Source organism: Juglans regia, chromosome 4, assembly GCF_001411555.2.
Source record: "Juglans regia cultivar Chandler chromosome 4, Walnut 2.0, whole genome shotgun sequence".
Lineage (NCBI taxonomy): Eukaryota > Viridiplantae > Streptophyta > Magnoliopsida > Fagales > Juglandaceae > Juglans > Juglans regia.
The window spans coordinates 30125489-30190117 of record NC_049904.1 but is presented as its reverse complement, the minus strand read 5'-3'; the positions used below and the strand labels follow the sequence as shown (position 1 = coordinate 30190117).

Sequence of the window (64629 nt, the reverse complement as noted above, 5' to 3'; positions counted from 1 at the left end):
ATATAATAGATGGAGGTTGGACGCTAGCTAGCTAGCAGCTCTGGACTGTTGCTTTTGGAAGTTTCAAATGGCGCCGGTCCTGTGGGACCTTGAGAATGTTGAGAGGACCGATTCCTGTTGTTATTTTAATTGCGTATGCCGTAAACAATTATAGTTTTTCTCGGAGATAGTCCAAATATTCTTGAAAGACTCAAAAGTCTATATATGAGTAATGAGAATATACATAGAAACTCATGATCAGAAATGGAGTTCTTTAATTTGAGGCTTTTCCACCTTATCGATAATCTAAAAAATTAAAAAAAATATATTTATGAAAAGTGATTATTAATTATATTCTGAGAATGAACGATTAGCAATATATATATATATATTCTGAGAATGAAGAGAAAAATAATATGAAAATGATATGGTGGTGGTAAGATGGGTCTCTCAAGCCGTCAACTTCATATCTACAAGCAAATATTATTAAGAGATCTTCTCTGAATTATATATAATACTTGCATAATTAAAATCTACTCAAATTATCCTTTAACCTTGTCCAATACTCATGTCCGCAGTCCTCAACCATCGAGATTTTTGGACCATAATATATATATATATATATATGGTTATCATAGTGGATTAATATTGTACTTAACTTATGCTAAAAATTATGAGCAAACAAGAGAAGCTTGCCTTGTCAAATTTGAATACTAACATTCAAAATGCATGGAAGAGAGCCTTAATTAGGGTTGGCAATGATAGCTTTGAAAGGGAGAAAATCACACAAGTCCGCGATAAATAGTACTTCATTGGATAACTACTCGTAGATGTTCGGTTAAATTATAGATATACAGAAAGTTCATTCATTCAACGTTCTTCGTCATTAATCAAAAGTACTCCTTTTTTTGTAGGAAACTTATATATATATATATATAGATCGGGAGACAAATGGTTATGCTTCAGCCTAGCTAGCTAATGAATTCATGAGGTCAGTACTGAAGCGTTCGATTTGACTGATCTTACATTAATTAGTACTTAAATATTGAAAATATTAGCGCTAATCAAGCAATTATGGGTTGCAACCGACTAGCCAAAAACAGAGACTTCGGTCGGTCCTACAAATTGTAGCCCAGGTCATGAGGCAAATAGTATTGGTAGCCATATACAAAGAGGCATGCACGTTTGAAAATGGTAGTCGGCAGAGTGAGAATATCTCACCAATTGATTTGAAGAATAATAATAATTTATGACAAAGTCGAATTAATTAGCGGAACGAGATCACTAGTACTACTGCATGGGATCAGAGATCAGATCCGACTTTATCAGAAATTATATCAATATTAAACAAATAATTAAGTTTATATTTCACATTTATTGATATAATAAAATTAAAATATAAGAAATTAATCTTATTTTTCATCACATCTCATATCTCAATTCAAATATTTCCTAAAAACCTATCCCATTTGATTTCGAAAGGAAAAATGTCATTTTATCTGTACGTACGTACGTACGTACGTGTGGCCCAGACTACCACGCACGCACTAATTATTAAGAGGGAGGAGTAGTACTGCTCCTAATTGGACATATATGGCTGCAGATTTCAAAGACCTGAAATAAAGGGAAAGGAATCGCTTCAAAACAACTTGACCCTGTACAGTAATTAATGGAAGGAACAGCAATTCGGGATCAGGATCAGAAACCGACATGGAAGGAGACAAAAGATCAATGTGAGGATTTAATATCATCATTAACATATGCTGGCTGCCTCATCAGTCATCGATCAATATTATAAGGTCACAAAAAATCATATATATATAAACTGCTTTGACAAAATATTACTACTAGCTAGTGTTTTATTTTACCGACACATTATCCTTTGTTTTTGCAGACACAACGTCCATGCACATGATGTCACACATAGAATTTGACATGTAATCTTTAAAATTTTAGACACTCGATCGGGGGGTCATCATGTCGTAGAGATAATTATATATATTTTTCACCTTAATCAATCTATTTCACACTTCACCTTCTAATAATATAAAATAAATGATATTTACAGTTATAAAGTGTACAAACATTATATATATATTTTAAATTATTTTCTTATTAATAAACTCTAATTTAAAAAAAAAAATACATAATAATTACACAAGTCATAATATAACTTCCCTACGCACAACCTAACAGGAAAATACATAATATTTTTTTCCCCCTGAAAATGATAGTAAGAGTGATGCTGGCCGCATCGATCCCACCATGGACGGACCTGAGTGGAACACGTTTTTTATTTTTAATATCTTGCATGTCCCCTTGATAGCTAGATATATATATATATATATATCCGTTTTGCAATTTGAGTGGCTATGATATTGTTGGGACTCGTACTAGAAAAATGCCAAAACCCGAAGGGCCTAGGCGCGCATCATCATGATGACCTGAATGCAGGATTGGGACCACCAATTGATAACTAAAGCCTTATTTTTATAATCATGGTTGATTAGGGGTCAAACTCAAATAATTTTGTTTTTAACTTGAATTATTATTATTTTTTAAATCTTCTTTGCCAAAAAGCCATTAATCAAGCTGCATTTAGTCCATGATGTGGTCCCTAAGCGTGCACCGTCTAGCAAACAATTTGGCCCTACTAAATTAACAGATTGATCTGGTAGAATGGCCCGTTACAATCTCTGGGCTATTGGGCTTGGATTATTCGATCGGAAAGCACACTGGCCCTCTCATGAAAGCCCAATATGGCTGCTGCAATCTAATGCTACTTTGGAAAGCTTTTTTTTTAAACAATGGAGGTCAGGCTCTGGCCTCCTTCATATTTATTCATCCCCATAAGGCCGAGGAAAAGCCGTGGGAAACAAATAAAGAACTATGACCCTCCCGAAAGACACCCATTGGTCAAAGTTAGCGGCACGCTAGCACGATTTATTTATTATTATTTATTATTTAATTTTTTTTGTTCGTTTTGCTCTTTAAATTTGAATTAAAAATCTCATAACATAATCTTCTTATATAATTTAGAAGAAAATAAATTCAATCAACCAACTAATCATGTAATTTAATCAAAAAAATTAATTTTATAAAAATTGACCCAAAAAGAAAAAAAATGTTAATTTTTATAAAATGAAATTTATTTTTAATTAAATTACATGATTATGTTGGTTAATTGAATTTATTTTCTTCTAAATTATGCAAGAAGATCATGTTCTAAAATTATTAGTTCAGATTCAAAGAGCAAAAGAAAAAAAAAAACTGGATAATAAAATAAGAGTAAAGAAAGTATAAGGATATCATTATCCAATACAACACTAGTGAAGGAGATGAAGGGGCAGTTAGATGCGGTTTGGATAGTGAGATGAAATGAAATAGTTTTAGATTAAAATTAAAAGTATAATAAAATATTGTTAAAATATTATTATTATTTTGAGATTTGAGAAAGTTGAATTGTTTAAAATATTTTGTGTGAAAATTTAGAAAAATTTTAATGATGTGATGAGATAAAATAGTTTCACTATCCAAACTGATTGTTTTATGAATGAATCATGTACGGATATTCCTTTTGAATGCGATTCTCACCCTTACCAAGAAAGGTTTTAATTCCGATCAGATTGTGGGACCTACTTGATTTTGTAAAGACAGAGGGATGAAGATTAGGGGTGGTAACCAACACAACACGAAATGGATTTTAATTCAGGGTACGTTTGGGTGTTGAAAAGTGTTGAGAAGTGTTGAGAATGTTTGTGAATAGTTATGAGTAGAGATTGGAGTGAGTTTGTGGGTCCCATTGAGAGTATTTTGAGTTGTTTGGATGTGTGAAGTATGTTGAGTTGTTGACTTTTGAGTAGGTAGTTGAAAAATGTGTGGGTCCCATAAATATTATAGTGATTTGATTTTTAATAATAAATATTATAATGATTTTATTATAGTGATTTTTTAATATTAATAAATATTGTAGTGATTTTATTTTACTTTTATATATAATAATGATAAATATTATAATGATTTTATTTTTAATTTATATATAATAATGATAAATATTATAATTATTTCATTTTTAATTTATATATAATAGTGATAAATATTATAATGATTTTATTTATATATATAATAGTGATAAATATTATAGTAATGTTATTTTTTATTTATATATTATAGTGATTTTATTTTTAATTTATATATAATAGTGATAAATATTTTTTATTTATATATTATAGTGATTTTATTTTTTATTTATATATTATAGTGATTTTATTTTTTATTTATATATTATTTTTATTTATTTATATATAATTTAAATATTTTTTTGTTTATATATTATAGTTATTTTTTTTATTTATATATTATAATGATTTTTTTATTTATATTTAATAGTGATAAATATTATAGTGATTTTATTTTTTATTTATATATTATAGTGATTTTATTTTTTATTTATATATTATAGTGATTTTAATTTTAATTTATATATTATAGTGATTTTATTTTTTATTTATATAATATAGTGATTTTATTTTTTATTTATATATAATAGTGATAAATATTTTTTATTTATATATTATAGTGATTTTATTTTTTATTTATATATTATAGTGATAAATATTTTTTATTTATATATTATAGTGATTTTATTTTTTATTTATATATTATAGCGATTTTATTTTTTATTTATATATAATAGTGATAAATATTTTTTATTTATATATTATAGTTATTTTATTTTTTATTTATATATTATAGTTATTTTATTTTTTATTTATATATTATAGTGATTTTATTTTTTATTTATATATTATAGTGATTTTATTTTTTATTTATATATTATAGTGATTTTATTTTTTTATTTATATATTATAGTGATTTTATTTTTTATTTATATATTATAATGATTTTATTTTTTATTTATATTTAATAGTGATAAATATTATAGTGATTTTATTTTTTATTTATATATTATAGTGATTTTATTTTTTATTTATATATTATAGTGATTTCATTTTTTATTTATATATTATAGTGATTTTATTTTTTATTCATATATTATAATGATTTTATTTTTTATTTATATTTAATAGTTATAAATATTGTAGTGATTTTATTTTTTATTTATATATTATAGTGATTTTATTTTTTATTTATATATTAAAGCGATTTTATTTTTTATTTATATATTTTAGTGATTTTATTTTTTATTTATATATAATAGTGATTTTATTTTTTATTTATATATTATAGTTATTTTATTATAGTGATTTTATTTTTTATTTATATATTATAGTGATTTTATTTTTTATTTATATATTATAATGATTTTATTTTTTATTTATATATTATAGTGATTTCATTTTTTATTTATATATTATAGCGATTTTATTTTTTATTTATATATTTTAGTGATTTTATTTTTTATTTATATATTATAGTTATTTTATTATAGTGATTTTATTTTTTATTTATATATTATAGTGATTTTATTTTTTATTTATATATTATAATGATTTCATTTTTTATTTATATATTATAGTGATTTCATTTTTTATTTATATATTATAGTGATTTTATTTTTTATTCATATATTATAATGATTTTATTTTTTATTTATATTTAATAGTTATAAATATTGTAGTGATTTTATTTTTTATTTATATATTATAGTGATTTTATTTTTTATTTATATATTATAGTGATTTTATTTTTTATTTATATATTATAGTGATTTTATTTTATTTATATTTAATAGTGATAAATATTATAGTAATTTTATTTTTTATTTATATGTAATAGTGATAAGTATTATAGAATGTTTGTGAATAGTTGTGAGTAGAGATTGAAGTGGGTTTGTGGGTCCCATTGAGAGTATTTTAAGTTGTTTGGCATGTGAAGTATTTTCAAAAGTACGAAAATACTTTGAAAGTGTTGAGGAATGTTTGGTATCCAAACATAGCCTTAATGTTAACGAGTTTGGATCAAAATGGGTGAACTGTAGGTTTGATGTTAATGGGCTTGTGTCAAAATGAATTGACACATTAAGACACTATTTATAAACACCAAACGGGTCAATAATAGGTCAACCCACGTAACCTAAAATCTATCCATTTTTACCCGGTTAGATTTTATTTCAAAATCAAAAGTTTATTATTATTGAGTTGTAATATTAGTATTTTTTAGTATATTCATATTTTTATTGTTGGAATTGTAACTCTATATCTATCCTCAAATTTGTTGTTTTAGGGTTTATAATATTGGTTTTGTTATATGTTAATAATTGAAAAATATTGATATTTTTTGTTGATAGATAGTATTTGTTTTTTAAATATTATGGCTACTAATAAACATAAATTTTAAATGTTATGTTAAATTATGTTAATCAGATCAAATGGTTTATGCGTGTTAGTTCAATTCATTTACATGATACGGGTTTAAATAGGTCGTGTTGTGTTGACTTATTTACAATTAATTATTAAACGGATAAAAAATAGTGACCCGATCCAACCCGTTATCTAAATGTGTTAGATTAGGATTTGAAAGTTTGACACATTTAACTTAATAGGTTGGATTTGGATGGACCCTTATAGTCGAATGTTGACCTATTTTTAATTAATTAGTAAACGGGTTAGAAGGGGTGACACGACATAACCCGCTATTTAAATGAGTCAGGTTAGGATTTGAAAGTTTGACACATTTAGCTTAATTAGAGGTGTAAATTTTAACCAAAAAACCAGACCGGACTGGTGGAATCAGTCCAATTTTGGATTGGTCCAGTCCGGAACCGATTTCTAAAATGCAAAAACTGGCTAGAACCGGTCCGATTCCGATTCTATGATTTTTAGGATCGGACCAGACTGGTTCACTATAATATATATTTAAATTATTTTTTTTAATATTATATATAATATTTTTTATATTATATAATATATAATAATATAAATTATGACTATATATTATAATTATATATAAGATATTATATAATTATCACTATGACCATATATTATTATATAGTATTAATATCACTATTAGTATAGTATATATTATTAGTAATAATTTAGTATCAATGTATTATTATATAATATATAATATATATTCCATAATGTATAACATATGGTATTATTATCACTATGTCATTATAATATATATATATATATATACACACACACACAATAGTAACACTATAATAGTATAATATATAGTATTAGTATATATTAATATATTATAAGAGTCATAGCATAATATGTGTATAATAGTATAGTTAACTTAATATGTTAGTATTAATATCACTATTAATATAGTATATAGTATTAGTAATAATTTAGTATCAATGTATTATTATATAATATATAATATATATTCCATAATGTATAATATATAGTATTAGTACATTGATATGCTCTAAATTAGTAATAAACTAGCAATTAACATCTTAAATAATTTTTTTATTGCAGATTTTTTGTATAACATTTTGTTTTATAGCAGAATTTTTTTTACATAGCAGATTTTTTTATAAAACAGATTTTTTATAATAAATTTTTTTTACATAGCAGAGTTTTTTTATAAAGTAGATTTTTGTAAATAGTAATAGATTTTTAATAAAACATATTTTTTTAAAGCAGTTTTTTTTTTTTTTTTAGAAATAGATTTTTTCTGACAAATTTGTAAATTATTTAAATTGGAAAACTGGACCAAAAATTGGTAAAATTGGAGGTACCTGTTTAGGAGGGTAAACGGTGCATAATCGGTTTTGAAAAATATAAAAACGGTGCATACCAGTCCGGTCCAATTTTGAACTACCAGTTCGGTCCTAAATTTTTTTAAAACTGGATCGGACCGGACCGGTTACACTCCTAAGCTTAATGGGTTGGGTTCGGATTGACCTATATAATCAAATGTTCATAACTTGACGCAATACGAATACGACCTATAAACACAAATTGTCAACCCTATTAGAGACGTCGATGCCTCACCTTTAATATCCATGATTCTATATGTTTATCTTCATTCAGTGAACCATCAATGAAAGAAAATCTGACATACTTACATATATATATATATATATATATATATATATAGACGTCAATTTTTCATTCGAGAAGTTTGGGATTTGAAGGCAAGAAATTGTTCATATGCTTCCCCTCCCCCTAAAAATTTTAAACTAATGAATTTGTAGGTAATCAAACCTGTTTTTGATGCACAGATAATATCTCAGCCCATCAGGTTAAGATATTTTACTAGTATGACCAATCTTCTAGTTGAAGCATGATTCCAGTACACTTGAAGAGATGGGACCAATAAATATGATAATATAAATATATATATATATATATATATATATATATATGTAGGCGTGGTCCAAAGCAGATGACGGAGATAAGCAGCTGGGGTACGATTTGAGAAGAGTGTTATGAATTAGCAACAAGAGTTCCCTTGAACAGAACTCAACAACAGGCCAAGATTTGATATTACAGCAAACGAAAAATAAACCAACAGGATTCAAGAATAACCAACTCAGAACAGAATCAAAAATAACAATTGAAATACAGAAAATATAAAGAACAATATTAGCAAGAAATAAGAGAGTAAAGAATCAACACAAGAGATTTACGTGATTCGACCCTAATGGTCTACGTCTACGGCAGGAATGGCCTCAGAGCTTTATTAATAATCAGTCCACCACAGAGAAGTCTCAGTAACCATACATATTCACACAACCTTCATCTCACCCCAAGAAATCGCACAGATTTCTTTCACCAGTGAAACCCTAAGACATGAAAAACAGTATAACCCTCTCTGCTCTCTCTCTCGAAGCCTCTCTCTGACTCAGAAGAAAATGACAACGCCCCCTTAGGGTTCCAGAAGGATAGCTATGAATATATAATACAAAACAGATGTCAACACGTGTCAAGATCTTGCGGCAAGTGAGTGAAACGGCTCTGGAGCATAAAGCAAGTCATGTGCAGACCACGTGAGACACCAGCTCAGAGTAATAAACCGAGAGGCTTTCAGACTTAGCCACTTGTCAACCATTCAGAGGCACAGAAAAGAGGATTAGAGAATAAACCGTCAGATAACAAATAAATGAATTGACATAGCATTTACAAAGAGGATATAGGATGTAATTGGCCACTTTGCTGCAAACCAGTTGGCAAGCTGCCTCTGAAATCTGTAATGTAAAAACAAAGAATAATATCAAAGACATCAAGACACAGTCGTACGAACGATGGAGACAGACGCTTTGAATCAGCATAGGCTGAGCCTGAGAGGTGCATGTTAAATCATTGTACTAAACAAATTAAAGAAGTTCGGTACCTTTCGCTACATAAATATACATACATACACAAATACATACATACAGGCATATGGTATTGTTAAAGCCATCCGACGTTCATCCGAGTTGAGATATTCTTTGTGGAAACTGGAAAGAGTGAAAGTTAAAAAGTATAGTAGCGCAGCCCTATAAAGTGAAACTATTCATGTTACTGTCCGGACGGCCTATTGGTAATGTGATCTTTAGAGCCAATTATTCGTGTTCACAAGGGGGAAAATGGAGCTTGTGGTCCTCTTATTAAATTCTTTTCCTTTTTCATCTTTCTATCAAAGGGTTGTAGTCTTCTTCCTCTTGACTGCTAGCTAGCTAGTTCCATCGATCCTTTCTTTTTCTCCTTGGTTGTCTTCCTTCGTTTTGCAAAAATGGCAACAAGCAGAGCTGAGGGAAAGAGGAGCTTCAAGTACAAGGCAGTGGAGGAAGAGGAAGAGGAGGAGGAGGATGTTGGTGATTTAGGATTTGGAGAGGACGAGAAGAAGAAGCAGAGAGAAATGATGACTTCCTCTAGCAAGAGAGCTTATGGCAGTGGAGGGTCAACGCCGGTCGTTGTTTGCCAGGTGGAGAATTGCAAAGCTGATTTCGCCGATGCCAAGCCGTACCACCGGCGTCACAAGGTCTGTGAACTTCATGCTAAGGCTCCGGCTGTCCATCTTCATGGTTTCCAGAAAAGGTTTTGCCAGCAATGTAGCAGGTTAGAAACCCTAGTTTTCCAATTATTTCCATCGTAGTTTTTTTCCTTATGCAGCTATGCTGGTCCTCAGATTTGTATGTTTTCTTCATTGAAGTGCACATGGGAATGAAAGAATATGTTCTGGGTTTTCTTAATTTCACTTGACTTACTGCCGTGAGATTAGAGGTATAAAAGAAATGATCATTGTGAAATGTTGCATCTATGGAAATTGAGAGAGAGAAAAAAAGGTAGTATTTATACTTTTGATCCTGAACAAAGTGTTTAGAGCTAACTGTTTAAGCCCTCATTCATACTTAGTGATGTATATGACTTTTGATTGTTTTAATAATATATGTTTAATATATTATATGCTATTAATGATGTGTTCCCTAACCTCAATATATACTTATAAGATGTCAGAAAAATAGTCAAATTACTTTCCGAGAGTGTTCCATGTTATATATGTTAATGTCACACACATGAAATTAAGAAATGAAATTAATATATTCAAATAGATAAATGAGGATAAAGTTATCATCTTTCAAAATTTGTATCCCAAAGTTTTGGGGGATTTGTGGCCCTCTCCTGCCCTTAAGTCCTCCACTGATTAGCTAGATTGGTTCTTAATAGAAACATCTCGAGGTAGAAGCTGCTTATGATTGAAGCGGCCATTTGTTTATAACTTCAGCTTAAGAGATATTTGCGACAGAACATATATAGCACATTGAACTCTTTAATGAGTTTTTGCATGCATGAGCCATGTTTTCAGGCAAAGCAAATTACATGTCAATTAGGCATTTGGGATGTGGACCATTGATCTTAAGGGGAATGCTATTTTCATATTTACAATGAAGAATAAATTTTCTCTTGACTTAATACTTTGATTGTTAATGCCGCGCGCATGGTCTGTAATGATGTCGTTTTAATAACATATGAGGGAATTAAGCACAAGTAGTATCAGTACTTCTCCTAGTCAATTACGCAGAAGTAGCTAAACTAAACCTGCTCTAAACAAAAGGTTTCCACGCACTGCCCATGAAATATTAGATTCATAGAATATTGTGAGCTGGAAGCATCAAATCGACAAAGTTGAGAACCCGGCCTTTAATTTCCATTAAGTCGTGTCATATCAACTAGTATTCTTATCCATCAAGTTGACAACTCAGAGCTAATTAAAACTTATTAGGTTTTTTTTTTTTTTTTTAACAATTTAGTCCTGATGTGAGGACATATTATTCACATTGTTGAATTGACAAAATTTAATTTATAAGATTTATGTTTTTATCAGTAGTCGTGTGAAAGGTGTATCTTTTATAAGTACTATCAAATCATGCCATAGGAAAAGTGTATGTTTTTCTAATCTTAAATACCCCAGTATTAATGACTATAGGTCCTTCTACGTACAGATCTGATATCTTTTCCTAAAACTTTAGGCTTTCTAATCGTACCACTTGAAGCAAGTTCACTGATCATATCCATTTTGGCCGCCATAATCATGAGGTTTAATAGATAGATGATGTCATGCAAACTAGGATTCTTTGAATCATCGTAATATTGATTGTCTCGAGTGTCTGAAAGTCCTATATATTATGGTCAGCTATTTATTCTTAAAAGTGATGCTAATTGGTATATTATAAATTTTAGTATCATTTTATTTTTAGAATTAAAAGTACCGTTTTTCAATTTTATTGTCATGTATGGTACTTTTATCTATATTAATTTGTCTATTTGACCTGTCTATATAGATCATTTACAGAGATAGAGTTGTGTATGTGATATATATGGTATAACAACACGAGTTTGGCTTACATCCTGTTAAAAATTTATTGGATACATTTTTCAAACATGATATATTCAATAAATTATCTTAAACAGGATGCAAGCCAAACTCTAACAAGACAATATGCAATGGTTTGTAACAAAAAGTTAAAAGGAATTATGAGTGTTGATATTCTTTTTTTTTTTTTCCTAGCTTATTTTAGGAAATTTTTTGCTTTTGAAAAAAAAAATTGATTTCCTAACCCTAAGAACTAATTTGAAATCTCTGTGAATGTGCTAGCTTCCGTATATATCTCATGATTTTTGAGGTCTTTAATTTAATCTATAGGGGATGGTTTGAAATCATGAAATGATCAGACATGATAGGCCGTCTAAGAGAAAATACGCTACATTGCCACATAATCCTTTTTTGGTTCAAGTAAAAAATTACCACAAACTATTTTGCTTGAGCCTAGCTAGCATCATATTTTTTTTTATATAAGTAATAAACTTTATTGATCAAATGCAACTAAGCAAAGTTCATGTACATAGGAAGTATACAAAAAAAAAAAAAAAAAAAACACCTAATTACACTAACAAGCTGAAAAAAAAAGTAAAAACTCGTGAACATTCCCTCCCTTTAATACAATAGCAGATTTCTCTCACTGTTTTCTCCTTATTGTTGAAGCATCTCTCATCTTTTTCCAACCAAACACACCACAATAAACACAAAGGGACCATCCTCCAATAGCTAGCACCATATTGACACCTGTCCGCCTACATATATATGTGCATTTTCAGTGCACCTCTCTTGCCACATCAAGGTCTCCCCAAATTCTTGACTGCTCGCCTATATCAGCAACGCTAGCAAACTTGTCAGTGTCTAGCTACCTTCTTTTTACATGCACGAAGGCTTGACCCATGATAGTCATGTCGTCTTATATACTTTTGCATGTTTGATTAATTTTATGAGTTACAATTTACCTTTCGTTTACATGACTTTATATTTCAAACCATTAAAATGGCGCATCACACCATCAAATTATCACAAATTGATAAGAAAAATGAATCATCTAAATGTAATTATTAAAATAATTAATAATAATAGATATAATGCATGTGACATAAGCTTGATCATTGAATCTTGACAGAAGTGTTACTTGACTGCATTGATAATTAAAAGGTGTAATATATTAATTAGTTTTGATCGCTTTTTGTGATCAGTACTAAAACTAATTAAGAATAAGTTTGATAATATATGATGTAAAATGTAAAATATCCGATAATCTCGAGATAAAAAGTGTATGTAACTGTAACATATTCAATTGATTAAGGGCTTCATGTCATATTGTAGATAAACCATTGTCCTAAAGATCATTTCTTCTATAGTTTCTCATGGAGCTTCCGACTTCTCTTCACCAACTTTACACAAATTAAGCCTCATAGTATATTGTTTTCCCTATTGTGATGGGGGGAAAAAATATTGTTTCCGTCATCAAAGTTATCTCTAAAGTTTGATGAAAAGTACATGATTTCTATAAATCCAAAACTTTCTTAGCCTAACTCCACATTGAATTAGCCATTGAATTCATCAAAATAATAATATAATATTATTTTTTTAATAAAAATATTTTTATTTTTTTTCATATTTTATAATTACACTAATCATATGTTGATTAATAATTTAATTTGATTCTTACATTATTATTACAACACGGTTAGAGATTAAACGTGAATAAAAAAGACATTTGGAGATTAAAAGTGAATAAAAAATAGATTTGATAAATGAATAGTAGACCTTCAAATTTGAAGAAACTTATAGATTTACTGTAGCTCAAAGTTTCACATTTATCTATTTGACTAATCCAATGCAGTCCTATTTTGATGAAATTCATCAAATTTTGCATTTAGTTAGGCTTTTGATGAAGCCAATGCTAATGCTAACAATGGATTCCAATACTTTCGAGTTTCCGTATGCTAGTATACTCAAAGCATAATTACAGTCTGTCTACGTACTTATATATGTGAAAACCCATTTTTGACAATGGCCTTCTTTGGACTGAAGTGACCAAATCCTCAATATCACTATCTTTTTATAAGACTTTTTAGGGTGTCTGCATGATATTGTTTCTTGTGACGTACGGCTCTAAAAAGATGGGTGTAAGTCGAATACAATAAAAAATATGAGTGTTTCTTTTCTAATACCAATTGATTTTTAGGTAGGTTGGCATCTCACATTCCGACAAATGATATCAGAGTTAAAGACCATTGGTTCGAGCCACGAAAGCGTCACTTGAGTCCCACCACTCTAGAAAAGGCATGTGGAGTGCGGTATTGAGTGCCTTAAAAGGCTTAAATGTGTCTTTTCAATTTTTAAGTAGATTGACAACTTATGGTCCGATAACTTGAACATACCCATCTCTGATCTTACTTTATCATCCTTGTATATAAATTATTTCTTCTGTATTTTTCAATGGGGAATTTACAGAAATCGGAGATCAGTTCATATACAACAATTATAAATCCTAATTCTATTGTTGTATATGAACCCTCAGATTTCTGTAAATTCCCCATTGAAAAATATAGTTGCTAAGAAATTCTAGATGTGCTTTGAAACAACCTTTCTCGATATGATCATCAGATGAATGTGAATGAATATCTGCTAGCTCATAATCTTCAACATAGGAAAAGGAATGTACTCCCTCATAATTTTCCGGATGCTAGAATGATCTACATTTTTCAAGAGCTTTTAACAGGATCGAAGGGCTTTGAACACGAAGAAAATTAAATAGGACTGTTCATTTGTATGCGGCCACATCCAAACTCATTGCAATAAACCATGTCGATGCATGAATTTCATCTTAACAAATGTATTTTTTAAGGTGATTCCACCTTAATTAGGACATGAAATATTCTTGTCCTGGCTTGAGCGATGTGCTTGCACGCTACAATTTATGGTGGATTTTCTCTAGTAGAATTGAATCCAATCTTTTTTTTTTTTTTTTTTCCTCTCTTTTTCCATGTAGTGTCTGATTTTCTCCTTTCCGTTTTCTTATAGGCAATCTTGGGAGAGTCCCCTTCCCTCATAGAGGTGTTTAGACGTGGTGTTTTTGTTTTTGTTTTTTGCGTAGTTGCGTACAAACTTACAGCATGTTGCATGAAAACATATATATGTATCTGCTTTATTTGCATTTCCTGGATTAGTAGATATGCCAAAAGACGCAATACTCGCAATGAGTTTGCTTCTTATTTCTTTGCCTTGAAGTTGGTGATAATTGCTAAAGAAAATAAGAAGAGTTATAATGTCATATTACCTAACGAGGGAGTAAAAGATGGACAAACTTTGCTTTAACATAACCTTTTCTATAATATGGTGCATTACAGGTTCCATTTGTTATCGGAGTTTGATGAAAACAAGAGGAGTTGTCGGAAACGGCTAGCCGGACACAATGAGAGGCGACGGAAAAGTTTTTCTGATGTCCATGGAGAAGGCTCACATTGAAAAGGATTATTAACTGTAGGCTAGCTGCAAGATCAGAGGTACAAAGATCTATTGTAAAGGGCTCTCTCTCTTCTGTCAGTACGTCGTTAATCGGCTTCTCTATGCATTTATGCTCGAGTCTGTTTATACAATGATACACTTATTCAAAGTCTCAAATTATTCAATATTAATGACTAACCTTTAGGATGAGGTTTCTATGTTTGTTCCTTTTAAATGAGCTTCTTGGCACAAAATGATTACTCACCATCCCTAATGCTCTCCATCTGCTTCACTAAATGAAATTCATGGGTCCTAGAATTTCAGTTTCTCACCCATTTTAATGGTAAACTTTGTTGCAGACATGACAGGTAGTTTTATTTGATACTTTAGGGCTGTGGACATCAGTCATATGTCTTAATTATGAAATGAACACATATTTAGTTGCATGGAGCAGGGTGGTACGTCAAACACTATGGCACGCAGACATGCATTTATACTGTTATAATATATTAGCACGAGAAGAGTTGCCTTTCTCATATTTTGTCTGAAATGACCATTGCTTGCTTGTTGCTTTGTCCCGATACCCAGCCAAAAAAAAAAAGCATTGGACCCAAACATGTACATACCCTCCAATCTAAAAGCAGAAGTAAACCCATGTAGCTTGCCAACCAGCAGTCCCAGGATCTGGCAATATTGTCAGTAATTTTCTGATTGAGGTGCTATAGGTAATGGGAATAGAAAATTGGAAAATTTCATAATTGATCATGCTTGATGCCTAAGACTTTTATTGCTAGCTCCCAGGTAACGATTGCAGCTGCATTGGCCAGGAATTATGCCCGAACCATGGTAGGACCCAGACTTGCATAGCCAGCCCTCCTGTAAATCTAAAACAGAAGACCCATTCAACTTCTCTCCTCTAGGCTCTATGAAATCCCAAAAAGAAAGAAGGGAAAAAGAAAGGCTGCTTTTGTTTTCTTTTCTTCCTTTTTGTAAATAGAAAAAAGAGAAGAAATTATGTAAATTTCGATAAGTTCTGCTGTCTACACTTTCTGTAGATCCATTATAGTTATAAAAAGAGAAGTCAAATTATAAATGCTTTCTTATGCTAGGTATAATGTGGCAAGCCTTCATATCAACAATGTATCTGGCATGTCTCGATAAATAAGTTTGCAATTAGAATCTTTCCACAATGCTGCATCGCTTCTAGTGTTGTCAAAATGCAGAGGATTTTCTCACACCTTCAGTTTTTATGGCTTCGATGGCACAATCAAAGGGGCCACTGTATCTCCTTGACTTATAGAAACCATAGAGTCCGTGCCATGAACTTGCATCCTGCACTGAAGAGCTGAGTGTCACGTGTAGCATCAGAAACAACAGAGCAAAAATGGAAAACAGCTATCCGACATGTATACAAATCCTCCGTTACCCTAGCTCTGATGGACACCACAAAAATGATGAGAGCTCCACTGTAAGCCGCTGAAGGAATTTATTACTTGGATTCGTGGGTCACTACTCTAATTTACACCTCCCTTCATAAGCCAGAGCAAAGACAACAAATGAAATGTTTTTCTCTTATAACTTCATAACAGATGCAAGACCCTCCGGGAAAAAAAAGGTAACATATAAAATCAATACGAAGCTTAATCCAACTAAACTTGAGAGCAATCCTTGTAGTGACTTCTTTGTTTGGGAATAAATGCCAAAAAGAAGTGAAACCTCAAAAGCCATCCCAACAAAAGATGATGTTGCCCCTCTATAAAATCTTTTAAGTTGTGTTTGGTTGTTGAATCAAACTCAACTCATTTTGAACTAATCATTGATGAGACCTATTACTTTTTCAACTTCTCATTAAAAAGTTAAATTAATCTCAGCTTATTTCATACATGAGTTGAGATTAAAGTGATAAAAGTTAAACTCATCTCAACCTAAAAAAATTAAACCATCTTAATAGGATCCACAAAATATTACTATTCACAACTCAACATCCAAACGTAGCCTAATCTATCAAGGACAAGTTTAACTCAGTTTCTCCCGGGGAAAAAAGACACGAGGAAAATTGAAATTGTAGCTACACATCCTTGATCTACTCCTTCCCCAAGGTAGGTCTTGGAAGCAAAGACTATATATTCTAATAGTTTAGATCAATTTACAAGTTGGCCACACTTGAAGCATTGCATTTTTTTGGCATAGATTGCAATATATATAAAAGGGACCAAAGGTTTGTAGAATACATTGGAATAGCTTGATGTGAAAGATAGTATCCAATACATTGCCTTATTGTAATGTCCTTAGATATTAGGCTAATTGTGAGTTCCGAAAGGGACACTGATTTCAGTCTCACCTAGCCTCAATGTTGAACCGACAATCATAGCTTAGCTTCCACTTTTGCCAACATAATGCAGGACATGACATTCCACAAACTTCCCTAGGCATCACAAAGCTTTGAATTAAGCACCTTCTTATGAGGTTAAGCCCGTTTATTTAGACCAAAAGGACGATTGAACTTTAGAAGGTGCATGGAAGGTTCGGTGAGAATAGGTGGACCTCACCAATCTTGCAGACGGGACTATAAACTTAAAAGAGAAAAGAAGGTAAAAGGTAACCCTGTAAATTGTAAAAGGTAACTATCTATATATAGTTCATTTCAGCAGCTAGTTGAAACAATTAAATAAGCAATAAACAAGTTCAAGAACCTGAAAATGCATCTATGGAGATCATCAAGTTAAATTTTGTCTCTGGCAAGAACAAGTTGAAGAACCATGCATACTCCTTCGATCATCAGTATTCTAGCTGTACAATCTAAACTATTCCTGTAAGTGATCCCATGAGCTTCGGTAGTGTGCTTTAATTTGCAGCTTTACCTAATGAATTAAACATGGAGGAAAAGCTTCAAAACAGTGTTACTGAAATTATAATGCGATAGATAAGCTGTCATTTTCAGTTCACAAATGATCGTTTTTTAAGAAGATAGAGTAGAGGCCCCTGTATATATTATATATTGTCCTGATCATTTCATCAATAATCATTTCAACGTTGCATCATAAACTTGTCCAAATTAAGGGGAAAAAAGAGCTGAAACAAATTCCAGATCACGGTAATGATGGCAAAGATAACATATGAAATTCTTTTTAGCAAAGTTCTCCTAGAGAAAAATTATGATTTTCTACGTCTATTTTTCCTACACGATGTTTCATGTCATAAAAAAGATATCGATCCAATTTTTCCTGTACTTTAGAGAAAAACCTCGTAGTTCCTACCAATTTGAATTTCAAACTACAAAATCTTGCCACCCATGAAAGAGAAATGCAGTAATTTTCTTTCTCAAATCATAAATCACAATATTTAAAGAAAAATGCTTAGTACAAGTTGAAGCATATATAGCAATGTATGTTGGTTCAAGGGGCTGCAAAACAGAAAATAGTGAGAGAAAAGTTTGTTTCAAGGCGCATTACGAATGTCGCTTTCTTTAAAACAATATTCACCCCCACCAATAATGGTATGCATACGGGTTACAAGCGAATTTACCTCCAAGATACAATGAAGTCCAGAACAAGTCTGTTTGTTTAAATGCGTTATACAAACACGAAATTATATACCGAATACCCTCAGATTTTGCTATTCAACCAAGAGATTAGAAATCTATTCTCTGCAGAATGAATAGATCCTAATAACAAGTTTTGAAGAAATGAAAACTTTTGAGAGATAGAGAATTTCATAATTGCCTTCTTGAACTCTATGATTCTATATTTAAATTTGTAGGACAATGAGTCTATTTATAGAGAACCAAAGAATGTGAATGAAAAGTTGTAACTTTTCATTTTTTTTGTAATCTGATGTGAATAGGTATATTATTTATACCTGTTACCAAGTGACACAATTGTTGGACCCAATCCAACGGTCACATTGCTTCACTCCATCCGGCTTGCCCAAGTTCGAGTCCGAATCCTTGCATCTTTTGCATTTTATTTTGCAACCTGTGTGCCATCCTAGCCTCTTAATAAATCACAAAAAATTCCATTTGTAAAAGGAGAGATTTGAACCCTCAACATGAGGATCAATGGTGTTACTCAATATCATTGAGCCATTGAATGCTTAATGTTCTTATGTAGACCCAATTTATTATAAGCATAATTCATAGCTTATAAACTTTCTATAAATTCTTCATTTCCAAAATTATTCATAGCTTCCAAATAAATCCAAAAATAAAATTAATAATAAATATATTATTTTTAAAATATTTTCAACAATGTATCGGTACATTATATATATGCCAATATGAAATATCTTTGTCTGTATAGAATTACCTTGACAATGTCAAAGGGGTGGCCGGTGATGACAGTGGAAATTCCAACGACCAATCCTCCTCCCATGTACTCCCTGCAACCCGAACTCTCCCCCATCTCTCTCTCTTTCTCTAATCTCTCCCTCTCTCGCTCGCTCCAACTTCTCTTTTTGAAGTCCTCTCTTTTTCGATATGCTACTTCGGGACTATCGTGGAAGTCCTTGTGTCCATCTGTTTATCGATAACAATGTCTCTATGCTGAAAGTTATGAAAAGTACAACAAAAGTCACCACGACTTTCTCGCCCAATCGTCGTTAGATTCAAGGTCTGAAATGCATTGGATTGGCCAGACAAAAAGATAAGTAGTAGAACATTCTAGGTGTAACCGAAAATAAAGGTCTCAACAGTACCATAAAAGATGTAGAGGCTAGAGCACATAATCTTGTTTAATGAGTGTTTCACTCTTCTTAAATATATCCGATTTTCCTCTTTCTTGTTTATTTTCCTAAATGGATTTCAATGAAAGATTCACTCCATATTTCTAGATAAATTTAACATCTGCTCTGAAAATGAAAGATATCAGTTGTTTTGTTCGAATCCAAATGTTCAAGATATTTCTTATAGTGAACAAAGGACTCCAGATTTGGCACACTTTTTCATGGGTTTCCAGCTTTTCTACAGCGAGGCACACGTAGTTTACCTGTGGTGGGCTTCAAAGCTTCGGCATCACACTCTTTGGTTTCTATACTTTGGATGTAAAATGCTTTCATCTCCAACTATTCATTCTTTGTCCTATCTCTATGAGACTAATAGCAATTGGACCAGACCTTGCTCTTGACGTTGATAATCTGTCGTGATTCGTACAGTTTTGAAAAATTGGCAGAAGACGCCCGTAAACTTGCTATAGATAATTTGATTAGAAACTAGAAAGCCTTTCTACCTTGCCAGGACTTATTAATTAAGTAACTCCTAGCTTTCAGCCGGAAATTTAGCAAAATGGGAACCTTTTCCCTGCTTTGTCGTTATCTTCTACTAGTGATTGCTGCAAATTCAGGAAACGATGGGGCTTGGGTTGGAGGTGTTGGATTTTTTGCTCCTTTGCTAATCTCACATTGGTAGGAAGTGAGAAAGGGGCATGGTTCAAGGCCTATAAAAGAAGGCTTAGCCTCCTTGATAAAGTGCACCAGTCAAAAAGCTTAACTAGTAACTTTTGACTTTAGTTAAATTCCTTTATTGGCTCTTTTTGTAAAATGGAAAAAAGTATGAGTTAAAATTTTACTAATGAGGAAGCTTTGTGGGTGTATTTGGGATAAGGAGAAAAATTGTGTGGTTGTAACAATTTTTCACATAGTGAATTTTCTTCTTTGAGTTTGATAATTTTTCTCCTGTTTTGGAGAGTTTTCCACTTAAATTCTTATGTTTTTATTATTTCTCTATTTTTTTTTATATTCCTTCAAAGGGTAGATTCTAGGGGGTGAATTTGGGAGGTCCAAATTTCCAACAAATGGTATCAGAGCTTAGGTCCTTTTAATGGGGTGGAACTTTGATGTGATAGTGTGGATACGTACAGTTTAAAGAGGTTCTGTCTAGGAGATTGAAACTTAAGCGGACCATTGTGACCCTCCAATATTTCCTGGGAACTTACTTAGTGAGTACTATTTATTTCTATGGTAAAATTCATCGAGACAATGTCGGGAAGTAGAGTTTCAAATCCTATTAGATTTGAGGTGGAGAAATTTGATGGGAGAATCAATTTTGGCTTGTGGCAAGTCAAGGAGGCTTTGATTCAATCAGGATTATACAAGGCGTTAAAGGACAGACCAACCCCTGAAGTCAGCAGTGATACTAGCGATTGGTGAAACGGCTAGTACAAGGAGCATGTTCAGCAAGTGGCTCCAAGTCAGTAAATGGAGATACTAGAAATGAAGTTAACTTTATATCTCTCTCCATGGAAGACGATGTCATTTTGAAAATGGACATGCACATCCTCATGACATGAAATTCCAAAGTTGCCATTATAGAGGATGTGTTAATGTTAGCGGGTCCATAAATTTGCACACATACATTGGTTTGACATTGATGCAGTGTGTGTGATGGCAATTCATATCGATGGTTGATAAACTTCCAAGAAAGTCAAACGTGAAAGTTACACCATAATTTTTAACAATATTGTTTTTGACATGGGTCGAAGTAAAATGTTTGGAATTGGTTTATTCTAAATGGATATGCTTTTATGGTGGAGCATGATAGCGAAAGCTATGAAGATCTTCATTGCGGTGGAACATAGTTGTGGGATCAGTCAAAGTCGCAAGGTGGAGATTGTTGAGTTTTTTGCTCCTTTGCTAATCCCACATTGGTATGAAATGAGAAAGGGGCATGATTCAAATCCTATAAAATGAGGCTTAACCTCCTTACAAACTGCATTAGTCAAAAAGATTAACTAGTAACTTTTGACTTTAATTAAATTCTTTTGTTGGGTTTTTTTGTAAAAGGGGAATATGTGTGAGTTAAAATTTTGCTAGTGAGGAAACTTTGTGAGTATATTTGAGGTGAGGAAAAAAATTATGTAATTATAAGAATTTTTCATATTGTGAATTTTCTTCTCAAGATCTGATAGTTTTTCTCCTGTTTTAGAAAATTTTTCACGTAAATTCTTATATTATTATTATTTATCTATTTTTTTTAATATTCTTTCAAATGATAGATCTTAAAGGATGAATTTAAGAGGTCTAAATTCTCACCAGTAGGGATAGCAAAATCAACGCCTGTACAGAGAAAATGTGTTCATTTGGTTGATCTGGGAATCTGGAATCAACTCGGGCCGGCCATGCAAAGCTCAAAAGCCGAAGCAAATGCATTAAAAATCCAACCTTTGGGATGGAACAGAACTAACCAATCAGTAACATTATTGTACAAATGCTTCAACCTCAGCCCAAGTTCCAACGGCACTGCCCTTTCTATCGAGGATTGATACTGGGCTAATGATCATTGTGTGTGGTTATTTGTAATTCGTCTTAATTAATTATTATAATTTTTTTTAATTAAATTTTTAAATAATAATATTTATTTAATTTTTAATTTTAATTTTAATTTTAATTCATCTCATCTCAACTCACTATTCAAACTTCAAAAACCTCGTTTCTTGACCGATGTATAGAACAAAAAGCTCGCCGACTAACTTCAACATGAAATGGCTCTAATGCTTATGTTGGGAGCCTCCAATTCTGATAGTGTTGAGTACCTTCACTAGTCACATTTAATTAAGCCTCTTCGACGTCAATCCACTGCTTGATTGGGACATTGGGCATCCGATGCTACAACCTAATCGCATTGTGTAAAATCTAAGTTCTTACATCTCAAGTGTATTAAATATCTTCTTTAGACAATTCAATACTATTATATTAAGAAAAATGTTAATTATAGTTTAAAAAAACTTATAAAAAATTTATTTTTCTACATATCAATTATTGTTATGCTAAAATGAATTTATCAAACATATTTAAATATAACTGGTACCGTATTATAAAAATATGATCTTTGCATTTTATAATATAATATTAGATAATAAATTTATAAATAAAATATAATAAATAAATTTTAATTATTTAATATCACGTTAAGTGATGATAAGGGGATGAGTGAATTCATGACATCCGGTAGATAGCACATCCTAGGAACAGACCCCATTAATGTTGATAAAGATTGCCCAATTGGCACTTACCTAAGCAGCTTCAATTGGTCTGGTCTGGACGGTCATTCTGGACGACAGTTCCTGACAACAACCAAAAAAAAAAGCCATCTATGATTGGAATTAATTTAACTATTTAATTTTTAACAACATCAAATAATATTCTCAACAAATTTATCAATATTTGATTAAAATATTAATTTTAATTATAATTTAAATATTTATTTATTATTAAAAAAATTATAGATTATTTTTCTAACGTTCATGATCAAGAACTATTTTTGCCTTAAAATAAAAATGAAAAAATAAATAAATTCAGTACACGAAATTCACTCAATTGCATAATTAATAACTACATTAATACATATCCAAATGCTACATCACCAAGCTTTTCAGGACCTCTCATCTTTTTCCAATTGTAAATATATTGTGTATTGTTAGAATATAGTCAGACCGAGTTTCAGAAAATGCAACATTTCCTCACATATGTTCTCTGTATGCTTGTGAGTGTGAGAGAGAAGTAGTTGGTAGCAGCGTGGGAGTATGGGTAGCGGGAAGGAATTCACTGGCCAAATTTAGCCAATGAATTTATTTTTGGCTATAAATACTATTCATTTGTTGAATCTATTACAGTGTATTAATTGTGCATCCCAGCTATTCCTTAACTAAAATTTGGTTTTGTTGAGCCCACTACTACTACTTTAACTTTAGACTAATAGATTACAATGAAATGATTACTTTGTTTCTACATCTAATTATATCTCTACACGTATTTTATAAAAAGTAATGTTAGATATAGTTTCAGTTGCGTAATTCTATGTTTTTTTTAAAATTAAAATTTATTATTAAAAATAATAATTTATTATGTATTTTAAATTTATCTACTTTTTAAAAGAGAATTTTCGAAACTAACGTATTTTAAGACTACATATAATTAATGAATAAATGTGGAATAATATAAAAAATAATAAATAAATGTGGCATAATATAATATAAAATAAATATGACTTATTATAATTAAATTATGCTGTTTTATAGACTTAATTTTATAACATGGTTTTGTAGATCTTATAGTTCTTCTTGAATTGCTAACAACCTCTAAGTCTGATTGACATAATTCTTAGATTTCAAAATGGAGGTTAAAGTTTGAAACCCCATCTCTCAACTCAAAAAAATAAAAAAAAAATAGTTCTCTTTAAGTTGATGATTTTATTTTCTTTCCCTTTTTTTTAAGAAAAAGTTATAAATTTAAAAGAATTTAAGCAAAAGAGATAAATATATAAAATAAAGTTTATATTATTAATTGATATTCCCAAATGTTTTAACCGCAACTTCTAGGAAGAAGTTGTAACATGTACTGAAATTCAAGACGATCTCACGGTTGCGGGAGGCATTTCACATCAACAGAGTTTTTATTTATTTTTTACCTCTGCCGTAATTGTACTAAAATGCCCCTAAAGGTAACACGTGTAGGTCAAAGAAGTAGGCTGTGTTGTCGTTCTGCGTACACCGGCGAGGCATTACGACTGTAAATAAATAATATCTAACAAATTTCTAGACGGAGAAATAAATATCGGTGATTCCACGAGCTTTGTAGTCTCTCTAGTCTCTACTCCTCCGCCTCTCTCTCCCTCTCTTTCTGTGTTTCTGAAGGTCAAGTCCGCATAACCACACTGAGCCACCTCCATCTTTCTCTTTCCCCCTCTATTTTTCTCTAACCAGAGTAACCACCGATTCCATAAGCGTATACAAACCTTCTTCAAGATTCTCTGGGTTTTGCTTCGACCGAAAGCAATGCCGGCTCAGAAGCGAGCTCTCGATGTGGCGGAGGATGATCCTGCGCAAGATAACCCCAACAACCACCATGAACAACCGGAGCACGCCGAGGGTGCGAGTTTTACTTTAGCTTCCCCAAAATCATCTCACGGAACCTCGAAGATTTCGACGACAAAAAGAACCCGTTTGCACACATTTTATTTTCAAATTTTGACTCTTCGTTCGCTTAACGCCGTCCTTTTATTTTCTCAGAATCTGATCGAAGCCCTTCGTCGAGTAACGGGGAAACCAAGGACGAGTACGTTCTTTCTTTGTGCTATTCGTTCCGTAGTTTTTTTCTTTCTTATTCGGGGCGTGTATATGTGTGAGTGAATTATAGAGCTTCATGGTGTGTGAATGCTGCGTTTGATTTGGGATCTACGTGCTTTGTATGGTGGCACTGCTTCTTTGTTTTATTCTACATGTATTTTCTAGAGGAAGTGCTACACGGGTGTTCAGCGAGTGATAATTGTGGGGGTGTTTGAATGGTTATGGTCATGGTTTGTGGCTATTCTGTTATGGGTTTTGCTCTACGTGCTCTGCTAATGTGGACGCTGCCGCGTCAAGTTCGATGAAGGATGGTGGAGATCGGGTTTGGATCATCTGGGTCGTAGAGATTTTGACTCGAATTACTATATATGCATGATAGTTGGTTGCATGGTAGCCTCTGCGGCAGCTTGGTATTGGGATTTTGCCTCTCTGTCGAAATTTTGTATGGGGCTGCTGATCAGGGATCTTTTAATTGCATCCTGGTATTGATTGCATTTAGTCATGTATTGCTCTGACATGATCCACGTAGATTGGTCGAGGAGTTGGTTAAAATGGACACCTTATCATTGGAGACCTCCTGTACTGGCCGTTTTGTTCTTGATTATTGGTGATGAAAAATTTTGGAGAGCTATGAAGGCTTGTTATGGTGCTCACTTGCGTGATGATGATTATTACGTTTTCTATTTCAATTCCAAGCCTGGGAACCATGGTGCTTTTTGTTTACAGGAGTTTCCATTAACTGTGATCCACTATTTGTTGGGAAAACTTTAAATGTTGTCCTGACCATAAATTTAATTCGTCTGAAACCTCAGATGGGTTATGTAAATCTTTTGCACGTGAATTGTTTGGTTTGATAGTGATGCAGTACTAGACAATGTTAAACAGTGAATTGATAGATGTTTTCCCAAGAACTCTATATTGGCGTTCAAAGGTTTGAGAGCCACCCATATGCGAAATTTTCATATTCATCCATATTCCTGGTGTATATTTTGTAAATCTGAGATGCCAAATTTTTTTTTGAACAATATCTCTAGATCTTGGGATATTGAAACATGTTAATTGGTTTATATATTTACTGGACATGTCAAATAGTTATAACATGCAAAGTCTTCCTCTCTGGTTTTTGTATGCTTGACCTAACATGTAATCCTCACGGTTTTATCGGAATGTATGAGTCAGTGTTTCGCTCAGAAAACATGACTCATAGTTATTAAGATGGGTTTGCCCTCTAGAAAATTCATACTTTTGCATCATGAGTGATTGCTAAAACTTTGAGACTGCTGCCTTTGGAATCTGAAAAACTGCAACACCAAGCTGCTAATGTAAGTCTACATGTCAGTCTTGATTGGCGTATTAACAGCATAAGGGAACATTTGTTTCTGTAATCTGTTACCATTCAGGTGAGCGACAAGTTCGACCCAGAGGGACTTTTGGGCCCTGAATGTTCTATTTGTGGGAAACACCTGTGTTGATAGTGTGGTTCAGGTTGGCATTTCAGGAAAGCCTTTCCTCCAAATTCCATCTTGGAACAGGGGTTCGACTTTCTTAAATACTGTTTGCTGGAAGCTACGCCATTTGTCTTATTCTCTCTGTGTTATCCTAATAGTAAAATTCTTTGGTTATACCTTAAGGACCACATTCCCTCAAATTTTGTGTTTACACAAAGCTATTAACCTGCTCCATTGTAATAAAATCTTATTAAATACTGATTCCTTGCTAACTGCTTTTGTGAAAATATACAAGAACTTGTTTCAATTTAAGTGTTGCAACTATGGCTTGAACATGATTTCTTTCACTTGGAAATTATTATCAATTGCATGTTGTATCACGTAATTGAGGTGATCTTAGACAGATTTAATGGAAAAAAACAGCAATTTATACTTTCTTTCTTCAATTATGTTTGTAACACGAGAATGATATGATATCTATTTACATTTTGAAATGTCTGACTGTATGATCGCAATCTCATATGTTGTGTGTGCAGCTTAGTTGTGGTACTTTTTTCTTTTTTCCCCCATTCATGTTGTTTTTACATGGTGCTTGATTACATGTCCTGGTTATATTTACTAAGATATAATAATATCAATTTAATTAAGAAATACAAGCAATAGAAGATGTTGGTCTTTTGGTTTGGGTGTTGGGAAGTGGGGTTCACCTGAAGGTCGATCATTCCCTTTCTGCAGAGTTTCAAATACAAATTCTTATTGTTTATATATCTGGCAGTAAGTTTTATAAAGCATACTTGAGTATGAAGTGCAGACAACATTAACGTTGAATGGTAACATTATCTGTCTTCCTTTTTCCTTGCAGACTTGTTGCAGTGAAACTGTCAGATATACGTAAGGAAGTACAATGTCCAATCTGTCTAGGTAAAATTTTGTGATTTTTTGCTAAATATAAGAAATAGTTGCATATGGTGCTCTTCTACAGCCATATGGAAGGTTATTAATTTGCTTTCCAGAGGGTGATGCATGCTCACTTCTATTTAGATATGGTGTCCATGTTTGATGTAGTATTAAATAAATATGGTCTGAAAGCACCACATATGTGCATTTGACCATAAACATTCAGTTAATGCCCACTAGTCAGGTAGTTGATATTTCTGAAATTTCTTGTAGAATTGTTGTTTCAATAGAACCTACCATGTGAACACTATTGGCATCAACATAATACCTCAGATTGAGTAGAAGAAGGTGGTGAATGAAATTCCACATTGCTTAGAAGTGAGAAATTGTTGCCCTTTATAATCATTTCAATGGACTAAAATTGTATTATTTCTTTTGGAGTATAAGCCCATATGTGGATTGAGCTTTTCCTAGATCGTTACAAATGGTATCAGAGCCAATTCTAGACAAAAAGTGTGGGATTTGAGCTGTGCCACCTATAATGGAATGGCCTCATGAGAATGCTAGGGATATAAAGTGGGAGATTTTAATGCCATGGACAGAGTATAGGAAAATGGTGAATGAGATCCTTCAATGTTTAGAGGGAGAATTTCTTGCCCTTTCCAATAATTCCAATGAGCTCCAATTGTAACATTGACTTGTTAAAGTATATGCCTATGTGTGATTTGAGTTTTCCTTAGGTTGTTACAATCTATCAAATGTATCTTTGCATGATAACTTATTCTAGATGTAGATATATGGAGACTAATCTATTTTCTATCTGGTTTCCATCCAGGGACCTATTTCTAGAAAATACACCCGTGAGTTTATTTGCTTTGTTAATGACTATGTTTGAATTTGGATGCTTGATTCCTCTTTGCCTATGTAAATCATAGGGACATGTCTATGAACTCTAGATCCTTTCACTTGTGTTACTGTGTGATTTGCTCTGTTTGTAAACAACAGGTGAACTTTTTTGTTAGCACTCTAACTGGATGTTTATTATTATTCCTTAATTACTTTTTGGTGTTTATCCATAAGTAGCAGTGATATGTGGGTCTTCAAGCAGACTAGGAAATACTTACAAAAAACCCATGCTCTTAAATGAGACCTAGATACTTGACCTCCATAGGATAAAGTATCATATCTCTTAAATGGTATGGATGTGATGCCATTGATTGTTCACTGCTTTGAATTATTATCCTATTCTTTTTTGGATAATCATTTGTTCCCTATTTTTATGTGTAGGGATCATTCGGAAAACTAGAACTGTAATGGAATGCCTGCATCGCTTCTGTAGGGAATGCATTGACAAATCTATGCGGATGGGGTATGTCATCTTCTTATCTCTCTTGGGCATGTTTGATTCATTGAAACACCGGGATCAAATTTCACCGGTAGTGCTGTTTGTCCTGATCTCATGAGTTTATTCAAAAATTTTAACTGTAAGCTAAAATATTTTCTTATTTAGATTGGTAATTGTTATTCACTGCAGGAACAATGAGTGCCCTGCCTGCCGGACCCATTGTGCCAGTCGTCGCTCCTTAAGAGATGATCCTAACTATGATGCCTTAATTGCTGCTTTGTATCCAGATATTGACAAGTACGAGGAAGAGGTATATTCTAATCAATATGGCATCGCTATTAGAATTTGATTTACAGTATCATTTTCTTATGTCATGCATTCAAATTGTGCGTCTGCCCTAGGAACTGGCTTTCCATGATGAGGAAATGGCTCGCAATAAGCAGGTATAGTTTTTGAAGTTCAGCAATGAAGCCTTGTGCCCAGCTACTCCTGTCCATTTATTTGGTGTTCATAAGTTCATTTATTATTGTTCCTTGGGTCAAGTTTTTGTGATCCAATATTGCATCTTAAGGAAAACCTTATTGTCACCAGAAAAAATAAATAAATAAAAAAAATAAAAAAAAGGGAAGCAAATGAGGAGAACATAATGTGTTTTTCATGTAAAATCATGGCATACGCCAGTGATAAAACTACAGGGATATGCCTTAAAATCTCAAGCCTCTATTGTTTTAAATAGTACAGTGCCTTCTGATAGAATAGTACAATATCATTGATTTTGACGATCTGAGGATTGGGCTTCCACGTATAATTGTTGACCAGCACAACTGTTAGCCATCTTATTTTTCCACCTATACATTAGTCATTTAGCTTTATTTTGATAGATTCAAGCTTCCATTGCACAAACTTTTCGGCGGCAAGCAGAAGCTTTGGGTAAGAAGCGGTCAACGGCTAAAGCCACTGCAGTTGCATTTGTTAGGAGATCACGGGGCTATCGAAATGCTCATTTGAGAGGAAGGAGGAACTATAGAAATGCTGCTGAAAGTCAAGGATCTGATGAGAATGAGGATGCAAATGGTAATGATGGAGGCAAAGATTCATCTTCTGCTGATGAGCACACTGAAGTGAGACCAAAAAGAAGCAAAAGATGGGGAGGGGCTCGATTTCCTCAGGCTTCTCTGGCAGCTGCTGGTGCTGATGGAGGTGGTGATGAAAATGATTCTGAAGTGAATAAAGAATCTAAAGAATCTTTGGGTGCATCTGTTGGACTTGTTAGTAGCAGTTCAGAAAGGCTTGCCTGGGGCAAAGGTGGCATGCGGAGTCACACACGATATGGCAGTATGAGTGGCGGAAATGGTAAAAGTGCTCGAAACAGCCGCCTGTCAAAACTGGTTGATTATCTACGTATCATAGACAAAAATGATGATGAGGTAAAGTATGTTGAATTATTTTCTTGGGACTTGGCTGATAAGGAATTGAGAATCCATTTGTGGTTTCAACTTGGCTTAGGTTATGACATTGTTTTCTTTCTTTTATCTGAAACTTAATGCTTCTAGCTCTCTGTTGCATTAAAGAGTGTGTTCCTTGTCATGTAGAATATTTTCTTTGTTATTACAGTCGACTATCAACCTCATGCTCGTTTCATTTGATGAACAAAGTACACCCAGTTTGGAGAGACCCTACCTTTGCTGCAGGCCTACCCTGTCAATTAGACAGCTGTGCCAGGTGTTATTTCCAAACCCTATACCCTGTTTTTCTTTTCATGTTTTTGTTGTGGTATTATTGTTTTGAGTTCTATACCCTGTTTCCTTATTTGATTTCAATTCATCACATTGTAAAGCATTGTGTCTTCTCTACTGAGGACTGGTTCTCGTGCCTGTAAATATAGTATGTAGCCATGCAAACTGCAACCCAAGATGATGAAGTAGCAATACACCTGGTAAAAGAATTGCATTCAAAAATCAACCTTTCGACCTCTGCAAGTTCTCCACTGGCCATGTCCCGTATAATTGATCCAGGCAAAGACAAGTTGCAAATCTTAGGGGAGGAGGAAACTTTGGCAGGACTTGTACCTAACAACTTCATTAATGGCTATTTGGTAATCACTTCTAGATCTTTCTTTTATAAGTGATTCATACTTTTGCAAACCTTAAGCACTCATGCCAACATAGAAGAAGCATTCAGACTTAGTTTTATGTACAGTTGTTTAGGCATATGTTCTGGTTTGTGGTTGGATTCCTAAATTGATCCTCCTGTTTTAATTGTAATCTTTCAGCTACTGGCATACGAGAGAAAGTCGTGGAACTCGAATCTTGTGACGGGTTTGTCCTAAAGAACAAGCTCTCTCATCCTCTTCGGTTACCAAAGTTATGGTACATAATTATACTCCCAATCAATGGAGATCTCAGATAATAGAGTTTGAAGAAGTCGAGAGATGCATAAAGTGGACAACGACTTGTCTCCATCCAGCTTATTACTACTTATCAAGGTTCGATATTGTTTCATGTACGTCCGCAGATCAGTCAAATTTTGCTTTGAAGCAATCTGTGGCTTGGAACCACCGACAACACACGCACCCAATTAGTTCATATGTTAACGTGGCTCATGACTTGCATGAAAACGTGTTTACAACTGACTACTCTTTTACTCTCATGAATTGTGTACAATGATGATTCACATCCCAGTTTTTACACATTTCCTTATTCATTCGTTCAACAAATTCCATTAGAAGTTGAGAGAGAGAGAAGAGAAAGAGAGAGAGAGAGAGAGGTCATGTCAGAATATACAAGTAGTCGGCTCAAATGGTAGTTTTGGTACTAGCTGTGGGCTGTTTTCAGGTATAAACAAATTTTTAAGAGCCATGCATATTCCATTACACGAATTAACCAAATAAAAAACATATATTACGTTTGCGGAATCTCCAAGATTTCTCCACAAGATAAGATATGAGTAGTTCTAAGTAGACATCGTATTTTTATTTTCTAATCCATTATTATCCGTTCCTCTTCTTTTATTGACGTTGATGTTGCGCATAAGAGCAGATATATACGTTCGATTTAGTAAAATACACGCACACAAGGCCAGCAAAAGTCTTCGTTTATTTTGGGATCAACATCGACAAGGAATGGGCCAACTGCCTGGCTTCAGCAAGATGCCAGATGGTCCCTCTTTCTTCTGGCCGCCTCCTTATCCGGTGTTTGCATGTGGGTCCAATTTTTCTTATAAAATTGCAGTGGTAATGTAGTCCTTATCCTTAAAACTAATCCCATTGTATAATCAACCTGTACTAGATTTTTTTTTTTTCTCAAACGCCTGTACCAGATTTAATTAACTATTATATTCTCAACTCATTGTCTGGATTGAAGAAATCTCCCAAGTAAATTAAAAGCAAGAAAATACAAACAATTCAAAATCAACATATTTTATTGTATTATTATTAATAATAATAAAAGTAGCCTATCACCATCGTTACAGAGCAGATGGATCTGAGTTACCAAGATCAACATACAAACGGTAACACACCGTTGGAGACCCTAGCATTACTCGCACAACCCCCGCACTAGTCAACTCAGAAAGCAAGCCTAGTTGAGGGCACGTAACCAAAATACAATAGAAACGAGACTGCCTGCAGTAAACTAAAGATAAAACGCTATATACATACAACCCTAGCCTGGGTAACCCCACACACCTCAGCGATGCTTGCTCCGGGTCTCTCCACTGTAAAGCCTGTCATCACATCTTTACCAGTCAGATTCAAGCCATCCATTAACAATAATAATAAAAAAAAAAAAACAAATAGATAACGACTCTTGTATAAAAAATCTGGCGAAAAAGGAAAATCTCAGAACGTGATTGTACAAGAGGAGCATGCAAAACAAAAGATTTGCACAAAAAGTAGTCAAATAATCGGTGTGTGATGCAGCTTGTGATCCGATCTTGCCATGAATTAGAGTTTATATATTTTGTTTCCAAATTCCAAAGAATCTCACCGGAGGAGCGTGGGTATCACGCTCTGCCGAGTAAACTTGCATGCAAATGCTTGAATTAATATATATGTACGTACCAGTCATAGACAGTGGGAGAGTTAGGCTGTGGCTTGTCGAACATGTCTCCACCGATTCTCTTCGTTGCAAGGTTGCTACCAGGGTGGAACACGCTCCTCCAAACGTTGTCCTTACGCGCCGCAACTGGTGTTGTCGACGAAGGCGTTGCCGGTGTCACTGGTGTCGCAGGGCTGGCCGGTATCGACGCCGACCTCTGGAACTTGCTCCCCTCTCCTTCAATTTCTAAATTAACACCAAGCAATTAAAGACCATCCATCACAAGTATTATATATATATATATATATAAACATGCAATGATGCATGCACGCACACAACTTCAATGATCCTAACAAAAGATAAAAATACATATATGAAAGTACTGCGTTCACCACACGTGCGTACCTTTTATGTTCAAGGGCTTGGTGGTGATTTTCCTGAGCCTGCCAAGGCCACGCTCAGGCTGAGGTCCTGCCACAACGTCGTCCCAAAGCTTCTCCAGCAGAACCATCTTTGCTTTCTGTATCTATTTCTCTAATGGGTCAACCTCTTTGATGATGCATGTATATATATAGAAGAGTTTCTACTTAATAAGTAATATCCATCTCCAGATGGGCGTTTTACCACCTCCAAGTGTCCTTAAGTTTTGGTTTGTCACTGGAAATGTAGAAAATAAACAAGTGGGAAAATAGAGATGGGGTTAGATAAGGATGAAGACTTGGCAACGTGGGACCCGCAAAATAATATCTCTTCAAGATCGGAATGGGAGTAGATCGGGGGTTTCTTGACAAGTGTACCCTTTGTAATTAGGCAATACTTGGTCCTAACAGCGGTGCTATTCTTATTTTTTTAATCATATTTTCTTATTTTAAAATAATAAAAAAAACAATACATTAATAAAAACTTTCTTAATTATTAAATAAAAAAAATTAAAAATATATAAGATGGATAAATTAAATGGGTAAAATAGTATTTTTCTCATAGTAAACGAGGGGCCCGATGTAAGAAATGTGCTTTGGATGTGACAAGTTGGGGGCCCACCTTTGCTTTAATAACGCTCATTGGAATGCAATCCTTTGTGCTATACTGCCATACTCATAAACGGTGGTGATTAGAATGGTATTTTGAGCTGCTTGACAAAAGTGGGATCGTCTTTGTCCAGAGTGATTCCTCGGAAGGATCTAGGCTTTTTGGTGGGACTACGAGTATTCTTAAGGATTTTCAAGGTAAATTATATATAAATGTAATAAAGCAAAGTAAAAATAAAAACAAACAAAAAAAGGTAGGTCTCACCCGTGGCCTTTTCTGAACACTGATTGCCTTTTTGTCGCCATTTTGAAGACAAAAGTGTCTTCATTAGTTGAATTTAGATGATGCTCGTATCACCAAGAATCAATGATGCTCGAGGCTTTAAAAAAACAAACAAAAAAAACCGCATTATTCTTTTATTGACACGTGCATGTGTAATATATATTGTCATCATCGATAATGTAGTTGAAATGTAGGTGTTTTGAGCTATTTGATCTTTCAAAATACCATATGGCTATATGCACTGTTCGACGTACAAATGAAACTTTGTGAATCTTTAACAGGACATAATTTGGGATAATACCTACTTCTGCGTCCGTATGGGGAGGAATAAATCTTGATGTTGCCTATTAGCATCTCTGTTTTTCTTTTCTTTTCCGGCGAGCCTTCTAGTCTCTGGAAAGTGGAAAGAGACTTGTCCTCGCTACCCAAAACCAATAAAAATAGAGAAATGCTTGGGGTCCTCATTTTGGATCCTGAGCATTTCTACCGAATTTTTTTTTTTTAAATAATTATTTTTTAATAATATTATGAATATATTTTTAAATGTTTAATCTTATCGGAACCCATCCTCTAGCACGACTGATAAAAATATGAAAGAGTTTAAGCAGAAAACATCAAAGATATCCCAGATTCCCAACTAAGTAGGAAATTGTTAGCCCAAATGATAAAAAGCCTTTGAGCATTGGGGATTGAGCTGCTAGTCCAGATTGTGGGGCCGTTCCAGCAATTAGATCATGCAGGCCAAAGCCCAACTGATCTCTCGTGTAAATACGATAGTAATCCATTGACAAGAATAAAAGATAACTACATGTCATTTTCACTCTCATATTTTTATACGTCGAATTCTAAATAGATAAATCTAGAACAAGCCTTTGTGAAAAAGTAAATTCCATTAAAAAAAAAACTATTATTAATTAATGAAATCCACTTTTTTATAAAAAATTTGTACAAAATTTATTTATTTAGAACTTATACCTGACATTACTAGTACAAAAACACTTCTTGGAAATTTCCACCCGTACAACGTTTCTAGTTTACCAAAGACATTATTATGGATGGAACATTACGGACGAAGTGACGACCAAATAAGAGAAAACAACACCAAACCTCCACTAAGATCAATCTATTTCTACAATTCCCTCGTAAAGTTCGAATTTAAAACAGCTTTGAGAATAATAAGTAACAGGCTCAACATAAAACTACACCACCATTCTTTGGTATGTCCGCCAAAAAGATGGAACGAAATTCAAGATGCTTGTAATGACTAGGACAAGGCAATTTGAATGTCAAATTTCCCATCATCCAGTGCTATATATGCGCTGACTCTAGCAAACCAAGTGTGTCGCAGAATCAATGGCAACTCACCTGCAAAACAAGATTTCTGTGGATGCCGCAGCAGACAACAATTCGGCTGACTCACTCTCCTTTGCTGGCCTCGTATGTGTTCAAGATCAGCAATCTAAATCACCTCTTACCATCAGTGCCAACCGAATAAAAAAGACCCAGAAATTTGAATTTTGGCGCACAAGACAAGACTTGGCTGTTACTGATTCAATCAAATATTTCCCAGCCGATCCGTTGCTTTCCAATGGTCACGATGAATCTGATGTGAATCATGTGACAGCTCAGTCGGCCCAAGGCTTGTTACCAGCAGCAACCCATCGCAACAGCAGCAGATCAGGTGACAAGATACGAAGCATGAACATCTCTGATAAACCAAATTACAAAGTGAGAAACTGGGGAAATAAGAAGCACACTGCAGAAAGCTCTTGGTTTGGCCAGAAACTATTCCAGTCATTTTTCTACCCTTGCAGGCAATGTTGTGCAGTTACACCAACTGCAAAAGCTGATACAGCTCCAGAATAAAAGCTAAATATACGTTAATCCAAATGGCTCTTTTTTTTCTCAATATCAAGTTCATTGAGAATTATTTCAACTAGTCAAAAGGAAGATTTTGCTTAAGGAGGTTGTAGGCTTCAATTCAAATTTCAACCTCACGAGTTTAGCCATGTGAAAGGCTTCAAATCAACCTGAGGTATTGACTGACGCAGCACCGAATAAAACTTCTGATATTGATATTCTTCCCTAAAATTGAATGATCAGCTCATTTTGGATAACAAAATCATCTCAACCCATCTCATATCATCTCATTTCATCATTATAATTTTTACAAATTTCCATATAAAATATAATAAACAATTAAACTTTTTCAAATCTCAAAACAATAATAATATTAAAAAAATATATTCTAACAATATTTTATTCAATTTTCATCTAAAACCGAAGTTCCAACTTTCAACTTTTAACTCTCATCTCATTTCACTATCCAAACCCCACCTTAAGCGCTAATGACGAGAACTAAATAATCAACTAATTGTTGCACATTTTTGCATTTCAATTTCTCCTCAGTTTCACCTCATTTCAGATGCATTTACAAATATTTCCCCTGCAGTCATAGTCTACCGAGAACAGCCCCACATTACACAGTATATGTCAACACCAATACTTGCTTTCGAATGTTCATTCAACTCCCTTCACTATCCCCTCTTATCCTAATAACTTATTTTGGAATTTCTCCTTCAAGGTCTTCTTTTTATCACAATCTCACTTACTTTCCGCAATACCACATGTACAACACTATTTCACTCTCATTTTATGAAATATATGGCATGGCAGTCCAAATTTAGGAGCTAAAAAGCTTGCAGGGCCATATAATCATCATATGATATGATCAGATTACTTCTTCGAGGTGCAATAGGTGGCACAACTCCTTAGAATACCTCATCCTCCGTGTCATCTCATTGTCAAGGGTAACCCAATTCAACGGCTGGCCGCAACATATGGTAAACCATGCACAACAATTTTTAGGGATCAAAGATGCAACCTTTGCAAAAGCAGAACTGCCAAATGGTAAGAACTAAAACCAATATACTCTATTTATCTCTTGATCTTAAATTATCCGGCATCTTTAACATGGCATTTTCCCTAATAGTGTCACAGAAAATATAAATGTAATCCACAAATAAATACCATGGAACCTCATAATATGCTCAATAAGCTCTAAAAACAAATGTTTTTTCTTTTTTAAAGGTGAACAAATGTTAACAAGTATAAGCCCCTAGACTAAGTGCTTGTTTGATTTCTAGAGTGCAAACAAAAAACATAATTCTTGGAAATTTTTCTTCATTGAACTAATATCTAAATGTGAAGTGGTGTTTGGAGTTATGCTGAATAAGGTAGGTAGAGGAGAGACAAATGGAAGGATCAGAATCTAGGGATGAGAAAAAAAACAAGGAAAAAGAATAATAAGAAGGAAATGAATAACATAAAAACATAAATAATAAGAATAACAAGGAAATGAATGAGATTGCACTTCAGTGAAATGCAACATGCAATGGAGGAAGCACCACTGGTAAGGGTGGCATGAAGTCCCAGCAATAACATCGATGGAGGGAACACATCATGGGATGACATGACAACTTATGGTCGTTGCTTGATGTTGTCAATGGGGAGTGATTTGGCTCGGGAGGGAGGGAGGGAGAGAACCTTTCTATAACAGAAGCCGGAATTTGCTTTTCTGCTTACTTGAAAGTGTCAACTAATTAGAAGTCATTAACGATGATACTGGGTTTTTTTTTTTCTTTGTAGAGTTAAAAAAACCTACGGGGAAAATGAAAAACACTTTTTTGCAGTATAAAAGGGGTACGGTCTACATCACTGTTTACTTAGATTATTCAAGGGGCACCAACTTCCTGACTAAAAGACCGGTTTAACAGAACCTATGACGTCAGACTACTACAGAGTTAAATAATCAAAACTAAAGTGAAAGCATACAGTGGCAACATACATTGGGTCAATCTTAATAAACCAAAGGTATATTAAGTAAAAATGTGACAAGTACGTCAGTCCACAAAACTCTCCACATATGGGCGATGTAACCATGTAGCAAAACATGCAGATATCATATATCACCCGAATTCATCTGAAAACCATAACTAGAAACTATGATGACCAGAATCAACAACGGAATAAAATTAAACTTATCATATACTGTTATAATATTGCAACTCAATTGATCCAGAAATCAAAACTTGAAATGCCCATAGGTTTCGGATATCTACACAACTTCTAAGAAACCAATTTGTTTGCAAACTTCCATGCTGTGTACAAAAAATACTGTTCAGCAGGCCATAAGATCAGAATTAGCCTAACCGAAGACACATCAAATAAAGAATTAATCCTAAAGCCCTATGAACGAATGAACACAGAACATGGGGTATAGACTTTGCTGAAAAATAAAAATAAAAAATTTGTATTGTCATACCCGGACACCATGATTTTTTTTGTTCAGCAAAAGAAAAGGATTTTAGGAATTTAAAAGCAGAACAAAGCAGTTAAGTGACCTAGGAAAGGGTCAGATAGGAATTTTAAGGTCATTAACCCTATAAAGCAAAGCTATTTTTTCTTTTTTGCGAGTCCAGGAGACCGTGCAAATGTAATACCTTTTACCCGGTTAAACCTAGACCCACATAACACACCCACATCAAACAGATCAAATAAATCATCAGCTTTTCACTGAAGGAAAGTAGTCCCTAGTAATTGTTTGCACCCAAAATTCGAATCTTAAACCTGGGAAGAGCATACTCCCAAGATCAATGCCCTTACAACTTGAGCAACCCCCAAGAAGACGTAAAGCAGAGCTATTAGAAGCTAACTAAATATTAAAATCAGCCAATCAGGTCTTTTAGGCAATATTGATGCACCAAATAACATAACTAATACAAATTAGAAGAGAGTACACACAAAATATGCTCCTAAATGGATGAAAAGATTCAAAACAGGAAATAAAAATAATTAATGAAGCACAACACTAAAAGGTAAACCAACAAATCATATATTGTCCAAGCTTAAATGTCATAAAACATAGCCTCAGACAAATTGATGATGATTCACACTAGTTTGCGCATATGAACCTGTACAAAAAAAGCACTCAGCCTAGAGCCTTAAGATTTGCCGTATTTCTCAACATATCCCTGCAAGTAAAAAATTTATTGTTAATTTCCAGGACCAAATTATGTCCCTAAGATACGTCTTTCCTTCTACTTTTTTTTTTCTTCTAGAATCAAGACACTCACCTCAACAAGTTTAACAATTTTTGGACGTGATGAAGAGAGATATTGCTTCACTGATTCCAAGGTGGTTGGAAGTTGATGGGATTGTAAGGTTTTAAGAACCTTGTCTACCACTTTTTTTACTATCATGTTATGAGCATCCTTGCTGAGATGGCCATCACGCCAATTTGGTTTCAACAACTCTTTAACTAAATCGATAAGGGCAGCACGAAAATGTCTCAGTGCTTTTGGTTCACCGTGAATATTTCCATCTGTCTTATGCCCAACATCCATTTCATTGTCTTGTCCACCCCTACTTACTTTTAAGTCCTGATGTCCTGATGCATCATTTTGATGACTTAAAGCATGATCATCATCGAGCTTGCTCCTTTTTGTCCTATCATTGACATGAGAGAAGCCCAAGGGATTCCCTTCTTTAGACATCATCCCATTTTTTCGGTCAACAGCAGATGTTCCAACTGTCTCTGCTTCAGTTTTAAGAGAATCTCTTCCATGATGGTGTTTTTCTAACACATTCTCATAAACTTTATTATGAGAAGATACGGAAGTTGTATCATTGTGACATTCTAGGCCCTGCATCGCAGTTAATACAGGATTACCATATTTCCTCTGGAGCAATGTGTCCATGGATGCCCCATGACTGTCGAGAGAAACTCTAAAGGATTGATCTACTATCTTGGGTAGCTCAATGCTATCATGAAGAGGATCATATTGGCGATCTGGAGATGATAAACCAATCGGAGGAATAAAAAAAGATGGTCGGAAAGGTACAGAAGGCTCCCAATCATTTGAAGAAAATTTTGTTTTATGTTCAGCACAGTGCAATGGTACATTGGCTAGAGGTAGATTTTCTGATTTAGAACCAGAGAAGGGAGAATAACTAAGCAGCAAGGAAGATGATCCAGAAGCATGGCATTCTTTCTCACTGTTCAACAGCCTTTGAGCACCAAGAGAACTTGTACTGAAAGAGGAATAACTAAAGGGCAACAAAGATGCTCTCCAGGAAGAGATACGGTGAGATGGCAGCATGCCAGTACTCGAAAGATAAGTATTTGAGCTTGAATTCAGAGAATGGATCCTAAGTGGTGAATTATAGTCACTGTGCACATGCTGGCTCTGTAGAGAATGAGAAGAGAAGATCTCACTGTCATAATTGCGCGACAAAAGAACAGGGCTACTTGAAGAAAATCCATACTCGGGAAGCAAGTTGTTCTTTACTACCGAACTACCTCTACTGTTTGACGAAGCATGGTCACCATAATTATTTGCAGGCCAATTTTCTCTCCAACTCTCTCCCCCTACATCCTTAAACAAGACAGAGCCCGGATCGTCTTTAGAGGAAGGCAAATGCTGGGAGTCGGGATTAATGCACAAAGATAAGTCCTCTTTCTCAACCAATGGAAGTTTATGTTTTTGATGAAACTGATGCCACCTTTGGCTTTCTCCAAGCTCCCTTGGCAGGATTGTTTCTGAAGAGAAGTGTGAAGAAAATTCCAGGGTATTTCCAACTGAAGATTCCTGTGGCTCAGGAAAACCAGGCGACCTTGATCTCTCGCCTCTCAAACCTGTAACATGAAATGCTGCTTATCAGAATCAGCATAGAAGAGAAAGATCTTGGACATCCACACTCCAAAAGATATAGTATACCTTTGTCCACCTGAACTTTTTTCCAATTCACAGCATCTGCTTCTACCTCGGACTTTTGGGTGGTATTATTCAAGTTACCTTTTATATGAAGAAACCTACATGAACTACCTCTGATGCACCACCCTTGTGCAAAAAAGTCACAAATAACAGCCGGGCGTTTGTTTCCTTCCTTAATCTCAGCACCAGGGGACAGACTTCTAGTCCTTGTATCTGGAGTAGCCAATCTGAAAAACCTAATGGTTAATAGGATTTGGCTCAATTCATTTTGAAAAGGGTGAAAAAGAAAAGAATTAATTACTAAAATAGTGCATGTGGTCTTCTTATTGGACAGAATGATCCTAGATTGCAATTTGGACATTTTATTTGTCAGGCTACATGTTAAAATAATTGTTTAAAAGTTAACAAAAATACATTTTAAAACTTAAAAATCAAAATCAAAATTTGATTTTTTAAGTTTGAAATGACCTAATTATCTTTTAAAGGACCCTCCCCCTCCGCTGCTTTGGATTGAGGGAGGAATCCCATTGGGTGATATGGCCATCCCCTAGTGGGTTGAGGTGGTTTGGATCAAGGTGGGGGAGACCCCATCCACCTCATCGAGGTGGATAGAGGGTAGGTAATCCCCCTACACACATTGAGGAGTGGCTCGGCCACTCCATAAACCCCAATGTTGAAAGAGAGATCCTCTCTTTCCCTATACAAAGCCACAAAGGAGAAAGGGATGCCCCTCCCTTTACAACAATCCAATCCCAACCAAGGAACAATGAAGGGGGCCTCCCGCACCTCCTTGGGTGGGGAGGGGTTGTTGTTATTGGCATATTGCACCTCTCCTTCTTTCTTTCTTTGTTCTCAAATTTATTTATTTTTTAAATTTTTCACCCAACTTATTTTTAAAAAAATGATGTGGCTCAAAAAATGACGTGTTTCAAAAGACTATTGGTGTTGTCGTGGTGCAACTAACGGCTCACTAACAGAATATTCACGAAATGAGTGATTTGATCAAATTTGAAAATTCAAGGATTAGAAAATCCAAATTTAAGTCTCAATGATAACTTTGTCCAAAAGGAAAACCACAAGGATCATTTTAGTAAATTACCCCAAAAAACATATGTACAATACACTTTGTCATGCCCCATTCTGATAAGTAATAAGCGCAGGTGGTGTATGGGATCTTACATTGTATGGGAATGAGAAGTTTTTGCTCTTTATAATTTTCCAACGGGGCTCCAATTATATCATTGACTAATACTTTTAGAGTATAGGCCATGTAGTTGGGCCTTCCATTGAAGCGTTACAGATGGTATCAAAACCTATACCAACCAGAAATGTGTAACTTGAGTCGTGCCACATACAACAGACTGGCCTAACGAGGATGTCAGGAATATGAGGGGGGAGATTGTGATACCTCATTCTGATAAGTGATAAGGGTAGTTGGTGTATGAAATCTCATATTGCTTGAGAATGAGAAGTTTTTATTCTTTAATGATGTTTCAATAGAGCTTCGATTGTATCATTGACTAGTCCTTCTGGAATATAAGTCAGTGGCTTAGGCCCTCCATTAGAGTGTTACACACTTTATCTTCCCTCAAACTACCACTAGTCTTTGCATTATGATCACAAATTACCAAAGTAGTCACCTAAGGGACATTTGGACACAGATGAGACACTAAATTTTTAAAATTCTCAAAATTTCTCATAATTTTACTCATAAATATCACTCAAACACAAAATACTTTCAATTTAAAATCTTCAATTTTTTTATAAGAAAAATTTGGACCATTTCTCGATTTGTGCTATTCATGTTTTTTATCTAATCATTAAAACACAAAAATCAATACAACTTTTACAAACTTTAAAACAAAGCACAAAAAATAATACAACTTCTACAAACTTTAAACAAAAATAATAATAATTATATTTAAACAATATTTTAATTTTATAATATTTTATTCAACTTTTTCTCTTTCATTTTTTAAAATCCAATAAAACATCTTAACTCAAACAATTTCACTACTACTCACAGAATTCTGGGATACTCCAAGTGTCCAAACGAGCCCTTAGCCTCATTTGAAAGATAAGTTAGAATTTTCCTCTTGATTAAAATCTGACAAGTAAGATCGACAGGAAAACAATAACATGACAAGATCTTGGCAGTTAAATTTTAAAGGAAGTGACAAATTGTAACTTATGTTTCAAGTTAAGTTGTCTAAGTGACAATTTCTGTACTTAGTGATCATATTGCAAATGAATGGTCAATTTTTTTTTTTAAATTTTGCCAAGAAAAAAAAACCACAAGAGTGCTAATAAGCAATTTGAGCCAATAATTTGGTTGTAGGACAGGTAAAATTCAAGACTACGGCCTTGTTTAGATGTTAAGATGAGATGATAAATTTGTTAATAGTAGTTAAATGGTTTGTGAATGGTAGTGAAATTATTAGAGTTAAGATGTTTTATGAGGTTTTGGGAAATGAGAGAAAACGTTGAATAAAAATATTATAAAGTTAAAATATTGTTAGAATTTAATTTTTTAATATTATTTGTGTTTTGTGATTTGAAAAAATTGAATTATTTTTTGTATTTCGTTTGAAATTTCGGGATAGTTGTAATGACTAAATGAAAATTTTAATATTTGAAATTGAAAAGTATTTGTATTTGAGTGATGTTTAGATGTTGAGATAAGGTGAGGTGAGATAAGACCAAGACCAACTCAACAACCAAACGGAACCTAAATTTCACCAGCATCACCTTACCTTGATTCCATTTGATTTTTGTCATGCCTTGATTGCAAGTCCATTTGCTTAATTTCTTCCCTAGTATTCAAAACACCATTGGCCTCCTCACCTAAGTGATCTTTCATTGGGAAAGCATTAGCCATATCATTTCTTGTGCTGCTAAAAAGGTGGGTTTCAGCATCGATAATGTCCTCGGTGCACGAAAAGGCCTTGCTATCACAATGTGATTCACTACAATCTTTAAAGACCTTGTCTTCTGGAACCATATCTTTTCCCAATTCTATATATTTTGAATCCACATCATTCAAATCCAGTTCTTCCTTTTGTGTTGTCAATGGCTCATTTGAATGACTAGAAAATTTGGAATTACCATTACTTTCCTCTACAGCAATGTACTCAGGTGAGATCTTCACTTCAGATTTTTCTAGGGTATAAGAACTCGATCTCAGTAGCCTGTCATGCCCCTCAAACTCCATATCTCGACTAACATCTACATGGAGGAAACACTAAATCAAGAAATAGAGTAAAACAAAAGTGCATCCCCTAAATAAAAGCTTGGAGCCAATATACAATACTAGATTAATTCCTAAAGGACGTTATCCAGTTATGAGTATCATTAAAGGAACAAGAGATGGTTATGGGCTATGTAAAATACAATATGGATATATAAGACGAAAAAACTTTTAAAAAAAACTAGCATTCCATCTAATAGGGATTTGCTGGAAAGAAATAAATGAAAAGGGCTTAGCCCCAAAAAAGGTGAAAGGGAAAATGAAAGTTTACACCCAAAAAAAGTCAATAACACTAAATATACTTACCCAATCAATAAGTGGTCGTAGGAAAAGTTCAATTCCCTTAGAAGCCCTCTCCTTCCAAATGAACAAGGAATACATCAATAACCTTCCGTGTGACAATACTTTGGTGTCTATTCAATCAATCTATCCAATCTATCTAACAAGCCAACCAATCCACCAATGCTCTTGGCATATCCCACTAACCAAGGAAAGACAAGGACAATAAATTCCCATGCAACACAACAATGTTGCACCCCTAATGACGCACTATCTCTATACTCACTTTGCACATACAACAACAGTTAACTACAACCTTCTTGTGTTTTTTAAGATAATCAACTCATTCCAAAATGTTAAGCCCAAGTACTCTAGTAGTTTAAAATACATCCACATTTCTCAGGGTTTGGATAGTTACACATTATTTGATTACAAGGAAACTTAAAGGGGAGAGTGAAAAAAGGAAGGTTAAGATAGGAAGGAATGAGTTTTTCTTTCATTTTGTTGGGACGAATTGCAATACCCCTAGATTGTAAATCCCACATCGGGTGGGAGGATAGGTGTAACCCGACCCAATAATTCTAATGTTGGAATATTAATAATTTTTATTATGCATAAATTATATTTAATGGGCCATATTGGATAAGCCCACAAGCGATAAATTATTAAAATTGATTAGAAGTTTTAATTAGGCTCAATAACTAGATTAAATCTCATTTATTATTTATTGAATAAGTTAGACTTATTTTAGAATTTAAAAATCAGCCATTAGAAATTTATTTCAATTTAAAATCATCACTGATTAAAGTCTACTACACAGTCTCAGTCACTCTCAATCCTATATTAAATAAACTACTAGAGTATGTCTTTAATTTCAAACACACTAGGATTACAATTCTAGAATCCTCTTCACCTTAAAATTTCTAAACCTAACTTATCAAAAAAAAAAATTCCTAACCCCAACCGATACCATCCTATAAATAGAGTCTCATGCATTGTACGTGCACCTACCTCTTCAAGCCTAGACTTTTTGTTTTTAGCTCTCTTTTTACCTTCAGCATGTTGTAGCCTCATCTCCCCCACCATAAAACACAACAAGGCCACCATTGTCTCTTCCTCCCTCCTAATCACAACCACCGCCATCCCTCCATTGCTCCATGATCGATTTTGTGTCAGAAATTTTAGAAAGCAACACTACAAGGTAAGTAGCTTAATCGTAAATTAGGATTAACATACGTTAGCTAGTTATATATATTATTATTAAAGTCAGTTCTTTAGAAGCCAATATTTATGTACCAAGCATGTCATGATATTTGCAAGCACGTCATTCAGTATAATTCATGAACATGTTTCATTATCATATTATAGTTATGTATGTATTATGCATCTCATGCATCTCACATGCATAAGACACATAAGATTTTATAAGATCAAATGTAAGATAAAGATCAAATTAATCAAATGGTCACTCAAATGCATGGTACCAATGCAGTTCAGGGTGGATGTGCAAGCCACGGACTCAAGCGTGGTCCACTATAGTATGCTAGAATACTATCAACGGCTCCCCTTCCAGCAGCAGGATGTGGGGCCGGTGCACAACCTTGCACATAGGGTAAAATGTGTTGGCCAGTCAGACCAGTAAGATAATTCAGATCAGCCAGACAAGTCGTTAATTCAGATAAGTCATGCATGTCATAGCATGACTATAAACAGTTATGATTTTAAGTTCTTAGCATGAAATATTTTACGAAAAATCTTATGTTAAGTAGGGCGAGACTTAGTCTAGGGAGGCGTGACAGTAGCCTAGATCATATACAGAGATTTTCAGTTATGATTTTTTTATGGCATGAACTTTGAGAAATTTCAATAAATACTTCCACGCACTCCCTCTCATGATCTCAGTAATTTTAATAAAGAATGATTTTATTAATAGAATCTTTGTACCTAGCACTTCCTTTAGAATAAAAGAAAATATTTTTAAGTCAAGGTCATTAGTAGCACTCTGACGCCAGTGATTTAAAAAAAATGAAATATTTCTTAACCGTGGGGAGCAGGGTGTTACAATAGGATTGTGACGATGTAACTTTAACTAATTTTTTAATATATAGCACATAAATGTGTTTAGCGCTTTCCCTTGGTGGTGACAAATCTTCTCCACAAAGGCTTCCACCAAATGTGAGCAGGAGGGGGCTTACTTAAACAATTGGAGCTTTCTCTCTAGGTCGCATTTGGAGATAACTCAAATATACCACTTATTCTTGAATCCAAAAGTTCGTTAACAAAAAAATATATATCTTACCTTGGGAAGCTTCTAGTCTTGGCAACTACTTACGCAACACATCTCAATTGTTGAGCTAAAATTTCTCATATTCGAAATGTATTTCAAGCAAACACATCATTCTAACCACAATATTTGAAAGCAAGAGGATAGATATAAGTGAGATGTAGCTATCTAATCGTGTATAATTTATACCTTTGGGATTGAGTGAGTTATGCATTGAAGGGTGGTGGATTTGATGGCTTGCTGGTAGTCTTGTTTGTAGCCATGGCAATTTAGATGTTTGGAGGGTCCCCTCGTGTTTGATGTGGTGTATTTGGTAGGAACGCAATGCTCTGACTTTTGAAGACTATGAAGGATAGTGCTAGATTTTTTTTGTAAGTAAATAACTAGAGTTATGAATTATTATGTTCAAGCCCTCTATGTGTATGGATGGCGGCATGTGATCATTTCTGCACCTGTAGCTTTCTAGACCTTCATAGAGTTGTTTTCCATTTTTTTTAATCCACATAGTTGGATGTTTTCTACTGTAGACTTGGGTCCCGTTTGGATTCAGAAAGTGTTTCATCTCACCTCATCTCATCTCATCATTACAATTTTCTTAAATTCTCACACAAAATATAATAAACAATTCAACTTTTTCAAATCTCCAAACAATAATAATATTAAAAAATAATATTCTAATAATATTTTTTTTAACTTCCTCTTTCATCTAAAACTATATCATCTCATCTCTGAATCCAAACCAGTCCTTAGCTTGCACCCCCATATAATATTGTTCACAATTGTTTTTTTGTTGTTTCTGTGCCTTTTTTTACAATGTGAAATGCATTGATTGCTCAGGGGAAAACAGTGAAAAGCCAACAAGCTTCTTAGCCACAACTCAGTTGGGAACCACATTTAGGATGTCCAAAACAAAATATTCAAATTGCATTGAAGACACTAATAACGGACCCTTAACCATCCATCCAATGTCCCAAATAAAACAGTCAAATTGCTTTAAAGATACGCACAACAGCCACTAATCCACACAGTAATTTGTCTACCCATTTCCAATGTTGATCACCTAAAATAAACTATTATTTTTTTTATAGGTAAACAAACTTTATTAATCAATGAATAAGCATAGCCAAGTACATTACAAAGGTATGCCCTAACTATGTAGGCGCAATAGAGACAAGAAAATCATGTAGATCCCAACCATTAAAGTCAACAACAATGACCCAAGTACATAGAGTTCTAATAAATAAAGCTTTTAGTTTCTCCATCGATCTCTCATTGTCTTCGAATGTCCGATAATTGCGCTCCTGCCACAAATGCCACATGATGCATATAGGGACCATCTTTTTTTTTTTTGATAAGTAAGCATATAGGGATCATCTTTCACACAGCTTTAATCTGTTGAATGCATCTTAGATTTGTCCAACAAGCCAGAACTGCCAGAACTGTCTCAGGCATAACCCAAGCCAAGTCTAGTCTACTGCACCTCATTCCATAACACTCTAGTTGTCTCGCAGTGTAGTAGTAGATGGTCCATAGACTCACCCCCGTTCCTACACATGCAACACCAATCTGCGATGATCACCCTGCGTTTCCTCAAATTGTCGGTTGTGATGATCTTACCCAAGGAAGTTGTCCACGTGAAAAATGCTGCCTTGGGAGGCGCTTTATGTCTCCGAAGCCTTCTCCATGGAAACTGAATATTCGGCTCTTATGTGAGAGACTTATAGAAAGAGCGAACCGAGAATAAACCTTTACTCGTGGGTAAAAGGCTGAAAATAGTCTTCAAAGCTGCTCATTTCTCAATCTTGTTCCGCCTGACTACAATTGATATTCCACTGGATTTGCTCCTCCGATATCACCATAACTTCATCCACTGAAACATCTTTGCCACTTGCAACCCGGAAAAGTAAAGGAAATAAATCCTTTAAAGTATTGTTACCACACCAAATATCACTCTAGAATTTAATCCTGGAACCCTCACCCAAAAGAAATCTTGTATGTCGAGTAAAGACCCTTCATCCTCATCTTATGTGTTTCCATAACCTCACTCCATAAGCCCCCCTCACTTCTTTAGAACACCAGCCTCCCCATAAGCCTCCATATTTGCTCTCAATCACCAACTTCCATAAGGCTTCTGATTCCTTATTGTATCTCCACAGTCATTTTCCAAGTAACGCCCGATTAAAAATTCTCATATTTCTAATACCCAAACAACCATTGGAGATAGGGCAACATACCTTCTCCCAATTGACTAGGTGGAATTTAAACTCTTCACCCACTCCACTTCACAAGAAATTACGTTGAAGTTTCTCAATTTGGAACATCACACTTGTTGTAATAGGAGACAGACACAAAAAGTAATTACGTTGAAGTTTCTCATTTTGGAACATCACACTTGTTGGAATAGGAGATAGACACAAAAAGTAAGTTGGTAAATTAGATAAAGTACTCTTGATCAAGGTAATCCTACCACCTTACTGGTACATTCTCTTCTATCCTACCAGTCTCCACTCTACTTTCTCAATCTCAGTGTCCCATAATGAAGACGCTCTCGAGGCACCCTCCAACGGGAGTCCAAGGTAAGTCATAGAAAGAGAGGCAATCTTACACCCCAGAGTGCTAGCCAGCTACCTTATGAGATGAACACCTCAATTGGCACCATCTCTGAGTGTCGAAGTTCACTTTCAACCCGAACGCTGCTTCAAAAAAAGGAGAAGGGCCTTCAGTACTCGAACTTGGTTATGATTTACCTCACAAAAAATAAGTGTCATTTGCAAATAACAAATGAGAAATATTAATAATTCCTCTATTCGGGGTTCCAATTGAGAAGCCAGCCCCGAAACTATTATTAACCGGTGCTGAGGTCATTCTGCTCAGCGCCTCCATCACAATAACAAAAATTAGTGGAGGCAATGAGTCTCCTTGTCTTAAACCTCGTGCGCTATTGAAAAAACCAGCTGGGCTTCCATTTATCAAAACCTAGAATTTCACCGTTGATATGCACCAGCGGATCCACGACCGCTACCTCTCCCCAAAACAACACCTCCCGAGAAGGTAAAGTTCTCCATGTCTAGCTTGCAAATAATCCCTACATTGCCAGCTTTCAGTCTACTATCAAGTCATTCATTGGGGATAAGAACCAAGTCTAAAATCTGTCTACCCTTTACAAAAACATTTTGGGGTTTTGTAATTATCTTCCCCAATATCTCACCGAGACAATTTGCAAGCACTTTGAAAATTATCTTGTATACCCTCATAAGATCATCATTTAACACGTCCCAACATGTTTGAAAGAAGCCCATAGAAAAACCGTCAAGACCTGGTGCCTTGTCTTTAACCATTCACCTCACCACTTCGTGAACCTCTACCTCCTCAAAAGGCCTCTCTAACCAACAAACATCATGTGGCCCAATGGAGTCAAAACCAAGCCCATCAAGCGTAGGCCGCCATCTCACTTGCTCGCTAAGTAACTGCTCAAAAAAATCAACTACATGATTATGAATCACCTTATCATCCCTACACTCAACTCCATCAATTTTTTCGTGTTTCGATCTCCTTCCTTTAACCACAGTGCTCTTGATTTTTTACACCAAGAAGTCTCTTCTAATAAAATAATCCTCTCAAGATCTGCGACCAACATTGTCTTCCGAGCTAATTCTTCCTGTGTGAGAGTTCAATCCTCTCGTATCCTCTCTACTTTTGGATCTCCAACACCTTACTTTTCTTGTGTTCCCCTATATCACCAAAAGACTGCATGTTCCAAAACTTTAAGGCTACGTTTGGGTAGCGAAGATATCTCAACAATTTCCAAGTATTTTCGTACATATGAAAATACTCCACATGCCAAACACAGTGAACCATCTGTCTCTCCAAAGTCTCTCCACTGTGTTTCTGAGCCGAGAGTTCACTGCTCGCATGCGACAGAGAGGGAGAGGGAGATTCGTGGTGGCTGGGTTTGCGAGAGGTGGTGGAGGTGCGGTGGTCTGAGTAGCCGCATACGGCGGCGCAAGTGGAGAGAAATGGGTTTCACCCATTTCGGTTGGGTTACCGCAGGGGGGAGAGAGTTGCGCGTGGGGGAGATCAATTGTGACTGGCTTAGTCGCCGGCATGAGGGGGAGTCACTGGTGTTGGCGGTGAGGCTGGGTGGCCGCGTACAGCGGCGCAAGTGGAGAGAAATGGGTTTCACCCATTTCAATTGGGTTACCGCAGGAGAGAGAGAGAGAGAGAGAGAGAGAGAGAAGAGAGAGAGAGAGAGAGAGAGACGCTGCTGGGGAAATCTGGTGGTCACTTGGTCACTTATGGCTGTGAGGTCGATGCATGAACGCCAAGTCGGTCAAGGAGAATCATGGGGAGAACTCCAGCCTATATATAGAGAGAGATGAAAAAACTCATTATAACACGCATCACCATTAAATATAAACATAAATAAAATCACTTTATATTATATCACTATTATATATAAAAATAAATAAAATTCCACTAAAATATTTATCACTATTATATATAAATAAAATCACTGCTTAAAAAAAATTGTCTGATGGACCTACCTTTTTCAATTATCTGTTAACAACTCAAATATATTTGGCATTCAAATCAAAAATACTTTCAATGGGACCCACAAACCCACTTTAATCTCTACTCATAACTATTCACAAACATTCTCAACACTTCTCAGGTATTCTCGCTCTCAATGGGACCCACAAACCCACTTTAATCTCTACTCATAACTATTCACAAACATTCTCAACACTTCTCAGGTATTCTCGCTCTCAATGGGACCCACAAACCCACTTTAATCTCTACTCATAACTATTCACAAACATTCTCAACACTTCTCAGGTATTCTCGCTCTCAATGGGACCCACAAACTCACTTCAATCTTTTTTTAAAACTTTCAATTTACCCGCAAAGATGAAGCTAGGAGTACCCTGTATCTAATAAGAGGACCACCATTGTCTAACCCTGTCCACAAAGCCTTTAGATTTCAGCCACATATTTTCAAATCTAAGCCTTCAAACGCCTTCTTTGGAGACCACCACAATCTAGCATGATAGGCCAATGATCTGAACAAAGATGAGGCATTTTTTTTTGCCATACATCCGAAAAATGACTTTCTCATTCTGGTGATATTAAGAATCTATCCAGTCAAGACCACGTCTGATTATTAGACCACGTGAAAGAACCCCCCGCTAATGGCAGATCCACCAAATTCAAATCAAAGATGCACTTCGGGAATTCTGACATGGCTGGCCACACTCTTCTATTTCAAGAACATTCACTTGGAAAACTTATGACATTAAAATCTTCACCAATGCACCATGAAAAGTCCCACCAGCTATGTACTCCAGCTAATCCTTCGCACAATAGTCTTTTGTTGTTGTCTAAGTTTGGTCCATATACACATGCAAAAGCCCACAGAAAGTTATCTATCACACTCTTAAAGGAGCATGCCACCGTGAACACCCCTATGAATTCCTCTCTTTTCTTCACCACCCGTCTATCCCAACAAAACACCTCCTAACGCCCCATTAGATGCCAAAAACACCCAATCCACGTGTACACAACTCCATAAACTTCGCATAATTCTTCTAGTAATTATTTTCAATTTTGTCTCATGTAAACATACAATATCCGCCTTCCACTCACAAAGCAAGTTTCTTATTTGGAGATGCTTATTGGCCTCGTTGAGCCCGCATACATTCCACGACACAATTTTGGGTTTCATTGGAGGAAGGCCAGCCCCTTCCCTATTGACCTGTCTCTGCTGGAACTACCCTCATAATTCATCGACTATGTTAACCTCTTAAGTTTTCATTGTTTTTTTTAGCCAACTTTCCTTGTTGGTGGCCCACTTCAATGGTGGTAAGCAGAGCCATAAACTCTTACTCGAAGCCTTCACACTCCATCCCCACACATTTTTGTATTTCCTTTACCTCAAATACCCAGTCTGAAACAAATGAACCCAGTCTGAAACACTAATTGAACTGGTAACATATAATTCAAAGGGATAGGCTCACCCACTCTGAATTCCATTGGCAAACCCTGTCTCTTCTGCAAAAAAAATTTTCACCCTCCCCAACAGGCCACTGAGCACCTGGAAAAGTCTCTGTGAATTCTCTTCTTCAGAAAAAGGCAGTTCTTCACTGGTAGATTGGGAAAGGTCATCTGAACAAGCCTCCAAATTTTCCTCTGAGTATTCGTCCATCTCAAAATCATCGAGGAGCCATGTTAAGGGGTTCGCCGGAGTATACCCTTCTCCCTCACATCCCATCGGCGCTTTCTAGCCACCACTCGACGGTGAAACGACACATGGAGGTGTAGGAATGCCCACCGGATGCTCCACCACCATTTTCTGGACACACGGCATGTACTGACCACTTACTGACTATTCCACCGCCGTCGCAGGCGTCTTTTTCGGTGGAAGTGTACGACTTCTGTTGGATGGAGCCCCTTTGGGTTCTCTCCACACGAGTTGGGTTCTTCCATCATGCTGCCCCATGGGCTGAGGCCCAACCCGTAGGCCCGCTTGACTTCTCCCCATGGGCTGAATCTCGTTATTTCTCCACAGCAGCCCAGCCCTTCGAGCCTCACCCCCCTTACTTGGTCCAGCAAAATTCAAGTCCACCCCCATATTCTGATGTTTATTTGTGACCTTATTGGGCCTCCGATCGCCTAAGCCCACCCTGTCCCTGTCACTTTCCTTATTACCCTCAACACATCTCAACACTTTTTCCACCTCATCCTACAGCTTCCACAATTGTGCCTGCATCTCCACCAACGTGTTGCGTACGTCAATCTCAGGCAGACGCCTTCCATGCCAACGCCCTCCTTCCGTAGAGCAAAACGAGGGGCTCGATGCATATTTTCAGCAATGTACCCATTTTCAGACCTACCACCACCGTCCCCTACTCGCTGTTCACGGTGAAACACCGCCGGCATGAGCACCTCCTTATAGGACCGTATATTCGATTGAAGCTCTTCCACCATTGGCCTCAATTGTGCTCCTCCGCGAGACCCATCCATGTTTCTCCCTTCTTGTAAACACTCCCGCAATGCCTCCCTCAATCTCCTCCATCCCCTCCCCCCCTCCTCTTCAAGTATAAAGATAAAGCTCCGCCTTCTTCCCTCACTATATTCTACTACTGTCATATATCAACCACAGCTATTCGAGCACCATTGTGCTATAAAACTAAAATATCCCTCCCTAATTGTCGTGTAAAACTCATTTTTATCTCCTTTCAGACAATCCTCCAATGCTCTCCCAAGCCATTGCACTATGGAAAATCCCAACAATGACTCGTGCTCAATCTTCCAACCTCTCTCTATGATACGTAGCAAACATCCTTCCTCCACGAGCAAAAATAACTTTGATTCAATCACAAACTCTCTTGTAAACCCTATCCAGATACCACTGACGTGCTACTACGATCGTTAATGTAACAACATCATCGACAGAATGGAGAAAAAAACTAATTTTCGCAACCGTACGAAGAGAAAGTGAATGGAGAGAAAATAATACATGGATCTAATCCATAAGAACCCAAAGTATATATATGTGTGTATATTCTTAACTATTATCAGTTCAACTTCAGGCTAAGCCACAACTGCAAAACCCTTTGCCGGAATTGCTATACTCAAACTATTCTAAACCGAGATGAACCAGAATTTAAGCGAAATATTAGCATTCCAGCACCAGATCCTTCCCGCCTGCCGGCGCTCTTAGATCTTTGACGTAAAAACCAATGGGAACAAAAGAAAAATTTCTTAGTGGAAATCTCTAAGAAATCAAATTAGAACAGAGACGATATCATCTACGGCCAATTTAGCTCTAGGAGCTAGTTATGCATTACAAGCACCTAAAAATTTGATTTACTATATAGCAGTTCTCCATGAGCCCCTGGCATGCTCTCTCTTCTCTGTACCAAACACGTAAATCACACAATTTCCAAAATGTCAAAATGGTAATCGCTCTATCACCATATTAATGAGAAACTCTCACAAAATAAAATGCACAAAAACAGAAGTTCTAAAGAGGGAAAAAAACAAACAAAGCAGAAATCGCCACAATATCATGCATAATCAACGCGTATAAACATAAAACAATAATGTCAGAATCATTCGCATAAGAAAAGTATTCAATTACAGGAAAAACTTACCGTTAGGATCCTCATCGGCTTCAATTGAAGAATCTGAAACATTCACCTCGTCCTTCTGATCCACCTTTTTCTCCTCCACTTCCACTACTTCTTCTTCTTCTTCTTCTTCTTCTTCCACTTCTTCCACTTCTTCCACTTCCTCTACTTCTTCTTCTTCTTCTTCTTCAACCTCTTCAACATATTCTTCGTATTCTTCAACATCACCATCTTCTTCCACTTCTTCATATTCCAGTTCTTTTTCGTCGCCATCGGCATCTGAAATTTCAGTGGGTGCACCGTGATCCTCATCATCGTCGGAGCGCGTGGCGGCGGAGACCGAGGGAGGCATCAGAAGTTAAGAGCCCCTAAAATGCAGCGTGTATTTGGCTCGTACGGTAACTGGCCAAGGATTGAGAGGGATACAGACGCCGAGGTGTAGTTGAGTGGAAGTGACCACGGTTGGGCGCTAGGTCAGCTTCCTGTGTATTTCGCATAAAGATTACCTATTGGGAAGTGCTGGCAAAATTCCGTTTACACGAGACGCAACATATTTCATTTCGAGAGATATCCAAACAATATATTTTACAATATATATTATAATACATATTTTAAAATAAAATATATTTTTATAAAATGCCTATCTTATTTTATAAAAATAATTCAATTTTAAAATATAAGAATATAATAGAATTTTATTACTCACTATCTTCACACACTATACATTATATTTACTTTTATTTTTATTATTTCTTTTTAATTTTTTTGATTTTTATTTTTTTTAAACTAATTAAATTCTTCTATTCATAATTTATATATCACATATTTTGTAAGAGAAACAAATAAAAATAAATATAATGTGTGATGTGTAGCGATGATGAATATAATTTTTATTTTATAAAATAATATTATTTTTATAAAATATTTTATAAAAAATATTTTTTTAAATATTATTATGTAAAATATTATAAAAATAATGTGTTTTTCATTTTTCTTACCGTATAACATATATACGAGATTCCTGAATTTAATTTTTGGAAAATGCCTGGTCGTACTCTAAATGTGTTTTAAAAAATGTCTCTTGGTGTATTTTTTTAATTTAAATGTTTAAAAAAATTAACACTAATGAATTTGTGTATTTTTTTATATTTAAAAAATAAAAATAATAAAATACAGTTTGGGCACTGTTGAGACAGAGTCGTTTGGATTCGAAGATGAGTTGAGATGAGTTGAGATGGGTTGTGAATAGTAGTGAAATTGTTGAGATGAGTTGAGGTGAGATGATTTTTGAATTGGAAGTGAGTTGAGATGGTTTTAACTTTTTGGAGATGAGATAGATGTGGGTCCCACAAATTATTGCATAGTGTTTTTAATAAATTTGTTTTATTTATAAATATATTTATTCCTTAAGTAATAATAATTTATAAATTATCTACCCAATTTTTTATTTTTTATAATATATTTTATAATAATATTTTCTGGATTATAATATTTTTTTTCTAACGGAATTTGTTTGTAAAATATTAAATATAAATTGATTACAAAAAATTGTTTTAAAAATAATTTTTTATTTTACACCCATGTGAAGGAGGGTTGGGCGAAGGCGTGGGTCTTCATTTGCATTCATTACACTAGTTGCATAGAAAAGTAAAAAGCAACATAAGCTATTTTGTCCTATATGAAAACAAATAAAAAGTTTGGAGAGAGTTTGCTGGGAAGAGTTGAAGTGATCTTCGAATCCAAACCACGCCGAGGGCAACCTAGCATCACCTTTATTTTTATGAAATTTTTTATAATTAAAATATGAGAAAATCTTAAAACCGGTCAGTCTATTATACCCCGAATAACAATCTCAATAAATGAGTGACACGTAAACATTCCAAATTAATTCACATGTAGCTGCACATCAAATTTAAAATTCCCAGATCGATTGCCCCTCATCTTCTCCAGACCAATGCAATACCTCCACTTTGCACACCGTAGTTCACATCTTGCCACATCAACAATTTATGCTTTAATATGAATAAATATTATAAATTCGTCCCCAGTTTAATTATTTTTTGGTGAAATGTTTTCCTTCCTTTCGAATAAAAAATCTTGGGTAGCATTGTCTACCCATTAATCTTAGATGTGTCGTATGTAAATAAATATAGGAGATTAATTGTAATGAACAAATAAATAGGTTTTATCTATTAACGTATTAATGAGATAGGTCTACTAATTATTTAATTATAATTACTCAAAAATATTAGTACTCAAAAGTCTATAGTTGATATTTGGGTTGCGGAGATGACTCAGTTTGGGTAAGCATGTACCGTATTTCGTAAAGCCGAAAATGGGAAGAAATGAGAGAGAGTCTCTTCAAGACATTCATTTTAATTTAGAATAATAATTTTAATCTAGAATAATGTTAATATGTCATCTCATTTTATTTATTTATTTTAATCGATCATATATTTAATTTTTTTTACTCACTGATTAAGAAAGTGATTAGTATATTGATATTTAAAAAAAATGTTTAAAGATATTTAAAATATATATATATATAAAAAAAAAAAAATTTACCTAAACAGCACGTCAATTATTTGCTACTGGGTGGTAGCCTAATATCACTCTTTTTGCTGCCCACCATCACTCTTTTAGCCCATTCGAGAAGATATAATAATGCAACCGTCTGGTGTCTCGTCCACGCAAGTCCAATATTAAGGGTGAAAATCGACCCATTCAGAGTAATTTTTGGACAAAATCGACGCCGACCGATGAGAGAAAATTGGGTGGAGCAACCGACCGTAACTAGTCAATGGAGAGGAAGAAACCGATAGAAGTAGTTCTCTGGCGATTCTCGGTCGGAGTTTGGTTCCCCTAGTGATGAGATTATTTTAAGAGATGAAAGAAAAATAGAGTTGTAGAGAAAAGAAATAGAGAGTTGCAGAGGTGTAAAATGTGGAGGAGTAGGTGACTGGAGAAAAAGACGATCTCATCTCCAAACGACGACATTCAATTTAAGTGGAACGGTGCAGCGTCGTTTCATATATATATATATATATATATATATATATATTTTCCATACGTGTTATTTAAACGACATTGTTTCACTTGTGGTTACATAAATACTGTTTACTTGTGGTTACATCACTTATTTCATTTGAGTTTTAGGTTTGGTTTGTGAATCAAGAATCTCTCATCTCATCTAAATATTCAAACACAATAAATATAAACACTTTTTATTTTCAATTTTCAATTTTGTTGTCTAATCATTACAATTTTTCTAAACTTTCAAACTAAAAAAAAAAAAATTATTCAAACTTTTTTAAATATAAAAACAAAATTATATTACAAAATTATATTTTAATAATATTTTAATTTTATAATATTTTTATTCAATTTGTTCTTTTTTTTTTTCTAAAATTTTATAAAATATCTTAACTCAAACAATTTTACTATTATTCACAAATTATTTCACTACGATTAATATATCATTTCATCTCATTTTATTATTCAAATGAGGTCTTAGATTTCTATAGTTACTGTATAAACTCTAAGGCGTGTAGAGTACAAAAAGAGAGATATAAAATGAGTTGGGCAATGCTTATCGTAGTTAAGAGAGACAATCTTTGCATATATAATACCCATTTCATTGCAATGATTGAGCTTATCCCTGGCTGTTATGAACACGATTTTTAGGTTGTGTTTGGATGTTGAAGTGAGTTGAGTTAAGTTGAGTTAAGATGATAAAATATTGTTAGAATATTATTTTTTAATATTATTATTATTTTAAAATTTGAAAAAGTTGAATTATTTATTATATTTTGTATTGGAATTTGAAAAAGTTGTAATGATGAATTGAGATGAGTTGAGATTAGTTTAGGATCCAAACGAAGCCTAATTGTGATCTTTAGGATACGAAAGCTGAATTTTAGATATTCTAGAATATGGATAGCATATCAGCAAAATTACTTAAATAATCAAACTAACTTCTTCTGTTTTGCCGAGTAAGAGGGTAGGAGGGAGCGATTGGAGGTGACTTCTTTACTTGATCGTGATCATAGTAAACAACGAGAAGCTCAAGCACTCTCTCAAATAAGGTTTGAGCCATAACATAGAATCAATTTTACGGAATAATTCAGTGAATTGTTAGTTAATAGGGGAAGTTTGAGACACAAGACAAAACATAAAATTATCATCTCATCTCATCTCATTATTACATTTTTTTCAAATTCTCATACAAAATATAATAAACAATTCAACTTTTTCAAATCTCAATACACATTTTTTAAATCCCAAAATAATAATAATATTAAAACATAATATTTTAAACTTCAAAACAAAATACAAAATTCTCATCTCACCCCCAAACCTACCCTTAGACTAAAGTGAATCGCTATATTTAAATTCAAATTCAGAATATAGTACGTGTCAAACTACTTAAAAAATGTCATATATCCATATTCCAGAGTATCTAAGAGTGTAAATCTTAACCAAATACTATGTAAAAGCCCCTGCATTAAATTCATCAAACACCTTGGGTAAAATAACTTTGCTACAGTGCTTCATCGTATTTATTTGCAACTGTAGCTTCAGCTAAGAATACTCTACTACTTTTGTGCTGAGATATCTGATATCTAATGTATTTGTGTTTGGGCAATGTTGATCTAAGACAAATGGTTAATGGTTATGCATCATACTGATGATTAATGGTCCATTTTGATATTTAGAATATTTTTGTATATATATAAATAGTAGTAAAATAGTTTAATTTAATATATTTTATTGAGTTTAGGAAAAGAGAGAAAAAAATTGAATAAAAATAATCTAAGGTTAAAATATTGTTTGAATATAATTTTATAATATAATTTTTGTTTTAAAAATTGAAAAAGTAGTATTATTTTTTGTATTTTATTTTTTAACTTAGAAAAATTATAATGATTAGATAAAAAAAATTAAAGATATAAAATTGAAAGTATTTTATATTTGAGTTATATTTGAAAATAAAATATCTGAAAATATTTGAAAATACTTAACAAAAGTTGTGTTGCCAAGTTTTTGCTATAAGCCTACTCAAACTCATCAAGCATTAATACTATGTAAAATAATATAATAAATAAATACTAAAAAGATTTAATAACTTAACCAAACTAATATTTTTCTAAAGTTTGAAAGATCCTAATTCAGATCTAATCCGTTTCCAAAGCAAGCTACTCCGGCACAGGTTGCTGAGATGCTGCCCGCTGATTGCGCAATAATCCAAAGCCCAAACAAAAGCCGACAAAAGTCAAAAGGTCCACTCATCTGAATTCTATGACTATCCTGGACCGTCCAATTTACTACTAAATAAGACAAATATACTATTTTTCTTTTAACAATAATTCTATTGCTATTCCCAAATATAATAAAATTATGGAATTATGGTTTCATTGTTTCAGGACAAGAACCAAGATAGGAAACTTCACGGGAAAGTCAATTTTAAGTTCCCAATGATTGAAATTACATCAATGGCCATAATTATTAGTTTTTATAACAGCCGTGGGCCATCGTCTTATTTAACTGATATCATAGATGATCAAAAGTTCAATATAAATATTCTCATAATATGAATAATATATTATTCATTTTTATGGCAATATATTATATAATTAAAAAAATTAATATTACTTTTAAATTAAGACGATATATTATGATAAGATTATAATATTACGTGTTTATATTCTAAACTTACTTAATAATTATTTATTTATGAAGATAATATTCCAATAATAAAATTAAAGACTTTAAAATGAATGTTATAAAATGTTTTCTGAGTCGGATTGCCAGTCAAATTTATAACTATAACTACCCTCCCTGATTGGTAACTGCATGTACCGTACATCATGACCGTCCACAGCTTGGCCCCGGAGGCTAGAACTCAACCCGCTTTGCAATTAATAATGAATAAATTTTTAATTTTTTTTATATTATAGTTTGACATAATTTAATTTATAAAATAAATTTTAAAATTTAAATTCGACGAAATAAGAGCATGGTTTTATAAAACCTATTTTTATATAAAATGTGAAGGAAAGTTGCCAAAAGTGCATTCAACGAATGATTTATTTCCTATTTATTTTTAATTTTTTTTCAGTGTTGTTGCTACATGCAATATGGATTGTGCACAAATATAAATATTTTTTTATTTATTTTCTCTTTTTTCTTGTAATTTTTCTCTCACAACAAATTTTCTATTCTTGTATTTTTCTTCTACAAAATATAATATTTAAATGATATAAAAAAAAATAAAATATGATATATTATAAAAATTAATATGTAAAATAAAAAAAATAATTTTTAATGATATATTTTAAAAAATAAGATGAATAATCTATTAGAAATGCTCAAAGAAGCTGCACTGTCCGATTAAAAGAAGTCCATCAACTGTCATGAAGCTCACCTGTACTATTGATGTCCTCCACAGTCACGCGTCCACTAGTTTGAAGAGTACTTGTAGAGTCTCCAACTGTGTATTACCTCACAGTCCCTCTCTCACTAAAGAGAAAGGGAGATGAAAAGCGAGAGATGGAGAATGAAGAGGCTGTAGCGGTGACAGAGACAGAGATACAGAGGGAAAGAGAAGTGCTTTTCGAGGTTAGGATGCTCAGATTTCGTCTGCTATGGCTGCTCGTTTTCTGCTCGGCTTTGTCTTCGTCTAAAGCTCGACGCGGTGAGCTTCCGCTACTCTCTCTCTCACTCACTGTGTAGTCACTTTCGTGGGGAATTCGAGTGCTGGAGTGGTAAATGATTTGCGTTAGCGTTTCTTAAGTATTTTTTGTTGCATTTTTATTTGTTTAATAATGATTGAGTATTTAGTTTTGATGACGAATCGATGCCTTTAAGTAGTTTTTGGTCTCTTCGGGGTTAGGTTTGAGATAGATCTTATATTGTGCTTTTTTGAAGATAATATCAAATCACATTGTTTATCTTAAGTAATTTGATGATAATATTGATGACAAATGGATGCCTTTAAGTAATTTTTTTATTATTATTATTTTTTTTTATGTCGGGAACCTCTCCAAGCCAGGGCACTTCGGATCCACCCTTGCTCCTGCACACCGCACATTCGAAAGTTTTTTTACACGAAACTGATTAAATTGCTAGCTTTTCACCGAGAAGTGTGGCCTTAGGATTGTTTGCACCTAAGGGGATTTGAACCTTGGACCTGGGGGAGCATACCCCCAAGCCCAAGGCCTTTACCACTTTAAGTAATTTGATTTGATATTCTATTGATTTGATTTTCATAATGTTTATCTTATCTTGTCTCGATGTAATTTTTCTATAAATAGGGATGTATGCCTTGTATTCAATAATAATTGAGAAAGTAAAGATGTAGTCATCAAAGCCTATTTCCCTCTTTCTCTCTTCTCCACCTTCGTTTATATTATATTTTATTTTTTTATCATGGTATCAGAGCTCTTAGCTAACGCTAGGCTCGATCCCGTGGAATATTTATTCTTCCGCTAGGTTTACCTCTCATAAAATTTTTATCGCCGTTCAATTATGTATCGTCTCAAATGAATGCATTTAGAGTATCTATATTAGCTATGAGACATTTTTTTTTTGGGTTTTGATCTGTTGTGAGCACTATTTGAAGCCCCAGATCCAATTTTAGCCTTCTGATTTTGGTCCAATAGTTGACCAAGGTCATATATAGCCCATTGTTGGCCACAACTCCAGATTTGATGGTCCAGTTGCCAGTCACTTCATCACCAACACCATCATCTTATCGACGATCAATTAATGAATATGGAGAATACTTTCAAATTTCAAACTCAAGATTTCAAAGTTCTCCACCTTGAGTTTGAGGGGGAATGTTGAAGAATTTAATTTGATTTGATATTAATTTGATTTGATTTTCATAATTATCAAATCATTTTGATTTGATATTATTTTGATTTGATTTTCATAATGTTTATCTTATCTTATCTCATCTCAATATAATTTCTCTATAAATAGGGATGTATGCCTCGTATTCAATAACAATTGAGAAAGCAAAAATGTAGTCCTCAAGGCCTCTTTCCCTCTTCTCCATCTTCTTTTATGTTAGATTTTATTTTCTATCATGCTTTATTTGCTAGCGTTCATGTTAGTAAGTGAAATGATGCATCAGAGAGCAAAAGCTGGATACGAGTATGCAAATTTTTCTTTGTTTTCACAGATATTCTTTATTGGTTTTTTAATTATATTTGTTCGGTTTAAAATGAAAGAATGATTTTGAATCCGTTTGGTTCCTGTGAATATTTTTATAAAAGAAAAGTAATAAATCAACATTCTGAATGTGTAGGAACTTTTTGCTCTTTTAGATATCAGAAAGCTAGAAGTCACTAAGCTGCACCTGACTTGAGTTTCAAAACCTGGAAAGGAAAAGAAAGCAAATTTGAACTTCTAGTTTCTTCTCCTTCGTCTTCTTTTTTGCAACATAACCACGTGTTCAAGTTCCCCAGTATGTGTGGCTCCTCCAGGCTTTTTTAGCCCAGAGTTATGCAATATGTTAGGGTTAATGACTGAATACTCGGAGTCTATAGATATGTATGTATTGTCGCAGAATCTATAGCGATAAACTATTGCTAATTTCTCTTTAATATTTTGAATTTTCCTTCAAAAAATAAATGAACCAATCTGTTACCAAGGTGATCATGAGTTAAAACGATGCATACCTTTAGCTTGAACCAACAACAACATTTCAGTGAAGCAGCATGTGCATTTCACAAATCAATTAGCAGCATGCAAGATACATGTTAAGTATGGACGCAGGTCATCTTTATGTGATTGCCAGTTTCTGGGTGAATTTGCGTAATTTATGAACCACCATGACTGATTGCATATACTTGAGGTTAGAGAATTATAATTAGTTCTTGTGCTTTAGCTGCTTTTCCTTCTACTTGATTTTAATGGTGATGTTTGAACATGTGAAATATTTTCTCTTACTACAGCACCATTTGTTATGCGCATAAGCTGTGGAGCTCGCCAAAATGTCCATACACCGCCTACCAATACACTTTGGTATAAGGATTTTGCATATACGGGAGGGGTACCTACAAATGCAACGGTTAAAAGCTTTGTCTCTCCTCATCTTAAAACACTTCGCTACTTCCCCCTATCTGAAGGTCCCGAAAATTGTTACAACATTAATAGAGTGCCAAAAGGACACTATTCTGTCAGGATATTCTTTGGATTGGTTGCGCAGCCTAATTTTGACTACGAACCTCTATTTGATGTTTCTGTTGAAGGCACTCAAATATGTTCTTTGCAATCAGGTTGGAGCAACCAGGATGACCAAGCATTTGCTGAAGCCCTCGTGTTTCTTACCAATAACACGGTCTCTCTCTGCTTTCATAGTACTGGTCATGGAGATCCAGCAATTCTTGCAATTGAAATTCTTCAAGTCGATGATAAAGCCTACTATTCCAGTCAACAGTGGGGTCAAGGAACAATTTTTAGAACAGCCACAAGACTGAGTTGTGGCACAGGGAAGTCAAAGTTTGGTGTTGATTATAGTGGTGATCATTGGGGTGGGGATAGGTTTTGGAAAGCCATACCAACTTTCGGTCAGAATTCTGATCGGCCTAGATCTA

General features: G+C 34.2%; 5 protein-coding genes and 1 pseudogene across 13 annotated transcripts in view; 3 read left to right on the top strand and 3 right to left on the bottom strand.

Moving 5' to 3' along the window:
* The first annotated feature begins 9334 nt into the window (after nucleotides 1–9334).
* On the top strand, nucleotides 9335–16195 carry LOC109020782 (squamosa promoter-binding protein 1-like). Of its 3 annotated transcripts, none has more exons than XM_035689315.1 (3): nucleotides 9419–10001; nucleotides 15123–15278; nucleotides 16021–16195. In XM_035689315.1, the coding sequence occupies exons 1-2, from the start codon at nucleotides 9676–9678 to the stop codon at nucleotides 15238–15240; spliced, it is 444 nt and encodes a 147-aa protein (XP_035545208.1). In that variant the 5' UTR covers nucleotides 9419–9675; the 3' UTR covers nucleotides 15241–15278; nucleotides 16021–16195. The 3 variants fall into 3 exon arrangements, with proteins under 3 accessions (XP_018858849.2, XP_035545208.1, XP_035545209.1); XM_035689316.1 differs by having other exon boundaries at nucleotides 16014–16195; XM_019003304.2 differs by lacking the exon at nucleotides 16021–16195 and having other exon boundaries at nucleotides 9335–10001; nucleotides 15123–15454.
* Nucleotides 16196–16428: 233 nt separating this feature from the next.
* On the bottom strand, nucleotides 16429–20271 carry LOC109020783 (annotated as a pseudogene).
* A 4499-nt stretch (nucleotides 20272–24770) lies between these two features.
* LOC109020785 (putative E3 ubiquitin-protein ligase RING1a) lies at nucleotides 24771–31663 on the top strand. Of its 2 annotated transcripts, XM_019003305.2 has the most exons (10): nucleotides 24771–25077; nucleotides 25218–25263; nucleotides 27585–27643; nucleotides 28907–28988; nucleotides 29154–29274; nucleotides 29366–29407; nucleotides 29846–30391; nucleotides 30579–30686; nucleotides 30850–31059; nucleotides 31237–31663. In XM_019003305.2, the coding sequence occupies exons 1-10, from the start codon at nucleotides 24984–24986 to the stop codon at nucleotides 31291–31293; spliced, it is 1365 nt and encodes a 454-aa protein (XP_018858850.1). In that variant the 5' UTR covers nucleotides 24771–24983; the 3' UTR covers nucleotides 31294–31663. The 2 variants fall into 2 exon arrangements, with proteins under 2 accessions (XP_018858850.1, XP_018858851.1); XM_019003306.2 differs by lacking the exon at nucleotides 29366–29407.
* Nucleotides 31664–32366: 703 nt separating this feature from the next.
* Nucleotides 32367–33674, bottom strand: LOC118348311 (auxin-repressed 12.5 kDa protein-like). The gene is made up of 3 exons (XM_035689792.1): nucleotides 33407–33674; nucleotides 33025–33247; nucleotides 32367–32687 (listed from the first exon to the last, which is right to left on the bottom strand). The coding sequence occupies exons 1-3, from the start codon at nucleotides 33510–33512 to the stop codon at nucleotides 32651–32653; spliced, it is 366 nt and encodes a 121-aa protein (XP_035545685.1). The 5' UTR covers nucleotides 33513–33674; the 3' UTR covers nucleotides 32367–32650.
* A 1566-nt stretch (nucleotides 33675–35240) lies between these two features.
* On the bottom strand, nucleotides 35241–55555 carry LOC108979537 (protein FRIGIDA-ESSENTIAL 1-like). Of its 3 annotated transcripts, XM_035689528.1 has the most exons (6): nucleotides 55052–55555; nucleotides 43842–44313; nucleotides 41092–41324; nucleotides 39448–41009; nucleotides 39286–39345; nucleotides 35241–36020 (listed from the first exon to the last, which is right to left on the bottom strand). In XM_035689528.1, the coding sequence occupies exons 1-5, from the start codon at nucleotides 55377–55379 to the stop codon at nucleotides 39316–39318; spliced, it is 2625 nt and encodes an 874-aa protein (XP_035545421.1). In that variant the 5' UTR covers nucleotides 55380–55555; the 3' UTR covers nucleotides 35241–36020; nucleotides 39286–39315. The 3 variants fall into 3 exon arrangements, with proteins under 3 accessions (XP_035545421.1, XP_018805773.2, XP_018805774.2); XM_018950228.2 differs by lacking the exon at nucleotides 35241–36020 and having other exon boundaries at nucleotides 39191–39345; XM_018950229.2 differs by lacking the exon at nucleotides 35241–36020 and having other exon boundaries at nucleotides 39191–39345; nucleotides 41092–41315.
* Nucleotides 55556–61520: 5965 nt separating this feature from the next.
* Nucleotides 61521–64629, top strand: part of LOC108979533 (receptor-like protein 4) — a 20800-nt gene continuing 17691 nt past the window's right edge. For 3 of the 4 annotated variants that reach the window (XR_004801354.1, XM_035689453.1, XM_035689452.1), the window contains exons 1-2: nucleotides 61521–61721; nucleotides 63988–64629. The exon at nucleotides 63988–64629 is cut by the window's right edge and continues 411 nt beyond it. Coding sequence is in view for 3 of the 4 variants with exons in the window: in XM_035689453.1 (XP_035545346.1) it covers nucleotides 61577–61721; nucleotides 63988–64629 (787 nt within the window). In the remaining variant the exon portion in view is untranslated. Of the gene's footprint in view, nucleotides 61792–63987 lie in introns of all 4 variants that reach the window. The other variant, XM_035689454.1, reaches the window with a different exon arrangement.

What these genes read in the sequence shown, in the direction of transcription:
- LOC109020782 (XM_035689315.1), top strand. Translation starts at nt 9,676, where the DNA reads ATGGCAACAAGCAGAGCTGAGGGAAAGAGGAGCTTCAAGTACAAGGCA. An exon ending in TTTTGCCAGCAATGTAGCAG is followed by an intron (nt 10,002 to 15,122) that starts GTTAGAAACCCT and finishes GGTGCATTACAG; the next exon opens with GTTCCATTTGTTATCGGAGT.
- LOC109020785 (XM_019003305.2), top strand. Translation starts at nt 24,984, where the DNA reads ATGCCGGCTCAGAAGCGAGCTCTCGATGTGGCGGAGGATGATCCTGCG. An exon ending in AACGGGGAAACCAAGGACGA is followed by an intron (nt 25,264 to 27,584) that starts GTACGTTCTTTC and finishes TTTTCCTTGCAG; the next exon opens with ACTTGTTGCAGTGAAACTGT. An exon ending in ACTTCATTAATGGCTATTTG is followed by an intron (nt 31,060 to 31,236) that starts GTAATCACTTCT and finishes GTAATCTTTCAG; the next exon opens with CTACTGGCATACGAGAGAAA.
- LOC118348311 (XM_035689792.1), bottom strand. Translation starts at nt 33,512, where the DNA reads ATGGTTCTGCTGGAGAAGCTTTGGGACGACGTTGTGGCAGGACCTCAG. An exon ending in CAAGCCCTTGAACATAAAAG is followed by an intron (nt 33,248 to 33,406) that starts GTACGCACGTGT and finishes GTGTTAATTTAG; the next exon opens with AAATTGAAGGAGAGGGGAGC. An exon ending in TCTCCCACTGTCTATGACTG is followed by an intron (nt 32,688 to 33,024) that starts GTACGTACATAT and finishes ATGTGATGACAG; the next exon opens with GCTTTACAGTGGAGAGACCC.
- LOC108979537 (XM_035689528.1), bottom strand. Translation starts at nt 55,379, where the DNA reads ATGCCTCCCTCGGTCTCCGCCGCCACGCGCTCCGACGATGATGAGGAT. An exon ending in AAAAATCAAATGGAATCAAG is followed by an intron (nt 41,325 to 43,841) that starts GTAAGGTGATGC and finishes ATTAACCATTAG; the next exon opens with GTTTTTCAGATTGGCTACTC. An exon ending in AAATTGTTAAACTTGTTGAG is followed by an intron (nt 39,346 to 39,447) that starts GTGAGTGTCTTG and finishes TTTTACTTGCAG; the next exon opens with GGATATGTTGAGAAATACGG.